Source organism: Schistocerca piceifrons, chromosome 7, assembly GCF_021461385.2.
Source record: "Schistocerca piceifrons isolate TAMUIC-IGC-003096 chromosome 7, iqSchPice1.1, whole genome shotgun sequence".
NCBI classification, from domain to species: domain Eukaryota; kingdom Metazoa; phylum Arthropoda; class Insecta; order Orthoptera; family Acrididae; genus Schistocerca; species Schistocerca piceifrons.
The window spans coordinates 592,505,812-592,577,900 of record NC_060144.1 but is presented as its reverse complement, the minus strand read 5'-3'; positions in this window follow the sequence as shown (position 1 = coordinate 592,577,900).

Below are 72,089 nucleotides of genomic sequence, written 5' to 3'. Positions count from 1 at the left end.
TAAAAGTGACCTTCTATTAAAACATTAAACCTTTTAACATTGCTTAAAAGACAAAGAGGTGTAACACACTCGTAGGTTACCAGTGGGAAAAACACCAAATTTAACGCTGATACTAAAGCATCTTCGCATTTAGTCTTGCAAGAACACCCCCTCAGTTGATACTAAACAGACATACACTAAATTTAGCACTTTTGATAACACACTATTTCATTCTAGGAGGCAACTGCGTATCAGATCAACTAATGACTCATCCATCGCCGGAAACCACATTTAAAGAAACGAAAACACCGTGAAGGAACTAAGCGGCTTTGTAACAACTTCGCGCCGAGCGAGGTGGCGCAGTGGTTAGCACACTGTACTCGCATTCCGGAGGCCGACGGTTCAAACCCGCGTCCGGCCATTCATATTCAGGTTTTCCTTGATTTCCCTAAGTCGCTTCAGGCAAATGCCGGGATAGTTTCTTTGAAAAGGCACGACCGACTTCCTTGCCCATCCTTCCCTAATACGATGGGACCGACGACCTCGTTGTTTGCTCCCTTCCCCCAAATTAGCCAACCAACCGACAAACAACTTCGCCCAAAAATCGATCGGTCGCAATTTAGCGTACGTCATACTACTGTGCTGGCCCACAGCAGTGACGAGAGAACCGCACCAAACAGCCTTTACCAGTAATAGAAATAACCGTGTAGCCCTGCAGTCTGACAGACAAACTCGTCTTCGCTGCGCGGAGTGGCCGCGTGGTTTGAGGCGCCATGTCACGGATTGCGCGGCCCCTCTCGCAGAAGGTTCGAGTCCTTCCTCGGGCATGGCCGTGTCTGTTGTTCTTACCATAAGTTAGTTTAAGTAGTGTGTAAGTCTGGCAACCGATGCCCTATGCAGTTTGGTCCCTTAGGAATCCACACACATTTCAACATTTGAAACTCGTCTCCACCGGTACTCGCAAGCTATTTCTCCATTTTCACACACAGCTGACAATAACACCAGCATGTTGCCGTCACTGCCTCTCTCACCTTATCGAAATGTGACATCTGCAGTACTGCCAACTCTAAAAAATATTTTATGGCAAATCTATTTATAAAATGTCAAGAATGTGATAAAGTTTAAGGAAAATTCTGGAAAAAATGCTAAAATGTTACCTAACCAAAATGTAGCAATACTCAACCTAGTAACATCTGTACCATTTGAAACTCCTACCACACGAAAACTATACCATTAGCATCTATATCACAGGAATGTCTAACAAGTACAACATCTCTCATAAATGTATCTACGACTTCTACCGTCTACCAATCACAGCCTACCACCGACATATCTACCAATGGTAAACTTATCAGAATTAAACTTTAACAGTATAATTCTGTTCAAAATGGCTCTGAGCACTATGGGACTTAACATCTATGGTCATCAGTCCCCTAGAGCTTAGAACTACTTAAGCCTAACTAACCTAAGGACATCACACAACACCCAGTCATCACGATATACTTATGTATTCCGAAACATCTTCACCAAGAAAAGCGTATCTTGAGGTAACTTAACCATTCCCTAACACTGTCGCAACACATCTCTCCCAGGAAAACTAAGCTTTATTATCATGCGTCTAAGTATTATTCTATGAAAAAAGCAAAAAAATTATTAATTAGCCTGCGTCGGTAGGACGGATGTGATATTTAAGTTGTATCTGGAAAATAATCTGAAATGAAACTTAAATATGCATTTTAGTTAAAAATAATAATAAACTGTATACGTTTAACGCTTTATAGCAAGTGAATAATTCAAAAATTCCAGAATGAGGATTTCACTCTGCAGCGGAGTGTGCGCTAATATGAAGCTTCCTGGCAGATTAAAACTGTGTGCCGGACCGAGACTCAAACCGAATTCGAGTCTCGGCCCGGCAGACAGTTTTAATTCAAAAATTAAGTAAGTATAAAAACAAACTCCAGTGTCAACTACTAATCCTCGATTAAAATGTGGTGCCAAAGCGTTCTTGATTATATTTGTGCATTTGGATATCACTGAACATTTTCTTACACACTTGTGATGAACAGCCAATCGTCAAAATAGAAAAGAATGTAGCTAGTGCTTTGTCATCCTTTTGCATGTCCATGTCTTTTTTTTAATTTTTTTCGGGAACTCCATCTTTGTTCGATCTTTTAGTGGTTACAGAGCTTTGACTTTTTTCCAAGATTAAAGATGGTGCTTTCGAGAGTAGATTTTAGCCGTAATATAGCACTTACAGTACTTATAGTACACTATTGTGGATTCATTTTCAAAGGTTCGTAGCTGTATATACGACCTGGACCTTAACTCCCACTCTGAACGATAATGCTGCCTACAAACGCGGTTTTTGTCAGAATAGTACTTGTGAACTCTAATCACTCAACCGACATAACCATCACCCATTAATCAGTTGCTAACGAACGATAAAATCAACAAACAAACTCTGATCTGGCTTTGCATGTAAGTTTTGGCCCTGAACTTCCAGCAGTCGCCTATCCAACGACAAAGAAGCAGAACATGCAACACTGACATGACATGAGATGACATTATGACACTAGAAGGCAGATTGAATGTCGATAAAGCAATGCGGCGGCAGGGTGGAAACTAAAATCTACGTGATAGTGCAATTTTGTTTTTCAACATAAAAACACCAAATCGTTTATGCATCAGGCTCTGAAATGGCTCTGAGCACTATGGGACTTAACAGCTGCGGTCATCAGTCCCCTAGAACTTAGAACTACTTAAACCTAACTAACCTAAGGACGTCACACACATCCATGCCCGAGGCAGGATTCGAACCTGCGACCGTAGCAGTCGCGCAGTTCCGGACTGCGCGCCTAGAACCGCGAGACCACCATGGCCGTATGCATCAGGGGAAAAAATGCTACACAGTACGCTATATGGTAAATTGCACGCTTGCGTGCTAGTTGCTGCTACATTCAGCCACATAAATGCTAAACTGGCACCGCTGGCCATACATAACTTCCACCAGCATACCGTCCTGCACTGACAAGTGAGAGCTGCCGCCCAGTACTGTAGCTAAGTGACTGCCCGGAGCTGTCTGCCCACGCGGCTCACTGGTCGCACCTGCTCCCAGCCATCACACCGCACACTGCCTCTCGTACCGCTTTGGACATCCATAAGCAAGTATAACCACTTCATCAACGTCATTATCAGCGTTAAAAATGTATAAGCGTCTGGTTTGCAACTTAGCCGTGATGAACCTTGACAGAAGGAATTAACAAAAAATTTAAATGAGTGGTTAACGAAATGCAATATTAGGTTCAATACACCGAGTTGAATAGGTGCGAAATACGCAGACAAGCCTCTATGCTATGTCTACAATAACGAAATGGTAACAACACAAATGAATGGCCAGTGGAGGGAACTTCATGTCACCATCTGCCTTCAGACGTGTATTATTATTGTTTTCTATTTTAACTTCCCTCCCCCCATGAGCCATGGACCTTGCCGTTGGTAGGGAAGCTTGTGTGCCTCAACGATACAGATAGCCGGAGGGGTATCTGTTGAGAGACCAGACAAACGTGTGGTTCCTGAAGAGGGGCAGCAGCCTTTTCAGTAGTTGCAGGGGCGACAGTCTGGATGATTGACTGATCTGGCCTTGTAACACTAACCAAAACGGCCTTGCTGTTGTGGTACTGCGAACGGCTGAAAGCAAGGGGAAACTACAGTCGTAATTTTTCCCATGGGGCATGCAGCTTTACTGTATGGTTAAATGGTGATGGCGTCCTCTTGGGTAAAATATTCCGGAGATAAATTTGTCCCCCATTCGGATCTCCGGGCGGGAATTACTCAAGAGGACGTCGTTATCAGGAGAAAGAAAACTGGCATTCTACGGATCGGAACGTGGAATGTCAGATCCCTTAATCGGGCAGGTAGGTTAGAAAATTTAGAAAGGCAAATGGATAGATTAATGTTAGATATAGTGGGAATTAGTGAAGTTCGGTGGCAGGAGGTACAAGACATTTGGTCAGGTGAATACAGGGTTATAAATACAAAATCAAATAGGGATAATGGAGGAGTAGGTTTAATAATGAATAAAGAAAATAGGAGTGTGGGTAAGCTACTACAAACAGCATAGTGAACGTATTATAGTGGCCAAGATAGACACGAAGCCCACGCCTACTACAGTAGTACAAGTTTATATGCCAACTAGATCTGCAGATGACGAAGAAATTGAAGAAATGTATGATGAGATAAAAGGAATTATTCAGGTAGTGAAGGGAGACGAAAATTTAATAGTCATGGGTGACTGGAATTCGACAGTAGGAAAAGGGAGAGAAGGAAACATAGTAGGTGAATATGGATTGGGGCTAAGAAATGAAAGAGGAAGCCGCCTGGTAGAATTTTGCACAGAGCATAACTTAATCATAGCTAACACTTGGTTCAAGAATCATAAAAGAAGGTTGTATACATGGAAGAATCCTGGAGGTACTAAAAGGTATCAGATAGATTATATAATGGTAATACAGAGATTTAGGAACCAGGTTTTAAATTGTAGGACATTTCCAGGGGCAGATGCGGACTCTGACCACAATCTATTGGTTATGAACTGTAGGTTAAAACCGAAGAAATTGCAAAAAGGTGGGAATTTAAGGAGATGGGACCTGGATAAACTGACTAAACCAGAATTTGTACAGAGTTTCAGGGACAGCATAAAGGAACAATTGACAGGAATGGGGAAAAGAAATACAGTAGAAGAAGAATGGGTAGCTCTGAGGGATGAAGTAGTGCAGGCAGCAGAGGATCAGGTAGGTAAATAGACGAGGGCTAGTAGAAATCCTTAGGTAACAGAAGAAATATTGAATTTAATTGAGGAAAGGAGAAAATATAAAAATGCAGTAAATGAAGCAGGCAAAAAGGAATACAAACGTCTCAAAAATGATATCGGCAGGAAGTGCAAAATGGCTAAGCAGGGATGGCTAGAGGACAAATGTAAGGATGCAGAGGCTTATCTCAGTAGCGGTAAGATAGATACAGCCTACAGGAACATTAAAGAAACTTTTGGAGAAAAGAGAGCCACTTGTATGAATATCAAGAGCTCAAATGGAAATCCAGTTCTAAGCAAAGAGCGGAAAGCAGAAAGGAGAAAAGAGTGTATAGAGCGTCTATACAAGGGCGATGTACTTGAGGACAATATTATGGAAATGGAAGACGATGTAGATGAAGATGAAATGGGAGATACGATACTGCGTGAAGAGATTGACAGAGCACTGAAAGACCTGAGTCGGAACAAGGCCCCGGGAGTAGACAACATTCCATTAGAACTACTGACGGCCATGGGAGAGCCAGTTCTGACAAAACTCTACCATCTGGTGAGCAAGATGTACGAGACAGGCGAAATACCCTCAAACTACAAGAAGAATATAATAATTCCAATCACAAAGAAAACAGGTGTTGACAGATGTGAAAATTACCGAACTATCAGTTTAATAAGTCACAGCTGCAAAATACTAACGCCAATTATTCACAGACGACTGGAAAAACTGGTAGAAGCCGACCTCGGGGAAGATCAGTTTGGATTACGTAGAAATGTTGAAACACGTGAGGCAATACTGACCTTACGATTTATCTTAGAAGAAAGATTAAGGAAATGCAAACATACGTTTCTAGCATTTGTAGACTTAGAGAAAGCTTTTGACAATGTTGACTGGAATACTCTCTTTCAAATTCTAAAGGTGGCAGGGGTAAAATACAGGCAGCGAAAGGCTATTTACAATTTGTCCAGAAACCAGAAGGCAGTAACACAAGAAAAATATGGAGTAGGTATTAAAATTCAGGAAGAAGAAATAAAAACTTTGAGGTTCGCCGACGACATTGTAATTCTGTCAGAGACACCAAAGGACTTGGAAGAGCACTTGAACAGAATGGACAGTGTCTTGAAAGGAGGATATAAGATGAACATCAACAAAAGCAAAACGAGGGTAATGGAATGTAGTAGAATTAAGTCGAGTGATGCTGAGGGAATTAGATTAGGAAATGAGACACTTAAAGTAGTAAAGGAGTTTTGCTATTTGGGGAGCAAAATAACTGATGATGGTCGAAGTAGAGAGGATATAAAATGTAGACTGGCAATGGCAAGGAAAGCGTTTCTGAAGAAGAGAAATTTATTAACATCGAGTATAGATTTAAGTGTCAGGAAGTCGTTTCTGAAAGTATTTGTATGGAGTGTAGCCATGTATGGAAGTGAAACATGGACGATAACTAGTTCGCACAAGAAGAGAATAGAAGCTTTCGAAATGTGGTGCTACAGAAGAATGTTGATGATTAGGTGGGTAGATCATGTAACTAATGAGGAGGTATTGAATAGGATTGGGGAGAAGAGAAGTTTGTGGCATAACTTGAGTAGAAGAAGGGATCGGTTGGTAGGACATGTTCTGAGGCATCGATGGATCACAAATTTAGCATTGGAGGGCAGCGTGGAGGGAAAATATCGTAGAGGGAGACCAAGAGATGAACACACTAAGCAGATTCAGAAGGATGTAGGCTGCAGTAAGTACTGGGAGATGAAGGAACTTGCACAGGATACAGTAGCATGGAGAGCCGCATCAAACCAGTCTCAAGACTGAAGACCACAGCAACAACAACAATTTTAACTCCGACCCTCCGTCCGGACAGACCTCGGAAGGCCCAGGTGACCGGCCGACCGCCGTGTCATCCTCAGACGAAATGCGTCACTGAGTGCGGACATAGAGTCAGCACACCGCTCTCCCGGCTTTTGTCAATTTTCGTGATCGGAGCCATTATTTCTCGATCAAGTACCTCCTGAATTGGCATCGCGAGGGCTGAGTGCAATCCGATTCGCTCGGGAGACGAGAATGGTTACCCATCCAAATGCTAGCCAAGTCTGGCAGCGCTTAACTTTGATGATGTAAACATTGCTGCTAGGCCGCTGGTATTTTTCGCTTTTTTGGTAACGAAAAAAACGCAAGGATTTCAATAATGGTCCATGCGGTTTCTCTCCGCGTCTCATTTCCTACTCATGAGATTTGTAGACTTTAGACTTGTGTTCTTTACAGTTCAATATGCGAGTAAGGTGGCATAGGCATAGAGGGATGCCAACTGGGAACAGTGTTATAGTTTTGAAGTTCACCGAAGAATTCTGACTCCAAAAACTATCAAACAGAAAGGAAATACTGTTGAACCGAACTTATGTAAAAACATAAGAGAAAAAAATGATGAAAATGACCAATGCAAGGAGAAGAAATATCATAAGCATCAGTATTACGTAAGACACACCAAAAGGTAAAGGCTTCAGTTATCGTGAGAGACCACGCGGGCGTAGTAAGGAACTACGCAGACACTATATGTAGTTTGGCGTCAGGCGGGCAGCCGTACGACGGAGGCGAAAAGTTTGATGTACACCTCCAAAGAATCCGGAAATATCCCTGCATTACCAGAGCAGTGATTTCGTGAGCTAAGGTGGAGGGAGACGTAAGACCAGCCAGTACACAGCTGTCTGTCCGAGCTGTCTTGAATGTTTTCGGAGTGAGTTCCAGCTGGACGGCGGCCAAAACTCTTTCAAACAGTGGCCCTCTTCAACCGCGAACACCAGTAAACTGGATCGCTATCTGATGTGTGCGGAAGCGAGGGAGCCGGTTCCCCAAACCACGTCCCAGAATAACGCATCCCATCTCACTAATTCTTTTTCTTTGCATTTGGTGTCTTTATGGATTTACAAGAAAAGCAGTACAATTTTGTGAAACACTCTCGAAAAATAAATCGCATCACCATCACGTATTAAAACGCAGTTCAATTACAGAAAACGTCTGCTACTGAATCTTCGGTAACACGCACTGAACTTTACATCGTCTCTAAATGGCCACAAATAGGCTCAAAATGAAACAAATAAATAAATAAATAAATATCAAACATTTACTCAGCTGTGAGGGTGTCAAGTTTCCTACAAATTTTTCATGTTGTCTATGCTGTAACAGTTCTCATTGTTGTTATTGTCATTTAATATGTTTCTTAACTGGTTCTTCAGTTTGCACGTAATATATATAAAAATTTCCTTAGTTAATTGTCATTTCTTATCCCGTCTATGTGATTTCTCATGTCATATTTAATTAAAAATTTAATTTGTTGTTTCTGTTTTATCACATTTCCTCTGATATATGATTTTCAACAGAATGTTAAATAAAATTTATATAGTACCAAACGTATCATGACTGGTTAGTTGTTGATAGTTTCGTAATAATTCGTGACAGTCAGAAATCTCCTCAATAGTTCACTCATTATATTCACTTAATAGATGCAAGCAAAACTTTAGTATCTCGCGCAAAAACACTGGGGTCGCAGCACTTTGAAAACGAGAATAAGTAAAATATAACATTCTAGTAATTAAACACAGGTAAGTAGAAATGCGTAAATTCCTATAATATCCAACGACATACCTCCTCTTTTAAAAAGCGGTATGGTATTTGCAATAAAATAAGGAGAGTCCAATGTATTAACAGTAGACTTTGCCACAAATATGATAAGTTGAATAAACACTAATAAGGTACAGCGTAATGCCAAAAAACGAAAGTTACACATAGCAAAAATTACGTTGAAGAATGAGAGCGCAGCGTTCGACAAGAGATGAAGAAATTAGGAATGATCTACGAAGCATACACAATAGCATGCAAGAGCTTCTTTCCTGGAGGATTGACTGGAACTGATCGGCTGTCGGACCCAGTCCGTCTAATAGGCGCTGCTCACGCATAGTTGTTTACACCTTAGGGTGGGTTTAGTGACATTTCTGAACAGTCAAAGGGACTGTGTCTGTGATACAATATCCACTGTCAATCACTATCTTCTGTTCTGGGATCCGGGGTGATGCAAAACTTCTTTTGATGTGTGTGTGTGTGTGTGTGTGTGTATAGAAGCCTTTCTCATTTTTAAAAACTAGTCCATACATGATGCTGACTATATGAGGTCTGAGCTAAATCTTTAAATATTTGGTATGTATTCGCCAACCAACAAGCAATTATTTAGTATTACAGTCATAGTGCCCGTCCAACTGAAACCATGTTTTTCGTGCCGCCCTGTCATCCGTGATGATCACACCCTGCTTTAAGAACCATGTCTCACCTTTTGTAGCGTCTACGTTCCGAGCAAACCTCACCAAGCGTTGCAAACTACTTGATATCTGCAGCGTCATAAAGACGTCTGCTGCCCTATAGCGGCAGAATTGTAGAGATCTCGTCGAGCAGACAGATTGCTGGTGCTAGCCGTTATGGTGCCAAGGCATGTTCGAAGACTTCTGTATCGACATAGGCCACTCTATTTTTTGAAAAACAGATGAAGCTTCCAAGTCCTAGATCCCATTTGATAAGCTTTCTGTACTTGAATTAACTCTCTACTATGTAGTTGTGACACTTAAAATCTCAGTCGTTTATACCAGAACCATGGCTACTATATTCCACTGCCAAATGTTGTAAATGAGTTCTGAAAATTTCACATGGGATAGAATAGGAAATCGGACTGTATACAGTACCAGTGAGGAACTGGAAAGGTCTGTTCCTCAAAGAGGAAAATAGATTACTGGGAAATTCTGTTTTCTCTCTTAAAGCTGTATCATGCTTTATTTACGCTGCGATTAGATTCAATAAATATATATATATATATATATATATATATATATATATATATATATATATATATATATAGTGTTATAAATTTCCATCAAGTTTTTTGTTGTTAGAGTAGAGAAATAACTGAGCATGGAATAACAATTATACAGCGTGGGGCAAATAACTGTGGCGCGGATGAGTGAATACGATTTGACTTGAATTTGTGGCAGCAATAATGGAGAAGCAAAAGACCTACAGTTACTTCCAGCAGGTTGGAGCATCAGTCCATTGAGCCGGCTGTACCTCGGAGTACATTCATACAATCTCCAAGCCTAACAGTTGGCGGAGGTCAGCCCGTTCGCAGCTCTAGCTGGCCATACAGGTCATCTGCTCTGTCTGTGTGCGATTACTTTGCGTGGTGAGTCTAAACTCTAAGATGTACCGCAGCAACCCTGATACTCTTCAAGAAGTGCAGCAGAACATTTCAGCTGACATTGCTGAATTTCCAGCAGTTCAGCTTCGATCCACCTTCAGCAGTTTGCTGACTACGGCACAGAAATGCTAAGAGATGAATGGTGCTCACTTTCAACATCTGCTGTAGTCAGATCAGTTCTGTATTTTCTTTCCTTTGCTGTGTTTCTTTGTACGCTGGTACTCTGCTCTCTGAGCCACTTTTATTTCCCCCATCCTGCAGCGTAACCCGGAGATGTACGGAATAATTACTGCAGTTATTTGAAAGTGAATTGCGCGAGTACTTGTCTGAAGCTACTTTTCATTACTAAAGCTGCGAGGGACAGCTATTAGTTGGGCTAAAAGTGTGAGCTCAGTGGATGTATAACTTTGACGGTAAATCGTACGGCACAATTTCTTAATTCTTCATCACATTCGTGCCATTATATTTTATACTGTTGTAGAACTCCAAACGACGGGGCCTTGTTCGTCTTTCAATAAATCTTTTAACCTTCGCCTCTTTTCTCTTGCACTCTAAGTAGATATACTTCGATGGGCATTTCTGTATTATGTGAGTTATTTTCTTCCAACGGCACACAGTCCTACAATGAAGCAGTTCTAACGATGTTTCATAGGAGTTCATCCTTCAAGCTCGTTTCTTCATCGATATTGTTAAAGAGACATGCTTTTGCAGTACTTTGCGGCCTTTCAAATTAATAAATTAAATGATGTGGTGTAGTGATGTGGTGGCTCTCAACTACACACCCTCAAACTCAAAGCTGAAATATTAAAATTTTTGGCTGGTTTCGTCGTCTAGGGGCTGGGATACGCAATTGCCGCATTACAAGCCAAATATTGCTGAGTCTACAGTATACAATATAAATATACACATGAATCTAATGGTCGAAAGTTTCTATCACTGAGCAGTCGCGAATGTAACGTAGAGATTTATAATAAAAGTTTGTAATAAATAAAATCTGCGGGTACTATTTTTAACGACTTTAAATGATGAGTATGATAGTAGAAGTACTTTCGAGAATGTGGTATATTTCTCCAAAACACTTATTGGTGTCAATGGTCTAGCAATTAAATAAAATATAAGTTGAATAACAGGGAAACAATAGATTCCGACTGCACGTAATTAGTTATGAACCACAACACAGCTCGCGAGATATTCACTTCTAAACGCATACTCCGTCTTCACTGTAGAAACCTCGGAAATGTCACAAGTTCACAAGTCCGCACTCCGAAGTATTTCTATCTCTCACGGACACGCGCAAACCGCTCCACACTCCAAGTCTCCCTCGCGACCGTGCGTCCGTCGCGCCGTAGTGTCCAGGACTCTCCCCCATGTCCTCTCCCGTACTGTCCCTCGCGCCGTACTGTTCACCAGTGCCCCTCCATTCACCTCGGTAGTCGCCTCCCTTAGTAACAAGAGCTGTGATTGGCGATAGCGCTCCCATCATGTCTCCAAACCAGTGCACCCTCAAAACATATTGAAACACACTTGAAATACTGGAATTTCATTTAAATAACTTGAAATTGAATAAAGATTCCTATGGCTGGACAATTAACACCCTCTAACACACATTATTAAACAGATAAACAAATATCAAAGGAATAGAAACCAAATTAAGCCAGTAGCCTAATGTCAGTGTGCTTTCTAAAACTAAGTAAATAATTGACCAATTTCTTCATGAATAGTATATATCGGATATAAACAAAGACATAGATGATTAAATATATTTATAAGGATGCGGCTACCGTTTTTTTCATGTACCTGTGGAGTACTTACGGCTTGTCGCGATCGATAGTAATCGGCCAGGTTTGACCTCCAATAACTCATGTACTACTCAAGTTACATGCCGGTCATTCATACCAATTTAGGTTTACACTAATAGCTTTCTAAAGACATGTCGATGGACAAAATCGGATGAACCGTTTAGATTTTGGAAATTCGTTACTGGGTGTAGCTCGTACAATTTACAGTCTGATACTAAACTTTGAACTAATAAAGACATGGAAAATCTGATTACACCATCAGAGTCGTCGTGAAAATAATGGTAATGTACATGTTTCTTTTTCAGGTACCATGATTCCTCTGCCTACTATTAATTTCTATATGAACTGTGAAATGTCTACCATTATGGTTTCACGAATTCCGCCATCTTTGGCTCTCCCGGCGTACACGTCTCTTTCATCGACACAGCGTCACGAAGGAATTCCCATCCACGTGCTCGGCTTGGACCACCCCTCTTGTCCGGCTAGCGTTCGGCACCACGTGTTTGCTGCCGGGCCCCGGCTGGCCGAGCGGCCTGTGTGGCCACGGCAACTCTGAACTTAGAATATTTTCAGGGCGCCACAACTCGCCCATTACCTCACAACTTCGTACTCAGTTTAATGTTTTGTTTTTATTGCGTCAATCCGGTAGAGAATTCTACCTTGTCGGCACACTATGTGAAGTCTCTGTCTAATGTCAAAGCAAAGCAATCCGACCCATTTGATTTTTGAACAAGGATGTAGCCAAAGAGGGGATGGAGGGGGTGTTTTTATTTTTGAACAAGGCTGTAGCCAAAGAGGGGGTGGAGGGGGTTTCTGGGGTTCAGACCCCCCCCCTCCCCTTTCCCACAATCACCTCAATAAGTTACATACAATCTAGCTGCCGTCTAGTGACTCTGAGGCAGCTTTGATTTTCATTCATATGACGAAAAAGGGATACCGACAATCAACACTCAACAAGTCAGTAGATACAATCATACTATCTATATAACGATAGGATTATCTGCTGTCAGCCATTCTTGCTTTAGCGAAGACAGCTACTGTATATTGTTATCCTTACTTGTGCCCAGTAACGTTAATTTCAGAACACTATCCTCTTTCTTTGGCAGCAGATGATGTCTTAAAAAGCCATGGCAAGAGAAGGGAAATGAACACTTTTTCTGTGGTCATCAAACTTACAGATGTATATAAACAAATTTAACATTATTTAAGAAAATTAGTGACAAATTTCAATTATAGCTGATGTATTTTTAAATAAGTAATAATCTAAGAAGTCTAACTCTCATGTAAAACAAAAAGCTGTTTTGTTGACAGATCTATCTAATCTGCAATCAGTACTCTGATTTTACATTTCATCATTATGCAAGGAAGCAATGCTTTCATTTCAGTGTACTAAATTAAAATACTTTTCGTTAAATTGCTTAACTCAGTTTATACTTAGTCTGTTTGCTATCATGTAGATATAACGTATAAAAGACATTCAGATGACACTTTTCCTAACTGGACTATGGATTAAATAATGCTCTAATCTATTTAAAATTATTCAGATTAATTATTTTTACTAATATGCTTTTGTTTGGTGGTATTTATTCTGCTTCAGGTATTCTATTACTATATTTAAACTGTAATATTTGCAAGTTGTAGAAACAACGTCATAATAAATAATTTTCTCCTTACTTTTGTAACAATACTTATCTTGATTTGGGGAATACTTATTTATTTCTCGATCAGACAGTATTTAATTTTAACGTTGATTTGTGTAATATTTCGGCAGTGTGCGTAGTTCAGCGACAGTTGCACTGGAAGGGGGCTAGCTATCGTAATTTGTACTATGCATTTGTGCATGAGGATGGCCCACTTATGGAAAGGCGAGGTATCGTGTTCTCAAGTTTTACCACAAGTACGATGTTCTACTGCGAAATGTCTTATTAGTAGCATCTTTGGAACCTTGAGTCCAACCATGACAGCTCTAATGCATTTGTAAATAAACGTCGTACAAACAGCAACATAGAGGTTCATATTAGCATCAAAGACTGTATAACAATATTATAAATACAAACTCATTTATCATGTCGCATTTATTAGAAACGTAGTCGAAATCAATGCGTGAAACAATGTTAAAATCCCAAAACTGTAGCTCATAGTATCTATTTATTCCGTTATGTTTTATAAATAAATTTGGTAGTTACAGTTTCAAGTTGATCGTTGAAATAATAATTCCATTAACGATCTTGGGCATTTGGGAATATTTCAGTTGTTTATAAATAAATGTGTTTTCGTAATAAATGGAAAACACGAAACTTTTTAAGGTCCTCTTTAACAAACCAGTGGAAGGTACGATGAGCTTATGCGTTAGGAGAGTGCGGCGAAATTCGGCTATAACGGGCTATGGCAGCAGATGACCTAGGCAAGTGCCTTTGGTAACGGCACGATATCGCCTGCACCGCCTCTCGTGTGATCATCAGCACATCGATCGGACCTAAACGACTGGAAAACAGTGGTCTGGTCACATCAGTCACGATTTCAGTTGGTAGTAGCCGATGGTAGAGTTCGAATGCGGCGCACACCCCATGTTGTTGACAAGGCATGGTGTCAGGTGCTGTTGTCTCCATAATGGTGTGCGCTGTGTTTGCACGGTGTGGACTGGGTTCTCTAGTCCAACAGAACAGACCATTGATTGGAACTGGCTATGGTCGGCTACTTGGAGACACATTTCCAGCCATTCATGGATTTCATGTTCCCACACAATGAAGCACCATGTCACTGCGCCACAACTGGTCGCGATTGGTTTGAAGAACATTCTGGACAGTTAGAGCCAATGATTTAGCTGTCCATATGGCGCGATATAAACTTCATCGAACGATTATGAGACATCGAGAGGTCAGTTGGTGCACAAAATCCTGCACCGGCAGCACTTTTCCAGTTACTCACGGCTATACAGGCAGCATGGTTCAGTATTTCTCCAGGGGACTCCGAACGACTCGATGAGTCCATGCCGCTTCCAGTTGTGGCGCTACGCCGGGCGAAAGGAGGTCCGACACGATATTAGAAGGTATCCACGACTTTTGTCACCTCAGTGTCCGTTACATTTGTTTATGTTGATGGCAATTGCCACTCCCTGCACCAACCGTCTGTCCTCTGCTGGTTTTCCTTCATTGCGCTACAGTTATCTATCGACCTCTCTACATACAACAGCATCATTCACGAAAAGCCTCATGAAACTTTCGACGTTATCTTTGAAGTCTGCGATGTGTAAAATGAGCACCGTGGAGCGCCGGGGCTCCACGTGGCTTCTGCAAGAGGTCTGACACAGTAATATCAACTTAACGGACAAAGCATGTCAAGTCTGGCCACACACTGGGAAGAGCACTTCTTATAAATGGCATATACAGGGGATAGGCAAAACAATGTGAACACTTGTACTTACTTGGGAACGGTTCATTAATAAGGTTTTGGACTCCAATTTGGCCGTAATACAGCTCCGAAACTTCTTGGAATACTTCCATATAATGATTGTACAGTCTCCAGTGGAATGTTATGCCACTCTTCGGTCAGAACCTCTTCTAACTCCTGTTTTGACGAGGGAGGCGGAAATCTGATCATCAGACTGCACTCCAATACCACCCACGAGGGTTCGATAATGTTAAAGTCCGGGGGCAGTGGTGTCCAGGGAAGACGCTGCAGTTCAGTTGCATTCCACAAATGTACTGCCCTGGCTGTGTGAATGGATGCTTTATCGTCCTGAAATATGGCATCATCGTTTGGGAACAACATTTGAATCATGGGGTGCACCTGATCACCTAAAATGTTCACATAATCGTTGCCTGTAACACGGCCTTTGAGAGTAACGATGGGACCAGCAGAATACCATGACACGGCTGCCCACACCATCACACTTCCACCTCAACGCTTAACCGCTGGAACCAAGCAATCACGATTCTAGGCTTCCTTTGGCGTTCTCCAGACGTAAACCCGTCCCGATGTTGGAAATAACGAAAGCGTTGACTCGTCGGACCATATGACGTGCTTCTACTGATCAGCTGTCCAGGATGTATGCTCCTGACACTATGTTTTGAGCTTCTTTGCTTGATTGTTGTCACTAATGGTTTCGGTATAACAGCTCGTCCATGAATATTCCGTTTATGGAATTCTCGGCGGACAGTGTCGATAGATACGGGGTCTCGGAGATGGCTATTGAGCTCTGCAGTCACTTCAGCTGCCGTAGTTTTGCACTGTTTTGACACAATCCGTGTTAGCGTACGACCATCTGCGTCGTTTAGTTTTGGTTTGAGCCCACTATTACGTTTACACGACGATGTCTTTCCTTGTTTCGTGCAGGCTGTCATGACTGTTGAAACAGTTGCTCTTGAATATGTTGGCTGCATTGGTTACTGATGCTGCAGCTAATCGGTCCCTCACAATCTGCCCTCTTTGCAACTCTCCACGTCGACCTCGGGCTCTAAATGCCAATACGAAGTGTGCACTACTTGTAAACAACCTGCATTGATCCCTAGTCGGTACTGAACACGGATAGTCATGCAAGACACGTGTCTTACCTTCGTTGTTTGACCGGCAAACACAACCATCCCATTACTACCAGTCTTCACATTATTTTGCCTATCCCCTGTAAATGTAGTTGTCATATAAGTTATTTGTTTTGTCAGCGTGTAAAGGCTGAAAATGAGGTGACAAGTAGCATAAAACATCTGCAGTAATGCTACGATAAAGGCTACAAAGAAAGTGTGTTAGATTCTGTGAATATGTATGTGGCGACCCTATATTCGTCACTAAAAACAGGCACAGTGGACGTGCTGACACTTTCTCTCTCTCTCTCTCTCTCTCTCTCTCTCTCTCTCTCTCCCGCTCCCTCTCTAGCTGCACATTCTCTACACGCCGCAAACATTCCACTACGCGCCACCTCACTCTCATCATAAACCGCCTCAAAGCATTCTGTCGCTTCGATATTACAAGTTCCGCTGCCCGGGGCTACATAAACCCGCATCACGCAGCACAGAGTACAATTCCTACTAGAGTTTGGGACTGCAATGCACAGTCCAGTTCGGCACGGCAAATCCACGCAACACTCTCGGCTTGCAGCAAATTCGATTCATGTTTGTTATTTATTACAGTTGTAAAATTCAGTATGTTGTAACGATATTATTCTATGTTTGTCAAATTGGAAAATTAAGGTGGCGATTTTAGAAGGTAGAATGGAGGCTCGAAGGTGTTCCAATAAAATTTTGTATCAAAAGCTCGTAGGAGTTCGCTTGGAAGATGCGGCATCAGCTTCAAAGATTTCCGATCAAGACTGCGATATTCCAGGAGGTGTAATGTCTTCAGACTTCAAGCTGTCGAGCAAGAAGGCATGTAACTCGCTAAAGCTGAAAAAAAAACCGAAAGTACGACGAATCTTACATCAACCTCGGTTTTGTTACCTTTAACTGCTCACCTTGCCGAATGTCATATTGTGAGCTATTTTCGAATAGTTCCGTGGCACCTTCTAAGATGCGCCAACGTTTAGAAATTATAAACTCCTGTTCTAAAGACAAGGGCAAGCTACGTTTTATAAATAATAAATAACAACTCTTAAGAAGTCGAAAACCAATGTATGCGAAACAAACTGTGAGTGAAAAACCGTGGGGACATCGTACAAAGTATTTGATCGTCTATGGCACTGTACAAGTTGGCGAAACGCACGCTATCGCTGAGAATTCAATAAAACAACAAATGACAGACATAACACAATAAATGCCCGATAAAAATCTACAGAACAACTTTCTACACTGGTGGTTTTCGAATGACACTGTTTAGCCTCGAATTAACAATTTCATACGCTTTATCAAACAAGAACTAGCTAGTCGCAATCAGCGCAACAAATTCCTCTTTCAAATGGAAGAGACGCTTGATACTTCTGGACTGGCTATCTTGCTGATAATTGTAAGATATCCATATAAACAGTGACTCGAAGAAGACTTGCTTCTATGTGCATCGCTATCAACTAACACTACTGGATAAGAAGTTTTTAACGTGACTAACATTTTTCATAATAAACCGTCTCAATTGGAAGGATTTTGTCAATATTTGTACAAGTGGAGCCAAGGCAATGACGGTGAAAAACCAGGAGTGGTACCTGTAATAAAAAGTGAAGCGTCAAATGTAGTCCCAGACAACCACTCGTGATAAAGACGCCCCCAGATCAAAAACTGGTTGTCGATGAAGCAGTAAAAATAATTCATGTGTTAAATCACGCCATTTTCAGTGTTCTGTAAAGATTATGGAAGTAGGCACCAAACACTGTTCTTCCACACCAAGGTTAGATGGCTACCGCGGAATGAGACCTTAACAAGAATGTTCCAAATAATAATTGAATTAGAAGCTTTTGTGATTGACGTTTACTTTGAATGAAAAGATCGTTTGATCGATGTGACTTGGTTAATCAGACTACCTGTTGTGACAGATACATTTTGGAAAAATTTATGAATTAAATCTATCTTTATATGAAAAACAGCTAACAGTTTTCATTACTAATAACTACCTTAAAACCAGATTATTTGATTGTTTGTCTTGGTAAGAGAGAACAAGGTAGTTTTATAACAGTGAATGTGTTCGATTGTTACGTAGCAGAATTACCAAATAAACACTGAAGAACTGCTCCTGTGTTTCCACAGTATGAACATGTATTTCGAATTGTAGTTTGCCGGCCGAAGTGGCAGTGCGGTTAAAGGCGCTACAGTCTGGAACCGCAAGACCGCTACGGTCGCAGGTTCGAATCCTGCCTCGGGCATGGATGTTTGTGATGTCCTTAGGTTAGTTAGGTTTAACTAGTTCTAAGTTCTAGGGGACTAATGACCTCAGCAGTTGAGTCCCATAGTGCTCAGAGCCATTTGAACCATTTGAATTGTAGTTTTCTGAAAAGCTCTACGCACAACTAAAATTGAATTGATGGGTTCAGGTTGCCTTCGTTCCGAATCTGTAGAAGTCAGAATATATCTTAAACGAAACCTACGAATCCTTTTAAAAATTACATCAGATTCAAGCATGGAATCATAGTTCAGCCCAGTGTTACTTGCTAATTTCTGGTGAAGGGCTCGAGATGAACGTCACAACTTTCCACCCAGGCACTGACTGTTCTTCTCCCTTTCTCAACGACATACTGGCGTTTAACGGGATTCTCAGCGTATGCAAATGGAAAGACACAATACCACAATACGCTGAATGCTGAACCTGAAATGCCTCTTCATCTCTCTATTTACTAAATTAAACAGTAGGTCAAAAACAAAAACAGCTTCTTAGCTAGCATTAAACGGAAACAATTTTATCATTTTACAGTGGAATCGGCACAGTGTTATTTTGTGTATTCTACTACTCTGTTCTGCTTTGTATACTGTTGTAGAAGTCAGTACTGCATAATGTAACCATTTTTGTATGATTTTTTTGAAGTGGTTGTCGTTAAAGGCTTTGCTTAATAAAAGGCTCCGTAAAATATTTATAATTTCAAAAGTGTTCTGTTGCACTAGGATATCTTCCTCTTTATATACAAAAGGCAGTGTCCTGGCTGATTCAATGACCGATTCATCATCGCTTAGCCGAAACGTGAAAGTTGAAGAAGGTGTGGATCGTATACTGTAGGCGTAGTTTAAGACGTGATTTTTCGAAATTACAACCTAAGGGGCCGAAATAGGGGATGAAATGTTTTTGGAAAAACGTCACTGTTGAGACAGTTTTGGAGCTAGACCAACGAAAATTGGTATTTGGTTTCTGTTTCTGAAACAAAGAAATAGGTGTTGCAATATTTTTGGAAATCCTGTGGGGGTGAAATAGTGGGTGACAGATTTTTTTCGAAAATATATCATTATTAAATAACTACTACAGTAGTAAATGTTTTTTGAAAATGAACCCCTATAGAGGTGAAACAGAGCATAAGATTTTTTATGATAATATTTTGTTACGAAAGTAATTTTAAAGGAAAATCTATGAAAATTTAAATTTGGCTTCTCAGGTAGAAATAAGATATATGCGTTTCACTGCTTTTAGAAATTCAATCCCTTTGGGGATGAAATGGGGGATGAAAAATTTTATGCAAATATTTCGTTGTGCAAGCTTCGTTGAAGCTGAATCTATGAAAATTAGGCTTCTCTGTGAGGAATAACACATGCGCATGTCAATGTTTTTGAAATTCAACCTCTAAGAGGGTGAAATAGGGGGTGAAACGTTTTATGAAGATATTTCATTGCGAAAGGATGTTTAAAGCTGAATCTTCGAAAATTAGTGATTAAGTTCTCGGTTAGAGATGAAAATCACGTGTTTCACGGATTTTGGAAATTCTGTCACTAAGGACTTAAATACGGTCAGACTGAATCACTGACTCCATCATCGACAAACCCAAACCACTGAGGGTAGAAACTTGAAGTTTGAAGAGGGTGTGCATCCTGTACTGCAGACATCGTTTAAGAAGGGATTGCCCGGAATTCCACTCCCATGTGCGTGAAATATGTAATGAAAAGTTTTTTGAAAGTATACCGCTATTAAGGGAATTTTGAGGCTAGAGCTACGAAAACGTATTTGTTCTCTCAGTCAGAAAATTCAAACATATATGTTTAAGCATTTCTGGAAATTCAACCACTAAGGGGGCAAAATAAGGGGTGAAAGTTTTTTTAAAAAAATAAATAATTACTAAGGAACTGCTAAAGGATTTTTAGGGCTATATCTATGATAGTTGGAATTTGACTTCTTGGTTAGAAATTTTTAAAAAAATGCGTTTCAATGTTTCTGGAAATTCAACCCCTAAGAGAGAGCAATAGGGAATGAAAATTTTAACGAAAATATTTTGTTACATTAGAAAATTTTAAAACTAAATTTATAAAAATTGGTATTTCGCTTGTCGGTTAGATATAGCGGGATGGAAGTTGCTATGGAAATACCTGAACAAGAGCGCAGTAGGCATTATTAGCAGAAACTCTGGACTTTAATTTCCAAAACCGCTTTTTTGTCAAAATTACATTCGGAAAAGACCACGTTTATACCGCCTTAATTAGCATGACAAGCTTAGAAGGTGTTGCAATATGTGAACAACATAAAAATTCGAGTAAATATAAAAAAATTTCTGCAGGCCCTGCAGTCCACGCGAGCGAAACAGCGGGCGCTGCTGTAGTTCACAAACAATGCAAAAAGTAACGGTCCTATAACACTCCTCTGGGGCGCGCCCGGAGTCAGTTTTCCGCCTGAAGTCTTCCGTCCGTTGAGAATGACGTGTAGTGTTCCGTATGCTAGGAACTCTTCAGTCTAATCCCACAGCCGGTCTAATGGTCAGTACGCTCGCATTTTGTTCATTAGGCGCCAATGTGGATCTGTATCGTGTGCCTTTCGTAAGTCGAGGACCTCGGCATCAACCTGCTATCTAGGTCTCGTGGACGAACAGAGAGAGCTTCGTTTCACACGATCGTTGTTTTACGGGACTCATGTTGATGCTTACGGAAGGGGTTTTCGGTCTCCAGAAAAGTCATACTGCGCGAGAATAAAACATGTTCCAAAACTCTACAACAGATCGACGTCAGAGATATATACCTACAGTTTTGTGCGTCTGTTCAACGACCCTCGATGCAAACGATAATGAGCTGCACTTCTTTGCATTCATTAGAAACTCTTCCCTCCTCAAGATGCCTAATGGACACTGCTGCCTGAAGAGCGGCAAGGTTTTGCGCATACTCTGTGTGGAATCATAGTGATATCCTGTCAGATCCAGAAGGTCTTTGCCAAGGCGATTTTAGTTGCTTTTGTATTCCATGTTCACTCATTTCGATATCGGCCGGTTTGCTGTTCGTGCGACGATTTAGAGGAGGAGCTACAGTGCGACCTTACTCTGTGAAACAGTTTTGAAAAAGCACTTTTATTGTTTCGGTATTTTTTGGGCCTCTCTCTCTGTTTCAGTGCCTCTACAGGATATCTGTACACATGGCTTCGATCCTTTTGCCGATCCAACATAAGGTTAGAACTTCCTAGGAATTTTCGTCAAGTTAATAAATTGTGTCGGAAATTCGTGTTCGCTGAACGAGTGACGTATAGAATTCCCCCTCGCACCACCGCCTCCAACTCAGATTTTTCCTTCGTTAAGTTTTTTTTTATTTTATTTTTTTTATGTGAGGCTTTGACTACGTCGTAAACTCAAGTGAAGCTTCCTAACACGGTGTGTCTTTTCTATCCCTTACAATTATGGTGGGGACATACTCGTCTGAAGCTTATTGTACGAACCTAGTGAGTATTGTCAATGGATGCTCTACATTGTCAGCACTAGAGACGAAGTGTTGTGTACATTGTTCCGCGTAGTCAGCGCGTACACAACTTTCCCACTAGAGCGCGCCCCGCTAAGCACAACAGCGCAGGCGCAGCGCTCGTCCGTCTCCGCACTACGAGATTGCGCTGCCATAAAGACGGACCAAATTCTGCTTCCGCCGATCCGCGTATTAATATGTAACGCAGCCAGTGAGATTACTGCTAACGTAGAACCTTTTCTCCTCGGGGATCACACTCGCGCAGTGATACCTGAACGCGCGAGGTATTATAACGAGTGTACAGACCTCCGATTAGTCAGTCTGCATTAGTCTGTACGAGTTTGCATAAGTCTGCATTTGTCTGCACCAGTCTGTAACAGTCTGCATTAGTCTGTAACAGTCTATAGTCAAGTTTCAGTCTGCGCCTAATAAGATTATCATATTCCTGTACATAGCCATGAAGATAAATGAATAGACACTTTGTCAAGCATCAGAGATATGTGAGAATAAGATTAACGTACCTACACCAAAGGAACTTCAGATTGTCAGTAGTAAACAGCATCCAGAATCAAGTTAAGTAATTTCTATGTTTTTTATTATTTCAATAAATATGTGTGAAAATTAATCAAGTTCTGTTTAAAGTTGGTCACCGTCAATCTGCTACTCTAAGCGTGCAAGTGGCATTTCTATCGTCTCACCTAACGGCAGAAGATGAACACGCCACGATAAGACTGCGAGACATATTGCTGACCCTCGGATACTTCGCTAGAGCGACAAGTCAAATAATCTGATGGTGTGTGTACTGAAGGTCTTACAGTACGCACACCACACGAAGTTTTCGGGACGACCTGTCAGCTAATCTGAAATATGTCGATTGTTGCTCCTGCTACTAAAAAACCCCTTCCTCCCTTTCCTTGTATTCCATTTTACTCAGTGAAGCTGTAACTGCCTTACGATTACTGACTGCGTGTTCTGCGCCAAATAAGTCGAAAAGTTTGAGTCTGTTTCTCACCAGTATGTTTGAGTCAGCATACAGGAAAGCATAAACAACATTCGGTGATATTAAAAGCAAGGGTGATAACATTAAGAGTGCAACGGGAATTCCACTGTTAAATGCAGACGAGAGAGAGGACAAGAGGAAAGAATACATTGAGGGGGAAGATTGGTCTGATGTGATAGACGAAGAAACAGGAGTCGATTTGGAAGAGATAGGGGATCCAGTATTAGATTCAGAATTTAAAAGAGCTTTAGAGGACTTATGATCAAATAATGCAGAAGGGATAGATGACATTCCGTCAGAATTTCTAAAATCATTGGGGGAAGTGGCAACAAAACGACTACTCATGTTGGTGTGTAGAATGTATGAGTCTCGCGACATACCATCTGACTTTCGGAAAAAATATCATCCACGCAATTCCGAAGACGGCAAAAGCTGACAAGTACCAGAATTATCAACAACTAGCTTAACAGCTCATGCATCTAAGTTGCTGAGAAGAATAATATACTGAAGAACGGAAAAGAAAATTGAGGATGCGCTAGATGACGATCAGTTTGGCTTTAGGGACGATAAAGGCACGAGGGAGGCAATTCTGACGTTGCTGTTAATAATTGAAGCAAGACTAAAGAAAAATCAAAACACTTTCATAGGATTTGTCGACCTGGAAAAAGCGTTCGACAATGTAAAATGGTGCAAGATGTTCGAAATTCTGAAAAAATTAGGGGTAAGCTATAGGGATAGACGGGTCATATGCGATATGTACAACGGCCAACAGGGAATAATAAGAGTGGACGACCAAGAACGAAGTGCTCGTATTAAAAAGGGCGTAAGACAAGGATGTAGCCATTCGCCCTTAGTGTTCAATCTGTACGTCGAAGAAGCAGTGATGGAAATAAAAGAAAGGCTCAGGAGTGGAATTAAAATACAAGGTGAAAGGATATCAATGATACGATTCACCGATGACATTGCTGTCCTGAGTGAAAGGGAAAAAGAATTACATGATCTGCTGAACGGAATGAAAAGTCTAATGAGTAGCGATTATGGATTCAGAGTAAACCGAAGAAAGACGTAGGTAATGAGTAGTGGTAGAAATGAGAACAGCGAGAAACTTAACATCAGGATTGATTGTCACGAAGTAGATGAAGTTAAGGAATTCTGATACCTAGGCAGTAAAATAACGTATAACGGACGAATCAAGGAGGACATCAAAGGAGACTAGCAACGCAAAAAAGGGCATTCCTTGCCAAGAGAATTCTACTAATATCAAATGTCGGCCTTAATTTGAGGAATAAATTTCTGAGAATGTACGTCTGGAGTACAGCATTGTATGGTAGTGAAACATGGACTGTCCTAAAACCGGAACACAAGAGAATTGAAGCATTTGAGATGTGGTGCTACAGGCGAATGTTGAAAATTAGGTGGACTGATAAGGTAAGGAATGAGGAGGTTCTACGCAGAATCGGAGAGGAAAGGAATATGTGGAAAACACTGACAAGGAGAGGGACACGGTGATAGGACAGCTGCTAAGACATGTGGGAATGACTTCCATGGTACTATAGGGAGCTGTAGAAAGCAAACACTGTAGAGGAATACATCCAGCAAATAATTGAGGACATAGGTTGCAAGTGTTACTCTGAGATATTGAGGTTGGCACAGGAGAGGAATTCGTGGCGGGCCACATGAAACCAGTCAGAAGACTGCTGAACCATAAAACAAAGTCTAAGTTGTTTTTCATACCGTATTTCTTTCCCTACCATCCATGCTAATTACTTGAGTCTCTCAGTCTGTAGCAGGTAAGTTAAAATATCCACCTAAAACTACGAGGTCGTGGTGAAAAATAATTCCTCCGAATTTTTACTCTGTGCTCAGTTCCTGCTGAGGCATTTCATGTCACGCGTATCACTCGGTCGACTTTCCAGCTTCGCTAATGCAAGCTGCAGCCCTCTGGCGCTAAACGACTCCAGATCGTCAGATCGTAGCGTGTAACATGGCGGTGTCCGTGCGTGAGATACAGCGTGCTGTACGTAGTTGAACTACTAGTCGCAGACAATGTTCTCCCACACGTGGGGCACCCTCTCCTTCAGCGTGACAGTGCCACACCACACACGACCGCTGCGACATCTGCAACAATCCGACGCCTTGTGTTCACTGACATCCATTACCCTCTCTAAAGTCCCAACTTCGCCCAATCCGGTTTCCATACGTTTCCAAAACAAAAAATAGGTGTAAGATTTTGGCTCCATCAACAAAGTCAAACATTCTGCAGTGAAGGTATTAACGATCTGGTCTCTCTGGCAGGGGTATATACAGGGTGTTTCAAAACTGACCGGTATATTTGAAACGGCAATAAAAACTATACGAGCAGCGATAGAAATACACTGTTTGTTGCAATATGCTTGGGACAACAGTACATTTTCAGGCAGACAAACTTTCGAAATTACAGTAGTTACAATTTTCAACAACAGATGGCGCTGCGGTCGGGGAAACTCTATAGTACGATATTTTCCACATATCCACCATGCGTAGCAATAATATGGCGTAGTCTCTGAATGAAATTACCCGAAACCTTTGACAACGTGTCTGGCGGAATGGCTTCACATGCAGATGAGATGTACTGCTTCAGCTGTTCAATTGTTTCTGGATTCTGGCGGTACACCTGGTCTTTCAAGTGTCCCCACAGAAAGAAGTCACAGGGGTTCATGTCTGGCGAATAGGGAGGCCAATCCACGCCGCCTCCTGTATGTTTCGGATAGCCCAAAACAATCACACGGTCATCGAAATATTCATTCAGGAAATTAAAGACGTCGGCCGTGCGATGAGGCCGGGCACCATCTTGCATAAACCACGAGGTGTTCGCAGTGTCGTCTATGGCAGTTTGTACCGCCACAGATTCACGAAGAATGTCCAGATAGCGTGAGGCAGTAATCGTTTCGGATCTGAAAAATGGGCCAATGATTCCTTTGGAAGAAATGGCGACCCCAACCAGTACTTTTTGAGGATGCAGGGACGATGGGACTGCAACATGGGGCTTTTTGGTTCCCCATATGCGCCAGTTCTGTTTATTGACGAAGCCGTCCAGGTAAAAATAAGCTTCGTCAGTAAACCAAATGCTGCCCACATGCATATCGCCGTCATCAATCCTGTGCACTATATCGTTAGCGAATGTCTCTCGTGCAGCAATGGTAGCGGCGCTGAGGGGTTGCCGCGCTTGAATTTTGTACGGACAGAGGTGTAAACTCTGGGGCATGAGACGATACGTGGACGTTGGCGTCATTTGGACCGCAGCTGCAACACGGCGAACGGAAACCCGAGGCCGCTGTTGGATCACCTGCTGCACTAGCTGCGCGTTGCCCTCTGTGGTTGCCGTACGCGGTCGCCCTACCTTTCCAGCACGTTCATCCGTCATGTTCCCAGTCCGTTGAAATTTTTGAAACGGATCCTTTATTGTATCGCTTTTCGTTCCCTTGGTTACATTAAACCTCCGTTGAAAACTTCGTCTTGTTGCAACAAGACTGTGTTCTAGGCGGTGGAATTCCAACACCAGAAAAATCCTCTGTTCTAAGGAATAAACCATGTTGTCTACAGCACACTTGCACGTTGTGAACAGCACACGCTTACAGCAGAAAGAGGGCGTACAGAATGGCGCACCCACAGACTGCGTTGTCTTCTATATCTTTCACATCACTTGCAGCGCCATCTGTTGTTGAAAATTGTAACTACTGTAATTTCGAAATTTTGTCCGCCTGAAAATGTACTGTTGTCCCAAGCATATTGCAACAAACGGTGTATTTCTATCGCTGCTCGTTTAGTTTTTATTGCCGTTTCAAATACACCGGTCATTTTTGAAACACCCTGTAAAAGCATTGAACGACCGTGTTTGATCCATCTTTAACTCTTTCCTACAAACATGTTTTTCTCATTCTGAATGTACACTAATTCCACTAGATATTGTCATATTTTTTACTGGTATAGACATACCTGCACCACCAGAATTCAACCTAATGGTGCAGGCGTGTTTATAGCAATAAAAAATACGCCAGTATCTAATGAAATTAGTAATCATCCTGAATGAGAGATCAGGGAGACAACTGGGGCTACTGGCCAGATATTTATAGTACAAGAGAAATGTCTAGGATATTACTATTATGAGAACATTTCTCAGTACGCCACGAAAAATTAAATTACTCATTATTGTGCAGTTTCCTGACTGGCGAGAGAAATGCTCAAAGACGACAAACTTGAGCAAGAAACATAAATAAATGAAACTAATGATAAATTTGCCCGCATCTCGTGGTCGTGCGGTAGCGTTCTCGCTTCCCACGCCCGGGTTCCCGGGTTCGATTCCCGGCGGGGTCAGGGATTTTCTCTGCCTCGTGATGGCTGGGTGTTGTGTGCTGTCCTTAGGTTAGTTAGGTTTAAGTAGTTCTAAGTTCTAGGGGACTGATGACCTCAGCAGTTGAGTCCCATAGTGCTCAGAGCCATTTGAACCATTTTTTGAACTAATGATAAATTTCAACAGATGTCAATCACGTATTCACGTAATTTTGAGTTTACGGTCTGTTAATATCCTGATGCACGATGCGTCAAGCTACTGAAGCGGTTGCTGATGTCATTGTTCGAAGGTAACTGACCGACCAACCCAACACGATTCTCACGTAAAAAAATATTCGTATGGAACGAAAATAAATGGTCGGAAACTCGATCCCGGTGTGGTCCTGCTTCGCGATTTGGAATAGGTTACAGGTAATTTTGAAAGATCACGTTCGGTCGCTCTACCCTCGAACAATTCCTCACCAATCCATTCCTTACTGCCTCTCAAAAGAAATTTAGAGTATTCTGACAAAGTTTTGGTTATTATTATGCGATATTTTCAGCTCTGCTACTGTAATTAAATTACACTTGTTGTTGTGGTCTTGCTCTCCATACTACTCTATCCTGTGCTAGCCTCTTCATCTCTGAATAACTACTGTAACGTACATCCCTCTGAATTTGGTTACTGCATTCATCCTTTGGTCTGCCTCTACGATTTTTACCCCCGATACCTCCAGCCAGTATTAAGCTGGCGATCCCTTGATGTCTCAGAACGTGTCCTACCTGCCTACCCCTCTTTTTTGATCAAGTTGTGCCACAGATGCCTCGTCTACCCAATCTTATTCAGTACCTCCTTATCAGTTACGTGATCTACCCATCTAATCTTCAACATTCTTCTGTAGTACCACATTTCGAAACCTTCTATTCTCTTTTTGTCAAAACTATTTATCCTGACTCTTAAATTTATATTCGATCTTAACAAATTTCTCCTCCTCAAGAACGCTTTTCTGGCCAATGCCCGTCTACATTTTATATCATCTCTACTTCGGCCATCATCAGTTATTTTGCTGCCCAAATAACAAAAATCATTTACTACTTTAATTGTTTAGCTTCCTAATCTAATTCTATCACCATCACAACCTATCTACTTTGGCCATCATCAGTTATTTTGCAGCCCAAGTAGCAAATTTCATTTACTACTTTAATTGTTTCGCTTCCTAATCGAATTCTATCAGCATCACATGATTTAATTCGACTACATTCCATTATCCTTGTTTTGCTCTTCTTGATGTTCACCTAATATCCTTCTTTCAAGACAAGACAATGTCCATTCCTCTCTTCCAAGTCCTTTGCTGTCTCTGACAGAATTACAAGCTCATCGGCAGACCTCGAACGTTTTATTTCTTCTCCCTGAACTTTAATATCTACTCTAAAATTTTCTTTGGTTAGCTTTACTACTTGCTCAATGTACAAATTGAATAACAGCGAGGATACGATACGACCATGTCTCACTCCGTTCTCAACCACTGGTTTCCTTTCATGCCCCCCCCCCCCCCCAACCCAACTCTTATTACTGTCGTCTGGTTTCTGTACAAGTTGTAAATAGCCTTTAGCTCTCTATCTCTTACAGCTGCTACGTTCAGAGTTTCAAAGAGAGTATTCCAGTCAGCACTACCAAAAGCTTTCTCTTCCACCCTCTCTTTCCACTTGCGAATTTCAAAAGAAGAAAAAAATCGTACAATTTATTTAAAGGCGAGACAGATACAAACGTTTGCTTATTCTGCAACAGCGAGACAAGAAAAGACGTCACAGAATAGCGAGAACAAATGAAATGACATATAGTTTGTTTTACTGCAAAAGGTGTACAGACTTCGTTCCCGTTTGGCCTTTGTAGCAAAAGTCTCTGACCTAACGATTTTATTATTATTTTAATTAGAATTCGTATTTTTACACAGATAAACAAAACCTAAAATTCACAATATATCAGAGTATTAATATGGTTCTATTGGTATTTTTCATTTCATTTATACAGCTATGAAGCCACATGGTGGCAGTATATATATAACATTATAAGGCGCGGCGTAAAGGAACAGGCAACCCTCTGTAGTCATTCGAGTTCAGTGAACCGAGAACTCGTCCTGTAAGCAACGAAGCATTGCCCCCAGGACAGAGCAAAGGAGAGACCTGAAGCGTTAGCAGAGAAATTCGCCGGGAATCTCAATGAGTGGGGCGTACAGAATTTAGCCGCCGTTTGTATGCGAGGTGCAGCGTCCACTCTCGTCTTTTCTGTGTAGCAGTGCGACTAACGGAAACTAGATACAACGTGAAAGTAAATCTCTCTACCAACAGCAAATTAAGTGAGACCTTCATTCACATAGTCAAAGTGGAAAAACTACTGCGATTTCGGTCTGTAGGCTTGACAGTTATACCACAATGTATTCCATCCTACTGCTTATTATTCTGCCAGTTCACCAGTCACTCAGTAAGTGGAACGACAGTGAATAAGCAAACAAAAGCTTAAATTTGACTGCTTTACCCAAGTTCTTTATGATTGACCTCCAAAATACACGAGTACACTCCATGAGTAACAGTCGGAACCACCTAGTCGCAAACAGCAGACCATGCCGCGTCCACAGCAACAATACGTACGCGCTAGGGGCGCGCAAAAGCAAAGCGCAGTCTCGAAATTTGTCATTTTCAAAGATAAAAAACACAGAAACAACTTTTAGTATGAATGCTGGTAACGATTCATACTGGGACCAGCACAGTCTCAACGCTCTCTATGAAGTGCGTTGATGCATAATCGTTCCATTTAAGAGGGCTGTAATTTCATAGTCACTATCGATAATTAAAGTTAGCTCGATCGCAATCACTAGCAACAGTTTCTTTGATCCTAACCTATATTGATATTACGTAACTCCTACTTTTTTATACATGAGACATGTTTATGACAACAGCACTGCAGTATTTATTGCCTACTGGTCACCTAGATATCAAACAGTCCTTCTTAAATTGTGTTTTAGGCTTTGTATAGCAAGTCCGTGTTTCGAATTTTGAAACCAGTTAGATTTATAATCCCATATTTTGCTATAGTGATTAAAGATCGTAATAGGGTAACGGCGTTCACTTGACTAATTCCAAAACTGTGTCAAGTATTAACGAGAGCTTTAATGTTGTAATACTGAAATTCAGGTAAACGACTGTTTTCGAACCTAATGTTATTCTACTGAAGCTAGAGATCAAAAGATCATGGTTTAAACAGCCAATTGCAAACCAAATTCATCAGGTGAATTAATATTAATAAAATAGTTATCATAATTTTAAATTCTTCATACCGTTGGAAATATTACGGATTCTGAAAATCCGAGACCAATTTCGGAATCAACATGAAATTTTCTTGAAGATTAGATATTTTACACATCATTTTACAGTCGTTGCAGATTTCGTAATGATTACCGTTATTTTATTTTGCTGACGTGGCAGAACAAATGGTGAAGGGAATAACGCACACAAAAATTGATGGTACTATATTAATATACTTCACGATTAATTTCATATGAAGGGAACAAATTCTTTTATGTAAAAACTAATATAAACTAAAAGAGTGCTATCTATGGGAGAGCCTAATTTTACTATGAAGTACATTTTTGCACTTCGTCTTTCGGACTTCACATCCAACTGGCCAGAGAACCACACTTATATATATATTTTTTTAAGAGATACCACCAACAGTTCAGCGTGAGACAGTATTGAGGAAGATCGTTTTGACCTCCATCACTTGTATTTTTGTAATTTCTTTCCAAAGTTAGGTTTGCACCACTGAGAAAACATGGCTTTGCTTTTTAATATTGTGACTGTGTATGTGAACTGTGTTTACACAGTAACTGTTATTTATGTAGACATGTTTTGCTTTATTGCTTTGTACAGGAACACATTCCTAGTACAAGTGAACAGGGCCTTGCTTTTTAATATTGTGAATGTGTATATGAACTGTGTTAAATTTTTTGGTATATCGTTGCCGTCTGCAACAGCCTGAAAACTAGTTTTGTGATCAGCCAGAAAGCGATGAAGAACAGACTGACCATAATTTCAGGTCTGCTGGTTCACTTTATTCTTGTGCTCAGTGAAAGAGAATGTTCCTAGCAGCTGTTTACTCAGCGGGATCAGGGAATGTAACTACATTTGAATATCAAGTAGCCAAGTTGTACTTGCGGCTACTAGATGGCACTCTCGGTGTAATGTTCACCTGCCCGCAGCTGCTAACGCGGTCGCCTCAGTCTGAAGCACGACATATGCGAGCAGCCTGTTGTGGCTCGCCTTCCACACATTTTACTTTAAATTGTGACCAAAGCTGTTTCGTTTTACATTTATTTTTATGTGACGTGTAAGTACTGTTTCTTTTTGTACTGTTAATCAGTTTTCAGTTTTCAAACTGTATTTCTATGCTTTTACATAAGCAAAATGTTACCATGTCTGTTGTTGTCATATAAAACTTTGCCTGTGAGTTCAAGGAATAAGTACTGTTCATTTTAACATTCAGCTGTCTATATTGTAAATGTTAAGAAGCCTACTTATATTTACGGCTGCCAGATGGCACTCTTGGTGTCTGGATCACCTGCCCACACTTGTTAACGCGGGCGCCCCAGCCCAGTGCTACCTGTGGCTTTACAGATAGGATCAGCCCGTAATGTCTCTCCTTCATACTTTCTTAACAAAAAAATTGTGACTAAAGCCCTTCTGACCTGTTATTTATTTTATACGTGACACGTAAGTACTGTCTCTGTGTTGTACTGTTTGTCAGTACTAACACTTTTACATAAAAAATTTTCTTTTCCCATAAATATGTAATTATGTTAGAGGTCACTTTAAACATTTAAATTCTGATGAGAGCACTCTTAAGAGTGTTAAAACCTGGTTAATAAGACTAAAAATGGTGACCAAGATAGCATTTGTTTCAACTTTAATTTATAAACGTCACTGAGCCAAGTAGCCATGTTTAGTACTGAACGGAATTGGGGAGAACTGGGATTCGTGGCACAACTTGACTAGGGAAGGGATCAGTTGGCAGGACACGTTCTGAAGCATCAAGGGACCACCAATTCAGTATTGGAGGGAAGTGTGGAGGGTACAAATGGTAGAGGCGCACTGAGAGGTGAATACACTACGCAGGTTCAGATGGATGTAGGTTGCATTAGTTGTTTGAAGATGAAGAGGTTTGCACAGTATAGAGTAGCATGGAGAGCTGCATCAAACTGGTCTCTGGACTGAAGAGTACAACAATAACAACATTTTGTCTTAACGGAAATCTTCGAAAAATGAACAGTTCTTCGTAATAATTGAAAAAAGTAAATAAATTGAATGTGGGGGGGGGGGGGGGGGAACTCACGATCTAGAGGATACAGCTTTTCTATTTCTTACTACTACGTCTCCTGTGAGTGTTTTTCTCAAGTTTCGAAACTTTGTGAATAATTTCCCCATTTTTTTCTAGTTTTGATGAGATTTTCGTTTAAAGGTCGGTTCGGCCCGCCCATTAGCAGGTTTGGGTAACTGGTGTAGAGTCTAGCACCCGGTCGCAGTGGAGGCCGGTGTCCTTCTGCACAGCCGTCACCTTGGCGTGGAATTATGAAATCGACGGCCGCTGGGTCTTCTGCTCTTTTACCCAATTTTGAGACATTTATGAATTAACTGATGGTGTGTGACAGTGCTGAGGAAGGATTATACACCTCCGGAAACGAAATTAGTACACCTAGAGTGGCGACAATGGCACATGCAACCTGGAGGGTAGTACATGTACTAATAATGGTTTCGACGTCGTATGCCAACAGATAGCGTAGTGGCGTAGCTACCAGAGCGCCACCTGTGTCCATCCTTTAACATGGAAATCTCACAGTCAGAAGGCTCAGAGGGGTGCAGAGGTGTGAAGCAAGCAGGCAACAATGCTACTGATTCGAAGCCATGGTACCCACAGCCAACTGAGCGAGTTCGAAAGGGATCAGACTCTGTGTGACATTCCAAGTGATGGGATGGACCTTTCTGACACTCAAAATTTTGTACATGGCTGCACGTTCAGAGACCGTGAATAGTTACAACTGAATGAAAACAGCCCTCGGTCACTATTTATAACGAATTAACCGGGTTTTAACACTGTTAGGAGTGTCTTCCTCAGAATTTAAATCAAAGAATGGCCTACAACATGGTCACAGAATTATGACTAAAAACGTATGATACAGAGGATAAGTACAGGATCATCGTGAAAGACTGGCACTACTTATATGTCATTTATAAAATAATAAATATTCCAAAAGGGCATTAGTCACAAAGATATTTAAGATACCAAATTGTGATGACGAGCCACTAAGGGCTGCTCGTTACTTACGCGGTTACAGGTTGCAAACAGAATGAGGTGCCCGCGTTAACAAATGCGGCCAGGTGAACATGGCACTGCAGCGAGCGTGCCATCTAGTAGCCGTAGATACAATTAGGCTACTACACATTGAAATATAAGCAGAAATGATACCAAATTTGGTACATAAAGGAAACCAATGTTTGTTTGATAGTAGCATATAACATAACATTTAGTCTACATCAAAGCTTGCAACAGTAAGATAAAACATGAAAACATCATTATGAAAATGTAGATAGGACTGAATGACAACTTGCAGAAAGCAATATTGACGTGAAATACAGCCAAGAAACATTTGATAATTAGAAAACATAGGACTACATAGAAGGAAAAGAACACTTCGGCAATCTGCACAAGGAGACCCGAAGTCAGATATCGAGTAACGGCTTTATACCGTTGAAAAAATTTTTGTTACGTAGCTGTACCTACTCGTTAAGGATGAGGCTATCCTTTTGAGCAAGATATTTGAAAATCTCTCATTCTTCTAGATTATCTAGTCTACGCCCTTCCTTTTCGGTCTGCAAATTTGCTATCGCAGATGGCTTTAGGTGAATGACCTGTAATTAGAATATGGTCGGCAAAAGACGAATTTTGGAGGATAGTGCCATTTTTTCTTAGCAAGTGTTCTTTATATCTGTTAGTGAAGGCACGTCCAGTTTGTCCCATATAGTAAGAGGAGCACGTATTGCAGATAATTTTGTAGACACCAGAATTTTCTAAAGGGGAACGAATGGTATGTAAATTATGAATGAAGTTTCTTTTTCAAATTGTTATTAGTAGAAAAAGCAACGTTGCTATGGTATTTCTTTCAAAGAATGCATTGGATCTGATAAGAGATAGGCCTCACGAAATGAATAGAGAAATATTTTTTTGAGTTAGACTCGACAACAGAAGTGCCTAGCGGAGTAATTCGTTTAGCAGTTTTCTTTTTAAGGACGTCATCTACTATGTTAGGTTTATACTCGTAGTTAACTGCTATTGTTTTAAGTAAATTGATTTCGTCGTTGAACTTATCTTTAGAAACTGGGATGGAAATGGCTCGGTGAACAGCAGAATGAAAGAAGGCTTTTTTATGCGATTGTGGATGAGCAGAAGATGCAGGAACGGTCTGGTCGGTATATGTTACTTTACGAAAAATATTGAAAGAAATTTGTTTTGTTTCTACAGTAAGCGTCAAGTCAAGGAAGTTTAATCGACGGGCCCCATTTTCAAATTCGATAGTGAAAGAAATTTTCTCATGAAGATCATTGAATAGGTTAAAGATACGATCAACACCGTCAGCGGGTCCTTTGTAGATGATTAGAATATCGTCAACGCGTCTGGACTAAGAAAGTATGCCTAGTGATGTAGTATGCTACATTAAGAAAAGGCAAACCTACGTTTGTAGCATTTGTAGACTTAGAGAATGCTTTTGACAATGTTGACTGGAATACTCTCTTTCAAATTCTGAAGGTGGCAGGGGTAAAATACAGGGAGCGAAAGGCTATTTACAATTTGTACAGAAACCAGATGGCAGTTATAAGAGTCGAGGGACATGAAAGGGAAGCAGTGGTTGGGAAGGGAGTGAGACAGGGTTTTCGCATATCCCCGATGTTATTCAATCTATATATTGAGCAAGCAATAAAGGAAACAAAAGAAAAATTCGGATTACGTATTAAAATCCATGGAGAAGAAATAAAAACGTTGAGGTTCGCCGATTACATTGTAATTCTGTCAGAGACAGCAAAGGACTTGGAAGAGCTGTTGAACGGAATGGACAGTGTCTTGAAAGGAGGATATAAGATGAACATCAACAAAAGCAAAACGAGGATAATGGAATGTAGTCGAATTACGTCGGGTGATGCTGAAGGAGTTAGGTTAGGAATTGAGACACTTAAAGTAGTAAAGGAGTTTTGCTATTTGGGGAGCAAAATAACTGATGGTTCAAAAATGGTTCAAATGGCTCTGAGCACTATGAGACTTAACTTCTGAGGTCAACAGTCCCCCAGAACTTAGAACTACTTAAACCTAACTAACCTAAGGACATCACACACATCCATGCCCGAGGCAGGATTCGAACCTGCGACCGTAGCGGTCGCGCGGTTCCAGACTGTAGCGCCTAGAAACGCTCGGCCACCCCGGCCGGCAAAATAACTAATGATGGTCGAAGTATAGAGGATATAAAATGTAGACTGGCAATGGCAAGGAAGGCGTTTCTGAAGAAAAGAAATTTGTTACATCGAGTGTAGATTTAAGTGTCAGGAAGTCGTTTCTGAAAGTGTTTGTTTGGAGTGTAGCCATATATGGAAGTGAAACGTGGACGATAAATAGTTTAGACGATAAATAGTTTAGACAAGAAGAGAATACAAGCTTTCGAAATGTGGTGCTACAGAAGAATGCTGAAGATTAGATGGGTAGAGCGCATAACCAATGAGGAGGTATTGAATGGAATTGGGGAGAAGAGGAGTTTGTGGCACAACTTGACTAGAAGATGGGATCGGTTGGTAGGACATGTTCTGAGGCATCAAGGGATCACCAATATAGTATTGGAGGGTAGCGTGGAGGGTAAAAATCCACATGAATACACTATGCAGATTCAGAAGGATGTAGGCACTGGGAGATGAAGAATATTGCACAGGATAGAGTAGCATTGAGAGCCTCATCGAACCAGTCTCAAGACTGAAGACCACAACAACAACAGTGACCGAGGGCAGTTTTCTTTCAATTGCTTTCTGACACTCCCACATAAGTTGGACGTACTGCGTCAGTTGTGCCATGATGCTGGTACGAGTGGTCACTCGAACATTCACACATGCAAACGAGATTATGGATGTCCATGCAGCACAGACGGCCGCCAGAATCGTCGTATTGTTAGGGCAGCAGTGGCAGATCGTACAGCTACCATGGCACAGGTAAGGGGGCTTGTGAGCCCAGATGTGTCAATACGCAGTGTTGAAAAGCGGTTCTTAGTAGTGGGACTATGGGCATCTAGCCCATCTTCTATTCACGCAACAGTATCGACATGCATGGCTTTACTGGTGCCGTCAGAGTATCACTTGCGAGGATCGTAGAATGGCGCATCGTGCTCTAAAGCGATGAATGCAGAATCCTCTTGGGACCAAGTGTTGGCTGTTTGCGAGTACGACCTAAAACTGGTTAGTGCTGTCTCGTAGAGTGCATTCCTCCAATATACACTGGCCCAACCCAGGCCTTATCGTCTGGGGTTCTTAAGTTACAACTCTGGTTCATCTTCTGCGTTTCATGAAGGAACATAACCGACATTCTGTACGTACTCCTACAGAAAGTTAAATGATGCATTATCCTAACAAGATAACGCTCGCCCACACACTACCCGTGAAACACGACGTATTCTACATGACGTGCGGTAACTTCCCTGGCCAGAACTATCATTGGCCTCGTCTCCTGTCAGACATGCCTGAGGTATGATGGGGCGAGATGTGATTCGGGATACTCATCAACAAACAGCTCTTAGAGAACTACGTGAACATGTCGAGCAGGCGTGTCATAACATATCCCAGGTCAGTATTCGCCATTTGCATGAGCAGCTTGATACCAAAGTCACCACTTACGTTTCTGCCTGTGGAGGCTACACCACGTGCTACGACAGGTGTTTCATCTCGATACTTCGTACCTCAGAACCGCTTGTGCTATTGATATTGTAAATGTAATTCTTTCATATACTCCACATGCACTGTCCCAACAATAAATCGTAAGTGAATTAGAAACTTCTAAAAAGTGTACTATTTTTTTTTCTAACAGTCTTGTTCATGTTTGTATGAGTCATGTCGGTGTTATTAAAGACATTCAAAATAATTTCAAAATACTTTGCTCCTCATTTAAAAAATTACATGAAGCTTATCCTCACTATTAAGTGAAAGATAAGTTAGGTAAAATCTGCACTGTGACGCCTTCTACTATTGCGTGGATATGAATCGCATTTTAACAAAAGGATCAAGTTTAATTTGCTAATGGAGGCTGGTAAATAAAATAAGTAACATACGCAGTTTGTTGTGCACTGATTTATTTCAGCTACATTTAGTTCACTACTTCACACTCTTGCAGTGTGCAGACAGAGTAGAGCCGAGTTATCAGTTGCATGAGGAGAAACAGTTGCAGTGTTTAAACAAACTTCTGAGAGACTATTACAAACAGTTATGAATTGCAAAATTTTCACATAGCTTCAGTAGATGCGTTTTTGTAACACGGCACGGTGTTCGTTACGCAGCAGTTACCTTATGTGAAATTTCCTCATGACATTGTGAGCATTATTCGTAACTACTCTTTTGTTTTCAGTTTCATTCACACACAGATGCAATTTGGTTTAACTGATATCACATACATCAAAAGTAATTTTGCATAGTTATGTTCATGTTCAAATGAAGACTAGCAAAGGAGATTCTCGATCAGACACTGTAAACGGATTTTTAAAAGTACGTGCATTCACATTATTTGCGAGAGGTTTTTTGTAAGTTTCGATATGTCTTGAATATTTTATTTCTTATTTACAATAAACAGTACATACACTATTCAAATGAAGCATTCTTATTTCTGGATTCCGCTTGCAGACGATTACCAGATTTTCAGGGGAATACGCCAGCATGGAACCACTGCAGCTGCTGTGCCCGGCAGGGAGGGACGCTGCCAGCTTTTGCTGTCGCCACCTGGGCAGTGGAATTTCCCCGAGTCGTCCTTTTCCACCTTTTTACAAAGGGCTATTGTGTCCACTGACGCACGCCCACTCTGGCGGGCGACGTTCTAGTGCTCCCTACCCAAGCGCCGCATTCAACGTTTTCAGTGCAGCTGAATTTCAATGGGCTGTTTCCTTATTTACTTGCTCCGTGCCATTACGATTTTTAGAAAGTGCTGCTTCCTGTCAACTCTCTGATAAAATTCTTTTCCAACACGCATTTGGAAATATCGGGCACCTCGTGAACATAACTCTGCTATGAAACCAGTAAGGTCGTTCCAGACCTCGTCGCTTTTGGTAACATTAATTGAACATGATCGCATTATTTCCATGCTGGGGAACGTACATCTACATACGTACTCCACAAGCCACCGGAAACAGCGACTCTCTGTATGCTTCCATATACACTATGTGATCAAACGTATCCAGACACACACAAAAACATACGTTTTTCATATTAGGTGCTGCTGCCACCTACTGCCGGGTACTCCATATTGGCGACCTCACTAGTCATTAGACATCATGAGAGGGCAGTCTGCGGCACTCCGTGGAACTCACGGACTTCGAACGTAGCCAGGTGATTGGATGTCACTTGTGTCATACTTCTGTACACGAGAATTCCACACTCCTACACATCCCTAGGTCCATTGTTTCCGATGTGATAGTGAAGTAGAAATGTGAAGGGACATGTACAGCACAAAAGCGTACAGGTTGACTTCGTCTGTTGACTGACAGAGATCGCTGACAGTTGAAGAGCGTCGTAATGTGTAATAGGCATACATCTATCCCGACCATCACACCAGAATTCCAAATTGCATCAGCATCCACTGCAAGAGGTGAGAAAACTTGGAATTCGTGGTTGAGCGGCTGGATATAAGCCACACATAACGCCAGTAAATGGCAAACGACACCTCGCTTGGTGTAAGGAGCGTAAACATTGGACGATTGAACAGTGGAAAAATGTTGTGTGGTACACAATGCGGCGATCCGTTGGTAGGGTGTGGGTGTGGCAAATTCCCAGTGAACGTCATCTGCCAGCAGGTGTAGTGCCAACAGTAAGATTCGGAGGCGGTGGTGTTATGGTGTGGTCGTGTTTTTCATGGAGGGGCTAACACCCGATGTTGTTTTGCATGGCACTTTCACAGCACAGGCCTAAATTGATGTTTTAAGCACCTTCTTGCTTCCCACTGTTGGCGATTCCATCTTTCAACACGATCAAGCACCCGTTCATAATGATCGGCCTGTGGTGGAGTGGTTACACGACAGTAACATGCCTGTAATGAACTGGCCTGCGCAGAGTCCTAACCTGAATCATATAGAATAGCTTTGGGATGTTTAGGAACGCCGACTTCATGCCAGGTCTCACCTACCGACATTGATACCTTTCCTCAGTGCTGCACTGAAGAATGGGCTGCTATTCCCCAAGAAAACTTCCAGCACCTGATTGAACGTATGCCTGCGAGAGTGGAAGCTGTCATCAAGGCTAAGAGTGGCCCAACACCATCTTGAATTACAACATTTCCGATGGAGGCGCCACGAACTTGTAAGTCAGTTTCACCTAGATGTCCGGATACTTTTCATCACATAGTGTATCATCTTCGCGGTCCTTACGCAAAATATGTGTTGGTGGCAATAGGACCGTTGTGCAGTCAGCTTCAGATGCCGAATCTCTAAATTTTCTCAATAGCGTTCTTCGAAAAGAACGTCGCGCTCCCTCCAGGGATTCTCATTTTAGTTACCCAGACGTCTCCGTAACACTTGCGTGTTCTTCAAAATTACCCATAACAACTCTAGATACCTGCCTTAGAATTGATTCGGGGTCTTCCTTTAATCTGATCTGGTGCGGGCTCCAAACGCTCGAGCAGTACTCAAGAATAGGTCGCACCAGTGTCCTATATGCGGTGTCCTTTACAGGTGAACCACTCTTTCCTAAAATCCTCCAAAAGTCGACCGTTCACCTTCCCCACCACAATCCTCACACACTTGTTCCATCTCATATCACTTTCCAACGTTAAGTCCAGATATTTAAACGACGTGACTGTGTCAAGACGGACACTGCTAATGCTGTATTCGAGCATTACGGGTTTGTTTTTCCTACTCATCTGCATTAACATACATTTTTCTACATTTAGAGCCAGCTGACATTAACCACAACAGCACTCCTGACGGTACGCTTGTCTCTGATGAATACTCACGGTACGAGGACAGCATACTGGGTTCTACACTACTGGCCATTAAAATTGCTACACCACGAAGATAACGTGCTGCATACGCGAAATTTAACCGACAGGAAGAAGATGCTGTGATATGCAAATGATTAGCTCTTCAGACCATTCACACATCGCTGGCGCCGGTGTCGAATCTTACAACGTGCTGACATGAGGAAAGTCTCCAACCGATTTCTCATAAGCAAACAGCAGTTGACCGGCGTTGCCTGGTGAAACGTTGTTGTGATGCCTGGAGGAGAAATGCGTACCATCACGTTTCCGACTTTGATAAATGATGGATTGTAGCCTATCGCGATTGCGGTTTATCGTATCGCGACATTGCTGCTCGCGTTGGACGAGATCCAATGACTGTTAGCAGAATATGGAATCGGTGGGTTCAGGAGGGTAATACGGAACGCCGTGCTGGATCACAAAGGCCTCCTATCACTAGCAGTCGAGATGACAGGCATCTCATCCGCATGGCTGTAAGGAATAGTGCAGCCACGTCTCGATCCCTGAGTCAACAGATGGGGACGTTTACAAGACAACAACCATCTGCACGAACACTTCGACGACGTTTGCAGCAGCATGGACTATCAGCTCGGAGAATATGGCTGCGGTTACCCTTGACGCTGCATCAGAGACAGGAGCGCCTGCGATGGTGTGCTCAACGACGAACCTGGGTGCACGATTGGCAAAACGTCATTTTTTCAGATGAATCCAGGTTCTGTTTACAGCATCATGATGGTCGCATCCCTGTTTTGCGACATCGCGGAGAACGCACATTGGAAGCGTGTATTCGTCATCGCCATACTGGCGTATCACCCGGCGTGACGGTATGGGTTGCCATTGGTTCCACGTCTCGGTCACCTCTTTTTCGCATTGACGGCACTTTGAACAGTGGAAGTTACATTTCAGATGTGTTACGACCTGTGGCTCTACCCTTCATTCGATCCTTGCGAAACCCTACATTTCAGCAGGATAATGTACGACCGCATGTTGCAGGTCCTGTACGGGCCTTTCTGGATACAAGAAATGTTCGACTGCTGCCCTAGCCAGCGCATTCTCCAGATCTCTCACCAATTGAAAACGTCTGGTCAATGGTGGCCGAGTAACTGGCTCGTCACAACACGCCAGTCATACTCTTGATGAACTGTGGGATCGTGTTGAAGCTGCATGGGCAGCTGTACCTGTACAAGCCATCCAAGCTCTGTTTGACTCAATGCCCAGGCGTATCAAGAGCGTTATTGCGGCCGGAGGTGGTTGTTCTCGGTACTGATTTCTCAGGATCTATGCGCCCTAACTGCGTGAAAATGTAATCACATGTCTGTTCTAGTATAATATATTTGTCGAATGAATACCCGATTATTATCTGCATTTATTCTTGGTGTAGCAATTTTAATGGCCAGTAGTGTATTAAGAAGTCTTCAAGCCACTCACATATCTTGGTACCTATTCCTTATGCTTGTTCCTTCATTAACAGCATGCAGTGGGATACCGTGACAAATATTTTTGCGGAATCTAGAAATATGGAATCTGCCTGTTACCCTTCATTCGTACTTTGCAGTGTATCATATGAGAAGAGGGCAAGCTGGGATTCACACAAGCGGTGCCAATTTGAGAGCATATGCTTTTCGGAAAATTCATTGTATTCCAACACAGAATATGTTCTAGAATTCTGCAGCAAACTGATCTACCGATACTTGTCTGTAATTTTGTGGAATAGTTCTTCTACTCTCCTCACATAAAGGAATCACCTGCGCCTTTTTTTTCCAGTCGCTTGGGACTATTTACTGGGCGAGAGATAAATGCAAGCTAAGTAGGAGGTGAATGTAAAGAGTACTCTTTGTAAAAGCAAACTGGGATTCCGTGCAGATCTGATGACTTATTTGTTTTCAACTCTTTCAGTTGTTTCTCTCTGCCAGGAATGCTTATTACTAAGTCGTCGATAAGGGGCAGTGTGCGGGGGTCAAACGACAGTTTGTTTGAACAATTCTCATGTATGAACGCTTTCTTAAACGCGGATTTTAAAACTCCGGCTTTCATTTCCGTTTCGGATAGACCCGACCCACAACATGACAAAAATGGCCAAAGAGAGCAGCCCACATATCGTATGTTACACCATGAAACGTATCGTATAGACCGAAAGAAACAAATCCCTTTAATAAAGTGTTGAGCTGAACGAAGTCCAGGCATTTCTTTCCGTGCCGATGTTGGAAGGAAGGCAAATGAGGGTTTAGCGTGCCGCTACAGACGAGGTCATTTGAGACGAAACAAAAACTTGGATTGGATTAGGATATGCAACCGTCTCCCTTCACAATAACTATCTCCGTATTCACCTTGAGCGATTGAAGTACATCATGCCTGTGTATGGGTGATCGGAGAGCTAATAATAGTCCAGGATGCTGCTCTAGCGTCACATCAGATGGTGAACCCATGGTATACACTTGTTCGAATCATATGAGAAAGTGGTTTCAGATAAGCAAATCGAAAAATGTGGTATATTTGATCATATAAAGCTACCAGGGGAAAAATGCTCCTATCGAGGCGCAAAAAGCTGTTGCTGTTTACTTAAAAGAGTCTGAAAAGTGGGATGTCAACTGCGTCACACACCTTTGAAAATTTTCCAAAATGTTTGGCATGCGAACATATTCGCGCTTTATATAGCAATCAACTCACGTCGAACTACCACAAGCTCCCTTCACTGTAACTCAGTCACACCCACTAGTCCATCGCAGTAAGTCTCTCATACCCATCCACACCCAGTGGTCTTTTCTCACTCACCCATTCAGCCCATCTCGTTTTCTTTATCTCTTTCCGTCTCTCTGTCATTGTGTCCTATGACATAGCCACAATCCCAGTCATTCTATCCTATTACTAAAGTCTCCTCTCACTGTCACATTCTCCCTCTTGCTCTCTCTTACTGATGGAATCTCATTCACTTCTTCCCACTGCCACTGTCTCTTCTGGCTGTCAGTATCTCTCTCTTCCTCAATGTCATTGCCATATCCTTTGTCTTTCATTATCACTGGCTCTCACCAACTTCCACTTACTCTTTCTGTTTACTCCTACCACCCTCACACTGTCTTCCTCACTCTTTTTGCAGCACTGTTCTGTCACTGCCAAATGTGTTCCACCGCCACCGCCACCGTCTCCCTCTCTCTGTCACTGCCATTGTCTATTTCTCCCTTCCTACTACACAAGCATCCTCTACTATCTTCGAGTTTCTGTTTCTCTTTATTCCTCCCACCCTCACACTGTCTCCTTCGCTGTTTTCACAGCATGGTTCTCTCACTGTAAAATGTGTTCCACCGCCACCGCCGCCATCTCCCTCTCTCTGTCACTGCCATTGTCTCCTTCTCTCTTCCTACAACACAAGCATCCTCTACTATCTTCCACTTTATGTTTCTCTTTATTCCTTAAACCCTCACACTGTCTCCTTCACTCTTTTGACAGCACTGTTCTGTCACTGTAAAATGTGTTCCACCGCCACCGCCACCGTCTCCCTCTCTCTGTCACTGCCATTGTCTCCTTCTCTCTTTCTACAACACAATCATCCTCTACTATCTTCGAATTTCTGTTTCTCTTTATTCCTTCCACCCTCACACTGTCTCCTTCACTCGTTTCACAGCCATGTTCTGTCTCTGTCAAATATGTTCCACCGCCACCGCCACCGTCTTCCCCTCTCTGTCACTGCCATTGTCTATTTCTCCCTTCCTACAACGCAAGCACCCTCTACTATCTTCCACTTTCTGTTTCTCTTAATTCCTCCCACCCTCACACTGTCTCCTTCACACTTTTCACAGCACTGTTCTCTCACTGTAAAATGTGTTCCACCGCCACTCCCACCATCTCCCTCTCTCTGTCACTGCCATTGTCTCCTTCTCTCTTCCTACAGCACAATCATCCTCTACTATCTTCCACTTTCTGTTTCTCTTTATTCCTCCCACACTCACACTGTCTCCTTCACTCGTTTCACAGCCCTGTTCTGTCTCTGTCAAATATGTTCCACCGCCACCGCCACCGTCTCCCCCTCTCTGTGACTGCCATTGTCTCCTTCCCTCGTCTTACTACACAAGCATCCTCTACTATCTTCGACTCTCCTTTCTCTTTATTCCTCCCACCATCACAATGTCTCCTTCACTCTTTTCACAACGCTGTTCTGTCACTCTCAAATATGTTCCACCGCCACCGTCTCCCTCTCTCTGTCACTGCCATTGTCTCCTACTCTCTTCCTACAACACAAGCATCCTCTACTATCTTCCACTTTATGTTTCTCTTTATTCCTTAAACCCTCACACTGTCTCCTTCACTCTTTTGACAGCACTGTTCTGTCACTGTCAAATGTGTTCCACCGCCACCGCCACCGTCTCCTTCTCTCTGCCACTGCCATTGTCTCCTTCTCTCGTCCTACGACCCAAGCATCCTCTAGTATCTTCGATTTTCTGTTTCTCTTTATTTCTCCCACCCTCACACTGTCTCCTTTACTCTTTTCACAGCCCTGTTCTGTCTCTGTCAAATATGTTCCACCGCCACCGCCACCGTCTCCCCCTCTCTGTCACTGCCATTGTCTATTTCTCCCTTCCTACAACGCAAGCATCCTCTACTATCTTCCACTTTCTGTTTCTCTTTATTCCTCCCACCCTCACACTGTCTCCCTCACTCTTTTCACAGCACTGTTCTCTCACTGTAAAATGTGTTCCACCGCCACTGCCACCATCTCCCTCTCTCTGTCACTGCCATTGTCTCCTTCTCTCTTCCTACAACACAATCATCCTCTACTATCTTCCACTTTCTGTTTCTCTTTATTCCTCAAACCCTCACACTGTCTCCTTCACTCGTTTCACAGCCCTGTTCTGTCTCTGTCAAATATGTTCCACCGCCACCGTCTCCCCCTCTCTGTCACTGCCATTGTCTATTTCTCCCATCCTACAACGCAAGCATCCTCTACTATCTTCCACTTTCTGTTTCTCTTTATTCCTCCCACCCTCACACTGTCTCCTTCACTCTTTTCACAGCACTGTTCTCTCACTGTAAAATGTGTTCCACCGCCACTGCCACCATCTCCCTCTTTCTGTCACTGCCATTGTCTCCTTTTCTCGTCCTACAACACAAGCATCCTCTACTATCTTCGACTTTCTGTTTCTCTTTATTCCTTCCACCCTCACACTGTCTCCTTCGCTCTTTTCACAGCACGGTTCTCTCACTGTAAAATGTGTTCCACCGCCACCATCTCCCTGTCTCTGTCACTGCCATTGTCTCCTTCTCTCTTCCTACAGCACAAGCACACTCTACTATCTTTGAGTTTCTGTTTCTCTTTATTCCTCCCACCCTCACACTGTCTCCTTCACTCCTTTCACAGCACTGTTCTCTCACTGTAAAATGTGTTCCACCGCCACTGCCACCATCTCCCTCTCTCTGCCACTGCCATTGTCTCCTCCTCTCTTCCTACAACACAAGCATCCTCTACTGTCTTCGACTTTCTGTTTCTCTTTATTCCTCCCACCCTCACACTGTCTCCTTCACTCTTTTCACAGCACTGTTGTGTCACTGTCAAATATGTTCCACTGCCACGGCCACTGTCTCCCACTCTCTGTAACTGCCATTGTTTATTTCTCCCTTCCTACATCGCAAGCATCCGCTACTATCTTCCACTTTATGTTTCTCTTTATTCCTCCCACCCTCACACTGTCTCCTTCACTCTTTTCACAGCACTGTTCCCTCACTATAAAATGTGTTCCACCGCCACTGCCACCATCTCCCTCTCTCTGTCACTGCCATTGTCTCCTTCTCTCTTCCTACAACACAATCATCCTCTACTATCTTCCACTTTCTGTTTCTCTTTATTCCTCCCACACTCACACTGTCTCCTTCACTCGTTTCACAGCCCTGTTCTGTCTCTGTCAAATATGTTCCACCGCCACCGCCACCGTCTCCCCCTCTCTGTCACTGCCATTGTCTCCTTCTCTCTTTCTACAACACAATCATCCTCTACTATCTTCCACTTTCTGTTTCTCTTTATTCCTCCCACCCTCACACTGTCTCCTTCACTCTTTTCACAGCACTGTTCTCTCACTGTAAAATGTGTTCCACCGCCACTGCCACCATCTCCCTCTCTCTGTCACTGCCATTGTCTCCTTCTCTCTTCCTACAACACAATCATCCTCTACTATCTTCCACTTTCTGTTTCTCTTTATTCCTCCCACCCTCACACTGTCTCCTTCACTCGTTTCACAGCCCTGTTCTGTCTCTGTCAAATATGTTCCACCGCCACCGCCACCCCCTCTCTGTCACTGCCATTGTCTATTTCTCCCTTCCTACAACGCAAGCATCCTCTACTATCTTCCACTTTCTGTTTCTCTTTATTCCTCCCACCCTCACACTGTCTCCTTCACTCTTTTCACAGCACTGTTCTCTCACTGTAAAATGTGTTCCACCGCCACTGCCACCATCTCCCTCTTTCTGTCACTGCCATTGTCTCCTTCTCTCGTCCTACAACACAAGCATCCTCTACTATCTTCGACTTTCTGTTTCTCTTTATTCCTTCCACCCTCACACTGTCTCCTTCGCTCTTTTCAAGGCACGGTTCTCTCACTGTAAAATGTGTTCCACCGCCACCATCTCCCTGTCTCTGTCACTGCCATTGTCTCCTTCTCTCTTCCTACAGCACAAGCATTCTCTACTATCTTTGACTTTCTGTTTCTCTTTATTCCTCCCACCCTCACACTGTCTCCTTCACTCTTTTCACAGCACTGTTGTGTCACTGTCAAATATGTTCCACTGCCACGGCCACTGTCTCCCACTCTCTGTAACTGCCATTGTCTATTTCTCCCTTCCTACATCGCAAGCATCCGCTACTATCTTCCACTTTATGTTTCTCTTTATTCCTCACACCCTCACACTGTCTCCTTCACTCTTTTCACAGCACTGTGCCCTCACTATAAAATGTGTTCCACCGCCACTGCCACCATCTCCCTCTCTCTGTCACTGCCATTGTCTCCTTCTCTCTTCCTACACCACAATCATCCTCTACTATCTTCCACTTTCTGTTTCTCTTTATTCCTCCCACCCTCACACTGTCTCCTTCACTCTTTTCACAGCACTGTTCTCTCACTGTAAAATGTGTTCCACCGCCACTGCCACCATCTCCCTCTCTCTGTCACTGCCATTGTCTCCTTCTCTCTTCCTACAACACAAGCATCCTCTACTATCATCGACTTTCTGTTTCTCTTTATTCCTCCCCCCCTTACACTGTCTCCTTCACTCTTTTCACAGCACTGTTCTCTCACTGTAAAATGTGTTCCACCGCCACTGCCACCATCTCCCTCTCTCTGTCACTGCCATTGTCTCCTTCTCTCTTCCTACAACACAAGCATCCTCTACTATCTTCCACTTTCTGTTTCTCTTTATTCCTCCCACCCTCACACTGTCTCCTTCACTCTTTTCACAGCACTGTTCTCTCACTGTAAAATGTGTTCCACCGCCACTGCCACCATCTCCCTCTCTCTGTCACTGCCATTGTCTCCTTCTCTCGTCCTACAACACAAGCATCCTCTACTATCTTCGACTTTCTGTTTCGCTTTATTCCTTCCACCCTCACACTGTCTCCTTCACTCTTTTCACAGTACGGTTCTCTCACTGTAAAATGTGTTCCACCGCCACCGCCACAATCTCCCTCTCTCTGTCACTGCCATTGTCTCCTTCTCTCTTCCTACAGCACAAGCATCCTCTACTATCTTCGACTTCCTGTTTCTTTTTATTCCTCCCACCCTCACACTGTCTCCTTCACTCTTTTCACAGCACTGTTCTCTCACTGTAAAATGTGTTCCACCGCCACTGCCACCATCTCCCTCTCTCTGTCACTGCCATTGTCTCCTTCTCTTGTCCTACAACACAAGCATCCTCTACTATCTTCGACTTTCTGTTTCTCTTTATTCCTTCCACCCTCACACTGTCTCCTTCGCTCTTTGCACAGCACGGTTCTCTCACTGTAAAATGTGTTCCACCGCCACCGCTACCATCTCCCTCTCTCTGTCACTGCCATTGTCTCCTTCTCTCTTCCTACAGCACAAGCATCCTCTTTTATCTTCGACTTTCTGTTTCTCTTTATTCCTCCCACCCTCACACTGTCTCCTTCACTCTTTTCACAGCACTGTTCTGTCACTGTCAAATGTGTTCCACTCCCACTGCCACCATCTCCCTCTCTCTGTCACTGCTATTGTCTCCTTCTCTCTTCCTACAACACAAGCATTCTCTACTATCTTCCAGTTTTTTTTATTACTTGTCCGTCTCTTTGCGATGGCCAACCTCTTCCTCGCTCGCAGCTTAAAAAAGCGCCACTATATTCTTATACCAAAATGATTAGGGCAGTTTCTGAATGTTCCGAGTATGTTAAAATGAGGCAGCTCGTACCCAAATTTCCTGTCAGTTTTTGAGATAAACAAGAAAGTTCTCATTTTTTGTACTTCGATGAGAGCATATTTCTAACGATTGCCTTCCTTTAGGGCCTCTAAGTGAGATGAAAAGAAATATAATAATCGGTAAAATTAAGATAGTTTATTTATGTGAATATGAAACCGTATTTTACATACAAGTGCTTTAGTACTATAACATGGGCTCCCAGATGACAACGGAGACGATATACATCATATATCTCCGTTCTACGTCGCTTTGTAAACTACATTTTCTCTAACACCGCATTTAAGTGCGTTTTTTCGTGTAGAAACAGGGTAATGTTGAATCGCTGTATCTCGAGAACGGATAAAGATCTGAATAAAATTAGCAGGGTAGTTCGAGGTCGGAGTCTTAGGAACACACTGAAAAAATTACAGCCGTTTTCTGTGCATAGCCGACATGGAATCTGCAACTGGATTCGTCCTCTGGTGATGGGGTAAATATAGAAAAAAAAGCTTTTTTGTGTAGTCTTCCGTATAACGGCCCACGTGGTGGTGGTGTCGCCATACGTCCAATTGAGCGCACCGTAGACCTCGTCAAATGCAATAAAAGAAAAGCCAGCTTTCTCCATTTGTCTAAGCAGGAGGAAGTGTGCAATATTCATGTTTTGACCCTGGAATGTAGGATAGCGACATTAAGGCGATCCTTCTGTTCGGTATAAAAATGGTCCGTAGTCCAAGGGCTATCCGAGACACTTGACCCTATCTTTTTATCACCAAGTGTGCCAGAGGTATGGCCACTGGAAAATCCTGCTTTTACGTACGACGATTTGGAACTTATTCGGTAGGTATGCTATCGCACGCATACCTTGTAACGTTTATGCAACCAATATGTAATGTAGCTACAACCAATATTGCCTATGGTTATCTGTGATAATAGACTCGAAGTGCAACCTGAGCTATCAGTAAACGCAATCTAACCTGCAGAATGGTGTTTTCACTCTGCAGTGGAGTGCGCTGATATGAAACTTCCTGACAGATTAAAACCGTTAGCCGGACCGAGACTCGAACTCGGGACCTTAGCCTTTCGCGGGCAAGTACTCTACCAACTGAGCTACCCAAGCACGACTCACGCCCCGCCCTCACAGCTTCAATTCTGCCAGTACCTCGTCTCCTACCTTCCATACTTCACAGAAGCTCTTCTGCGGACCTTGCAGAAATAGCAAGTATTAGTGTCTCTGTTTTGGCCTTATGTTTTGCACTGAGCTCTTTATATGACTGACTTTTTCCATGTGGTTTACAGCAATTCGCAGCAGCATGCAGCAGCAACGGCTGAAGCTTATTGTTACTCAGAATGAATTCAATAAAAAGGAGTTCGCTTGGGTTGTCTTAACTACTAAATAGCTTGTGAGAAGGGATTTCATAGATTAAGACTATTTAAAACTTCAGAATCATCATAACCCGTAACCAATATTAGACAATGACAATTACAATTGCTTAGGTATCAATAATGGCTGAATGCCAGATTAACAAGTTATTTCAATTTCAAAGTTACATTAACATTTAATAACCACAGCATATTTATTAAATAGATGTGGAGAATAATTATTATTATTTGGAGGATAAGGAGACTTCTTTAAGTGACAACCAAAACATGGGATTATTGCAAACTAGGACTAAGAATCACGAGCCTAACCCCGCAATTGCTTTCGCGCTATGCTTTCGAATTTTACATTGAATTCTACCTTCAAGCGTAGTTAAGCCATTTAAATCTCTGCTGGCTATATAAATAAAATCAGGCATTGAGTGTGGTAAGATCTGCCATCACCGATGTGAGGGGAGCGTGACATGTCTTCTGTATCCAAGTTTTCGACCGATACAACCACTTCCACTCTCGCAGACAGACCTCGTCTCAGAACCACGCATGGAATCGCGCTCCCATGTTTCGCCCTCAGATTGTTACTATAGATATCGGTTTCCTTACACAACGCAAATAATAGCGTTAAGTTGACTGTATTGTTTTCAGTGTAATGGAGAGTTCTGACACAATCCTTACAACCTATACATGTAACAAATTAAAGTCCTTGAATGTATTTTTCTATTGTATCTATAGGAACAACTCTAGGGATTTTCGTACGGTTTTCATTTATAGTAAGACTGGTCCACGAGGAAGTTTTGTGTACATAATTTATTACCGGTACGCCAGACAATTCGTTTGGCTGCAGATATTTCGTGGTACCCGCGCGAAGCCGGAACAAGTAATGAGTAATATACACTGGAATACAATAATTAAGGATGAAAGTAACTTTAGCATGTTGCGACACTGTCAAAAAACGTAGCTCAATGGAACTTGGGCCATCCATAGAAACAACTGCTACTATCTAACACAGAGGATAACTGAAAGAAATGCGCAATGAGACGAACAGAAGTGACTCTTATATTTAAACACAGTAATTGCACTGACGTCACCGTTATTTATCGTTGTCCCCTGGACGTTACAAAAGGCGATGAATGGTTCAAAGTAGTGATGTGATCACCGTGGACATTAACACGTGCCCTGCAACGAGCTCCCGTGCTGGCCAACAGGGCTGGTGCGGGTTTCTTGTGGTGGGGAGTTCCAGTCCTCCTGCCCCGCCGCTGACGGCTGCAGGCTGGTCTTGTGCCGCTGCACGTCTCCCCAACCCATCCCACACGTGCTCGATGGGTTATAAATCAGGGCCACGGGCAGACCAGGCCATTCGCCGAATATCCTCTCGTTCCAAAAGCTCCTTCACCCGCTCAGCTCGACGCGATGCGCATTGTCATCCATAAGATTTAATCCATTTCCACTACTGGCCATTAAACTTGCTACACAAGAAGAAATGCAGATGATAAACGGCTATTCATTGAACAAATATATTATACTAGAACTGACATGTGATTACATTTTCAAGCAATTTGGGTGCATAGATCCTGAGAAATCACCCAGAACAACCACCTCTGGCCGTAATAACGGCCTTGATACGCCTGGGCATTGAGTCAAACAGAGCTTGGATGGCGTCTACAGGTACAGCTGCCCATGCAGCTTCAACACGATAGCCCAGTTCATCAACAGTAGTGACTGGCGTATTGTGACGAACCAGTTGCTCGGCCACCATTGACCAGACGTTTTCAATTGGTGAGAGATCTGGAGAATGTGCTGGCTAGGGCAGCAGTCGAACATTTTCTGTATCCAGAAAGGCCCGTACAGGACCTGCAACATGTGGTCGTGCATTATCCCGCTGAAATTTGGGTTTCGCGGGGATCGAATGAAGGGTAGAGCCACGGCTCGTAACACATCTGAAATGTAACCATACCATCACGCCGGGTGATACACGAGCATGGCGATGACGAATACACGTCCAATATGCGTTCACCGTGATGTCACCAAACAGGGATGCGACCATCATGATGCTGTAAACAGAACCTGCATTCATCCGAAAAAATGACATTTTGACATTCGTGCACCCATGTTCGTCGTTGAGTACACCATCGCAGGCGCTCCTGTATGTGATGCAGCGTCGAGGGTAACCGCAGCCATGGTCTCCGAGCTGACAGTCCATGGTCCAGCAAACGTCGTCGAACTGTTCGTCTTGCAAACGTCCCCACCTGTTGACTCAGGGATCGAGACGTGGCTGCACGATGCGTTACCGCCATGCGGATAAGATGCCTGTCAGCTCGATTGCTAGTGATACGACGCCGTTGGGATCCAGCACGGCGTTCCGTATTACTCTCCTGAACCCACCGATTCCATATTCTGCTAACAGTGATTGCATCTCGGCGAACGCGAGCAGCAATGTCGCGATACGATAAACCGCAATCGCGATGGGCTACAATCCGACATTTATCAAAGTCGGAAACGTGATGGTACGCATTGCTCCTCCATACACGAGGCATCACAATAACGTTTCACCAACCAACGCCGATCAACTGCTGTTTGCGTATGAGATATCGGTTCGAAACTTTCCTCATGTAAGCACGTTGTAGGTGTCGCCACCGGCGCTAACCTTGTGCGAATGCTCTGAAAAGCTAATCATTTGCATATCATAGCATCTTCTTCCTGTCGGTTAAATTTCGCGTCTGTAGTACGTCATCTTCGCGGTGTATCAATTTCAATGGCGAGTAGTGTAGATTAAATATCTGTATTGTGTGAAACGTAGTTATTCACTCCAAACAATGGAAATTGTGATGCCGTCCACACGAATACTAAAGGGAATCCGTAAAATTTCGGTTACACGTTAAATCACTCAAATGAGAAAGCTTACAATTCTACTAAATACCTAAAGCAAACTCCGTCCGAACAGGCCATGACGGCCCAATGGTACCGATCGGCGGCCGAGTCATCCTCAACCAGCAAGTGGTCAGCACATCGCTTTCCCGGCCGTATGCCAGTTTACGAGACCGGAGCCGCTACTTCTCCATCAAGTCGCTCCTCATTTTGCCTCACAACGGCAGAGAGCACCCCGCTTGCCAACAGCGTTTGGCAGACCGGATGGTCACCCATCAGAGTGTTAGACTGGCCCAAAAGCGTTTAACTTCCGTGATCTGACGGGAACCGGTGTTACCACGAATGGCCGTTCTCCAGCTAAATACCTAGGAGTTATAATTACGAAGAACTTACATTATTGTGGGGAAGGGAAACCGAAGACTGCATTCTACTGGTAGAACACTTAGCCGACGCAAGAAGCCTACTGAAGAGAATGTCTATGTCACGCTTGACCGTACTCTGCGAGAGTGGTTTATGATCTTTACCTGACAGGATTGACGGAGGACATCAAAATATTCAAAAGAAGAACAGTTAGTTTTGTATCATCTCGAAATATGGGACAGAGTATCACGGATATGATTAGCGAGTTTTGGTGGCAATCATTAAAACAAAGACTTTTTCCGTTGCGGCCGGATATTTTCATGAAATTGCAAACACGAATTTTCTGCACCGAATGCGAAAATATTTTGTTGACGCTGACTTTCATAGGGTGAAACGATCATCGTTTTAAAATAAGAGCAATTAGACCTCGTATGGAATGATTTCAGTGTTAATTTTTCCTGCGCTCTGTTTGAGAGTGGAATGGTAGAGAAATAATCTGAAAGAGGTTATGAAATGATAATTAAATGGACACCATAGCTTCAAACAGGCGTTGATATACTTCATTGGGGACACGTTGAAAACCCGGGATCTCCTGCTTACATGGCAGACGCTTTATCCATCTGACCCACCGAGGGCGCCTATAGGGACTTATCCCTTGCACGCTCCCCGTGAGACCCACATTCCCAACATGTTCACACCACTACATTCGAAGTGCGCCTAACAGATGTTTGCCCATCATACTCATTACTCGTGGCAGATTAATCTACGAAGTCCCGTCCGAGTTCGGGCATAGCGTGTGCGTTCGCACAAGAAGGTCAATGGCCGGGAAGCCATATTTGAACTAAATATATATGCCCTCGGTGGCTCAAATGAATAGAGCGTCTGCCATGTAAGCAGGAGATCCCGGGTTCGAGTCCCAGTCGGGGCACACATTTTCAACATCTCCCCAATGAAGTATATCAACGCCTGTTTGCAGCTACGGTATCCATTTAATTATCATTTCATTTCTAGCAAAACTGCTAGGCCATCAACGGTAACTGTTCTTTCGGGAACAGATACTACCGTCATATATAATGAAAGAGGTTAGTCAAACCTCCAGTAAGGCCTTTAAGTGTAAATTGCAGTCATTGAGACATAGCCAAAAATGAAGTCAGTGCCGAATGCACCTCTGGAAAGACACACACGAACAAGGAGTACTGTGTCACAATAACACTGACCACGGAGTGTGCAGTGTGAAAAGATTTACAGGTCAGAACCCCCAAGTGTCATTGTACCTCACCACATTAAGGTCATGTAACATTATGCCTCACCACTCTGTAATACCTCGACCTCCGAAAAGGTCGTGTTCATCAATGTTGCTAGGTGCAGCGTTTCCCACCTCTCGCCTTACGAGGATGCGGCCAGCGCTGTTGACCGAGATTGTTTTCGTGGTCTCACTTTCATAGTGTGGCCAGACGTAACTTTGCTTGCCCGTACTGTCCTCCAAATCTTTTAACACTCCAATCAGCTTTATTGTGATACTGTACTCGCTACCAATATAAAAATAGGACGATCTACCATTAGCCAAGTAAGTGAATTTAAATATCTCGGAAGCACAATAACTGAAGACTTGAGATGTCAGCAGGAGGTGAAAACTCGAATTGCCGTAGCGAAGTAGGCATTCAACAGAAAGAAGAGACTCTTATGTGGCAAATTAGATAAAGGACTAAGGAAAAGGCTTGGCAAATGTTTTGTCTGCAGTGTGCCACTATATGAGGCAGAAAATGGTCTCTGAGACGAGAGGATGAAAAAAGGTTAGAAGCATTTGAGACGTGGATGTGGTGGAGAATGGATAGAATAAGCTGGATGGAAAGAGTGAGTAATGAGAGAGTATTGGAAAGGGTTGGTGAGAGAAGATGTCTGCTGAAGGTTGTAAGAGAAAGGAAAAAGAACTGGTTGGGACATTCATTGAGAAGGGAGTGCTTGCTAGCAGATGCTTTGGAAGGATTGGTTTGTGGGAGAAGACTGAGAGGAAGAAGGAAATACAAGATGTTAGACGACATAAAGGGAAGAGGAAATTATGCAGACCTGAAGAGGATGGCAGAAGACCGGACAGCCTGGAGAACTATCATGTGAAAACCTGCCTTTCGGCAGAACACTGAAGACGATGATGTACTCGCTACCCCACGTGCATCTTTTCAGGGGTGCATTCGGCCATGACTTCGTTTTCACGGATGAGAATGCACGACCGCGTCTCACACCGCATGTGGACGAGCGCTCAGTCGAGAGGATATTCGGCGAATGGACCGGCCTGCCCGTACCCCGACTTAAAACCCACTAAAAACATGTGAGGTGCGCTGGGGACAAGTACTGCAACACAACTACATGCATCAACGACCATCGAGTAGTTGCCAGCGGCGCTGGTGGAGGAATGGAACGTCCTACCATAAGAATTCCTAACAAACGTTGTGGCCAGCATTGGGTCCCACTGCAGAAGACGCACTGCCATTGCCACTGCCATTCCCATCAGTGATGACAACAGACCCTGTTGATACTCATGTCTAGCCAATAGTAATTTCCGGGGAATCACCATAGCTTGCGGTGACATCAGTGTAATTACTGTGTTTGAATACGAGGGTTGTCCAGAAAGTAACGTCCGATCAGTCGCGAAATGGAAACCACTGGGAAAATCCGGTAAAGCTTAGCACAGATGTGTTGGGCAGTGTCTCTAGTATGCACATCGATCGTGTAGCGTCGCTATTTTCAGTACTGAGTGAACAGTGAGCATGTAGAGATCCGTAGGGAATGTATGAGGGCCTGGTTAAAGATTTCGCCTCTTCTTCATGCCAGTTCTCGGCCGCACACTGCAAGGTCAATGAAGATGCTCCTGCAGCGTTTCCGGTGAGAAGTGTTTGATTACCCACAATACAGTCCGTAATTGACTCCCCTTGAGTCAACTCTGCTCACAACAACCGCTGGCTATTAAGACAAAATTTTTCGACAGACAACGAGCTGTAGACCAGTGCAAGATAACTGGCCGACAGCACAGGCGGCTGCTTTCTATGTCGAGGATATTGGAAAGTTGATACAACACTACGACAAAACTCGATGTTGGAGCGGCGACTATGTAGGGAAGTAGGTGGAATATGTACGTAACTGTTGCAAATAAAACGTGTATGGTTTTCACTGTGGTTTCCGTTTCGCGACCGATCGGAACTTACTTTCTGGACAACCCCCGTATAAGTGTCATTTTTGTCCATATCATTGCGCATTTCTTTCCGTTACCTACTACACTACACTGTAAGAATCGTTTCTGTGTGCGGTCCAAGTTTCATCGAGTATCATTTGGCAGTGACACAGTCCTTCACAGTGTTTTTATGTCCACATATCAAGGCGAATCCCATGAACAACAGTAGAGATTCTGGTAACCATTTTGCTAATGACCAGACACACGAGGAAGGTTTGTGTATATTTATTACTGCTACGCCGGATAACTAGTCTGGCTGTAGACACGTGACACTTATTGAACTACAAGAAATAACATCGTCATAACTTCTGAACGGTTTACGTTGGGACGTTCAAACTGCACTGTTGGCTGCGGGGCATCATGGAAATTAGTACGTGCTGTATGGTTTGGTCAAGCAACGAAGCCAACACTCATTTGATTGGGTTCGTCAATAAGCAAAACTGGCGGATTTGGGGGACTGAGAAACCGCATTTCGCGATCGAGAAGTCTCTTCACCCTCGACAGGTGACTTGTGTAGTGTGCAGTGTCCAGTCAAGAAATAATTGCTGCGATATTCCCTGATGGCACGGTGACTACCGAACGGTACTTGAAAATTTTGGAAGATGATTTCATCCTGATTATCCAAAGTGACCCTGATTTCGATAAGGTGTGGTTCATGCAAGACGGAGTTCGCCCCCATCAAAGCAGGAGACTGATGTTCTGGAGGAGCACTTCGGGGACCGCATTCTGACTCTGGGGTACCCAGAGGACACTGGCATGGGCCTCGATTGGCATCCCATATTCTCTGGATCTGAACCCATGCGGCTTCTTTCTTGCGGGCTATATTAAAGATAACGTGTATAACAATAAATACAAAACCATTGCTGAGCTGAAAACAGCCATCGAGGGGGGTAGTCGACAGCTTAGACGTTCCGGCACTTCAGTGGGTCATGCAGAATTTCGCTACTCGACTGTGCCACATCATCGCCGATGATGGCAGGCATATAGTACACGTCATAACGTAAATCCGAACATCTGTAGTGGCGTTCACATGTCGAATAATGTGTGTGCGCGCCGTAGTTTGTAGCTAATTTATGTTTTTTTCATATAGTTCAATAATCGTCACGGTGTATGAATACGAATCACATATACCACAGCAGGGATTGTGATAAGCTTGTTGCCCAAGAGGAAGGTTTGTGTTTATTTATTACCGCTTAACCACATAAGTCGTCTGGAAGTGGATACTTCGTAACGGAGCGCGGCGACAGTAATGTACAAGGTGGTCAGAAAGAAGTTTAAAAAGCTTGTAAGTGTGTTGCACGATAGATTCTACTGAAATGTAATTGTTAAGAAAAAATTCGAGACGTCGAGTCGTTTTCGATTTAACTAACATTGGAGTCAGCCAATCTGGACGTCAAGCGACCCGCCACATTCGATTAGTGTCAGTTGCTGTCATAGCTTAAGTCCTAGCGCACGTGACTGCTCGACCTTTGGCCCACTTTCGGTATTTACTATCGTCTCTGGTCCTATTTTTGTGTCGCTGTTTTGTTCCGTTTAAGAAAATTAAACGAAGGAGAGGTCGGGTGCCACAGGCCGTTTGAGTGTGTGCATGCAAGAGTCTGATTGGCAAACTTCTGTGGCAGTTAACAAGGAAACGGAGCAAAATATCAGAGTTTTTGTTACCGACTATCTCTCGGCCCGGCCTTTTCTGCAAGAGCCTTACCAGCTATTTAGACTGATTCTGAGCACCCTTTATAAAAACGTCGCTTCCGTAAACTAGTGAAATACGCTTACTTTTTACGTATCAGTGTGGTCTACTACCAAGAAAATATTTAGAGGGAGACCTCCAAATTTCGAGGTGCATTAAGTATTGTGTATTTCCCTCCACATTTTGTTCTTGATGCACGATACATGCCCAAACGGACCAACTCAGTTATGTCGAAAATGGCAATTTCAGAATCTTGCCACATTTTGTATGCTTTTATGCAGACACCCATGGACCTTTACCTGATAAGACTGATGACCAAATAGAGACACTCTAAAGAAAGACGTTTCGTCGAAGGCTTGTGAAAGTATCGTGTGATTCCAGAGGCAGACGTTTGAAGGAGGCATGAAAGTGTGCTTTACCGTAAAATTCCGGCGCAAGAGAGTCATACAACTTATTGCTTGCTCACACTCATATCTCGTGAAAAGAACGTTATGCTCAAACTGAGAATCTGACCAATAACCTTAAAATGAGCATAAACAGACTGTCGCAAGAACTTTTATATTTGTCGTTACCGGTTTCGGTCAGTTTTTTGACCATCTTCAGACCTCATATCACGATGGGGGAGGTGAACTGAGTAGGCATTACGACTCCACGAACGTCGATTGCTCAGTTGGGAACTGAGCTAATGACGTTCGTGGAGTCGTAACGCCTGCTCGGTTCAACGCCACCATCATGGTATGATATATAAAGATCTACATCTACATATATACTCCGCTAGCCACCAAGCGGCGTGTGGCGGAGGGCACAATTCGCACCAAAGTCGTCGAAGTCATATTCCCCCTCTCTGTTCCACTCATGTGGTAGCACATGTGAAAAGAGTGATATAGAGTTGTGTGTTTCCTTCCCCACTTTGATGAATAATGGGCTAGCAATGTCTATTCCGGTTACAGCAAATCGTTTGGCAGGCGAAACTCGTCTAGGTGGCAGCGGTGCTTCGGTCTGTCGCCCCCGTGGATTCTTCAACATATTGCATGCGAGGCGTGATTGTAGGATTCGTTTGATGGCCTGACGAGCTCTAAGGACCCAAAATTCGGTTCGCAGTTCGGATAGTACAGAACGAACACCAGAGTGATGAAGGCGGATGTGTGTCTCTCGAATAACCAATTGTGTGAAGTGGCGGGAACCGTCAAGGAGTACAGGATGTTTTTGTTCCCTATTTAGACTAGCGCACTGCAGTCGACATCCTAGGCGTATCAGTCCATCTTCTACCAAAGAATTGTATCCTGCGATTTTTGACTCTCTTGGCAGCGGTAAGTTATTCTGAAGTGCATTTAATTCGCTGGAGAAGGAATCCCTCTGGCCCACTCGAATCCAACACTTTTTGGCAGCTGATAATTCGGTGGCTGTAAGTTCTCCTGAAGATTTATTCTTCTGACGAATGTGGTGTAGGAAGCGGAGAGTCCATTCTGTGATACGAATGCGCTAACAGTATGAGCTGAATTTAAATAAGTTCAGAAGGCTGGTTGGCGTAGATATCGACAAGACTTGGCTCTGGGTTTTCTTCCTCTTTTCTTCGGGAGGAAGTCGTACCATCGTTGTAGTATCGTTTGGCCAGCATTCAGGAGGGCGTGTAAGCCAAGGCGGCCCATGCCACCAAATACCCAGAGAATTAATTTGGTAGCCGAGGGGTCCACGTGAGAGGTGGTCAGCAGGATTGTCTGGTCCTGAGAAGTGTTTCCATTGCGTGGGAGTCGTGTGCGTTTGTATCTCAGTTACACGATTAAAAACGAAGGTCTTCCATCTGTTAGGATCACAGGGAATCCAACTTAGTGTTATTGTAGAATCCGTCCACAATATCGCTGCTCCCAGAATCGTGCCCATGTCTCGAGATCGCCTGAAAAAGTCTCAAGCTTGATCGGCGGAAGTTTTACTGAAAATGTGGGAACACTCATTGTTACAAATTGTACCGGCCGATTGTCAGGAATATTTATGTCTGCTACCGATTACGCAAGCTGTTTCTCTGTTTCGTGAGACAATCGAGAAATGGTGAGTTCCGCGGTGTCTATATAATTTTCGCATTTAAGAACATCTTCTTCGTATTCGTCATCGTTAAACGACTCGTGAATATCCTCATCTAATTTAACGAGGCGGTTCAGAACGATTCCCAGTCTGTCATTGTAACAGAGGCGCCGACTTGAAATAATTTTCGGGGAGGCAAGAATCATTTTATTAGGTACTACATTTGACAAATAACTTTGCGTTTCCATCTACATGTTCGACACTCCAAACCAGTCCTATTTGTGGATGACACCAGAGTAATGACTGAAGGTGGAAATAGAAAGGCTCTTAGGCTGTATGTTGAAGTCACAAATGAAAAGATTTCAGAGTGGTTTGTGAGGAATAAGCTACTGATTAACACTTAAAAAAGGAAAAAAACCGCACTATACAATTCCACAAATACCTTAAAACCAAATATTTCTTTAGAAAACCCAAAAAAGTAAGTGTCACTGAAACAAAATTGCTTTGTTTACTTACAGGATAATCTGAAATGGAATTCCCAAATCACATTCTTAAATTCTAAGCTATTTAAAATGACCTATGCAATGAGAATTATATGGAACAACACAAGTGCTGAAGGAGAGAGGTGTATTATGCACGCATACTTTCCCTTTTGAGTTATGGCACCAAATTCTTGGAAAAATCCCCTCACAGCATAACAACTTTCAAGAAACAAAAGAAGATTGTGAGGATAATGAAAATGCAAACAAAATCATGCAAACTACGATTGGCTGGCTACTAGCCCATACCCCTCGACTCGCTGAAACGTCAATCACAATGTCATTTCAGTCAGACTATAGGTCAGTAGTGGTACAAAACAAATACAATAAATAAAGTTGAAGAAACATACCTTAATTTCTGATGGCAAATGTACTCCTTCTCAGATCATTCCTGCATATGAACTCGTCACATATGGCACCAAGGTCGAGTTTCATCGATTCATCTCTATGGGCGTTGAGAAGGGCGATGGCATTAAGACGATCCTGCCTCATTATAGAACCAAGATACGTTTTCACCCTCCGCAGACTAGTAGACGATCGCTCAGCGGTACAGGACGTTACCGGAATCGTCAGCACTACACGTATGAATTTCACTAGTTCAGGCAGTAAGTCAAACTGGTGGTTTTCCTGTTTTAGGTATTTCACAATGTCATCCAACGAACTAATATTCGCAGAATCACTACTTTGGATAATCTCATGAAACATGCTTCGATGGAGAAGCAAGCGTTCTTTGTCTAATCTGATTCGTAGAAAGATAAAACATCGAATGAACGTCTGGTATCACCAAGAAGAAATCGTTCAAATTCATTTACAAACATGAATGATTGAGTTTTGAACCGTTATTTCAAGAATCTGATGGATGTCTCCATTGTTTCATAATACAATCTTCTATATTTGTCACAAACTTCAGTTAATGTTTCTACAGATGAATTGATGGAGTCATCGTATTTCTTAGGGACGTTTCTTCTACGGGGTAATTTTGGGGAATCAACATCCATATCTTGACATTTTGAAGTTACTTCACCCCAGAATGATTCAAAATTGTTTCTCATAAATTTAATAGAAGTTACAAGAGTGGAAATCATCTTATTGGCCTCCTGTAAGTGTAGGGATTTCCTCTGTAGTGCTTTGTTTACGGTATCAATGTGACCAAACAGTTTTATCAAAAGTGATAACATGAAAAAGAAATCATATGTCTCCACATTAATCAAAAAGTCGTTTGATTTGGCCCCAGTGTCTGAATTGTTATTTCTTGAAACATTTAGAAAAAATTCCTGAAGTTCTGTATACTTGGACAAAACTGAAGACATTGCCAAGTATCGTACGGCCCACCTTGTAGGACAGAGTGGTTTCAAATTTGTAGAGGCATCTGCATTCAGGTGAGCAAAAAAATCTAATCTTTTAGGTGAATCTCTCGCAAAATATATTAAGTCCTTCATAACATTCAATGCATTTCGACATTCTGGAACTGCTTTAACAGTGTCTTGTAGTGTTAGATTTAAACAGTGCGCAAGGCAGTGCACAAACATAGCTCTCTTCTCCATTTCCATGAACTTTGGCTGGACACCATAATATAATCCGGCCATGTTAGCTGAACCGTCAAAGCATTGCCCCTACAATTAGATGTAGGCAAATCAAATCATCTTAAAATGTCCATAATAAAACCAGACAGAGCCTTAGCTGTGGTACTTTGTTTTGAGCATAGCCCTAAAAAATATTCTTCTATCTCTAGCGAAGCATCAACAAATCTTATACAGATACTAAATTGCTCTTTGGTGGCTATGTCTGTTGTTTCGTCTGCTATTATTGTAAAATACTCGGCACTTTTGATATCTTCCAATAATTTTCTAAGAAGTGTATGATTAAAAAGGCCAAAATTTCGTTTTGCACATCATGGGATGTCCATTTGTAAGTTTCGCGCTGTAGCCATATTAAAAGTAGCTGGTTATTTTCACGTCGAAGCCGTAATAAATTGTCAAAGTTACTTGTTTCATCAGTATGCCCACGTATTGCAAGCCCCTGCACTGCTAAATAACGGAGGTAAGGCATGATTATTAGTAAACAAGCTCGGTTTTCTTTCATTTGTGTCAGTTTTTCTTTGGAAATCTGGATAAATACATTGACATTCGATTTTAAGGATTTGAATTTCAGTACAGCTTCTCTGTGGCAGCCCTATGCTTCATGCGCTTTCAACTTTTCTACTTATTTCTTTCAGTTCGAAAAACCAGTTTCCATGAAATTTTTTTCCATTTTGTGAGAAAACTGAAAACGATTTTCTTCAAACATTTGTCTCCAAAATTTTGCGAAAAATAACATCTTTTACTTTATTGTAATCGATCCATGTAAATTGCTGTTTCCAAGAGGGCTGATAACGGCGTTGTTTTCTCCCGGGAACAGTGTTTTTTGTCACCGCCACAGTGCCGTCACTACCTGCGTCTTTGTTGTCAAACACAGCACCACTAACACTGGATCTAGCTTCACCATCGCTAACACTCGCCACATTGTCACATTTCCTCCTAATTATAAACTTGTCCATTTTAAACTGGACAGTAAGGGACGAAAGGTTAACAACTGAACCGAGTCACAGTAAGACTAACTGACCACTGTCGATGCCCAGCTCCGGAATATTTACGTTCGCTGCCAACATTAGCTGCTGCCTGCGTAACAGTACTGTGCGCCTAACAAGAAGTATCCATGTAATAATAGTGTTGATTATTGTCAGGGCCGGCTCTAGCGAGGGGCGAACCATGCCATCGCCCAGGGTGGCAGATTTTTGGGGGCGGCAAATCTATCTTGCGTAAATGAAGGAATGTGAGAATAAATTGGAAATACAAGTTATTCATAAAATCAAGGATCTTATTGAAAATTATCTATGCTACAGAAACAGTGTGCTCCGATTTACGAAAGAAACGTTTCCTCCAACAAAAATGGCTTAAAATGTGTTGCACTGTAAACGTATCACTGACTGCTGCTTTGATCTTAAAGATATATTAACAACAAAGAGACGAATGAGTACGATATGTGAAAATAAGGCGTAATGTATGAAATATGTCGAAAAAGGGGGGGGGGGGGGCGCTTGACATGTTCCCGCTGGGCGGCAAAATCCCTGGAGCCGGTGCTGATTTGTGTAGTGTTGTACCTAGTGACAATTATTGTCACTAGGTGAAATAATTGTCACAACAAGGAAGAAGAATAGGCCAAATGTGGATATAACTTGTGGAGGGGAAAAACTACAAGTGGTAGAGAACTTCAAGTACCTGGGAAGCATGATTGAAAGTAAGGGGGGAAACGCAATGGAAATAAATGAAAGGTGCAGAAAAGCAGGGCAGTTCTTCAAATGCATTAGGGGGCTTATTTGGAGCAAGGAGGTGCCACAGAAATCCAAGGGAATTATATACCGAACCTACTTTGTCCCCATATTGGCATTCGGAAGTGAGACATGGGTAATGCACAAAAGCGACAAAAGTAGAATACAGGCTAGTGAAATGAAGTTCCAGAGGAGCAGGTTGAGTGTAACAAGACGAGACAGATTGCGAAATGTGTATGTGAGGGAAAGACTAAAGGAGGAACCAGTACAGGACAGGATAGAAAAATCAAGACTGCAGTGGTATGGACACATGAAGAGAATGGATGAGGGAAGAATTCCAAAGAGGATGTTTGATCTGAAACTGGAGGGGAAGAGGCCCAGGGGAAGACCAAGAGATAGATGGGTGAAGGGAGTGAAGGAATGTGTGACGAGAAGAGGAGAGAACTGGACGAAGGTGGAAGAGGGGGAATGGTGGAAAGACAGAACACGATGGAGAGGCTTGTGTTCCCGACAGACCCAGCCAGTGGCTGGAAACTGTCCAAGTTGATGATGATGTACCTAGTGATTGTCAATAGAATTTAACGTTACCTAGTCCTTCTAGCGATCGCCATCAAATTCGGCGTCACTATTACTCATCAGTTTCTTTTACAAGCTGCCAGCAGGCTGCTGTGGGAGGAAGTGGAGCTCGTCCTAGCAGCCAAAGCGCTGCGAGCTCATGGTGAGCTTTCGTTCCCCGCATACCGCCGTACAGTAAAAGAGTGCGAATAGTACAGATGCAGGGGACAAACCCTGTCACGACAAATGGTTCAAATGGCTCTGAGCACTATGAGACTTAACATCGGAGGTCATCAGTCCCCTAGAACTTAGAACTACTTAAACCTAGCTAACCTAAGGACATAACACAACACCCAGCCATCACGAGGCAGAGAAAATCCCTGACCCCGCCGGAAATCGAACCCGGGAACCCGGGCGTGGGACCTGTCACGACAGTTCGTCATATGCAGTGGTTGGAGGAGTAGCAGAAAGGAATACGCAATAGTTCGTAAAATCGGTATTTTGTTCCTACATAATCATTACATACTATTATGCAAAAATGTATGCGCAAGTTTTAACAAATTTCCCAGTAAACGATGAGGAAGGGGGAGAGAGCGGTGAGAAGTGCTTGTTGAATATGGGGAGCGGGGGGGGGGGTGCAGGGGGGGGGCATAAAGTACCTTGCCCCCTCTAATTCGGCGCCACTGCATTGTAATATTTATAATCCGCGACTTCCGATGTTTCTGACAACCTTGCAGCTTCCGCTACGAATCGCGTAATGTTTACTGTTTCTCTCATACGTTTTCTCTGTAGAGAGTGTAACTGTGCTTCTGGTTTGTGGCCTGGCATGCCCACTCCGTCCGATTACTCGAAAGTTTAAAGCAGTGTCGGCTAGCGATCAGCTGGTCCTAGTAAGGCGTTATTTTTGGATCGCTAGTCGAAGTAGTTCAATTGATGGTCGCTAGATGGTAGCACTAGCCATAAACAACCTACAGGCGTAGCGTAGAATCTGTTAATTCGTTAAAGCGCTAATCGAACAGCTACAATAGCAGTACAGAGCGGCAATAACGTAATCAGTTGCCTTTACAAATGGCACTACAAAACATGTCGTGTGATAATTCAGTTGAACTTAACTGTGTATGCAGGCGGTTGCCGTCGAAGAGCTTGTTGCGTAGTGTAACAAATCGCTGCAGTAAGGCCCCTCGTAGTATTGCCGCGTGACGTGCGTCCAGAATTCGTGGTTCACAACGGCAATCGTGGAAATTGTCTCCCGGGTTTCGGCACCAAATTTTTATGTCGTGAATCACAGCAGAGCAGCGATTAGCAGTCTAACAACACTTTATTTCATAGTCATAGAACATACAATACAGCATGTCAAAGATGCACTGTCCTAAGAGTAAACAAACTTGCCAGAAGTACACCACTCTCTGACAGCAGTCCTCTACCGTAAACGAGTTCTTGGAGTTATTGAAAGCTAGGTTTAGAATTTCGGCCTTCTGTTTATCATCATCAGTTACATTACCCGCACTTTCAGCAAGAGAAGGTATTGAAATATTTGTACATGGTCAAAAACTGACAGAAACCGCTGCTTATGCTCATTCTGAAGACTACAAAAAAGCTGTTTTCCACGAGAAATATTCTCAAAATTACCTTTATCAATAATCATTGCTCCTGCTTACCATTCGCGACTGGAACGGCAAAACAGTTTGTAATAGTAAGGCTGCACACGTAGATAATGTCTATGCTTCTCTTTTTCGTTCACTTGTCACCAGTGCAGCTGTCTGTACATGCGACTTGATCGATTTATGGTGTCTTCTGTTAGGCATGCTTATAGCTAGCGGACTTAAGTAAATTGAATTTCTGAAAATTATCAGTTTCACATTTCGATTATATTTATTTCGAATAATTTCTCTCGGAAATATTTTAACACAATTCAAGTGTCTGTGTTGCCAATGTTAGTAAATGACACTTAATTTTATGCGTGGCTAATAGGGCAATGTAGCTTCTTTCGTACTAACTGCTTTATTGAATCTATGAAAAAGGCCCTGCAGGAGGAAGGTAGTTAGCTGGGCGTGGAGCTGGACGTGGGATATGTTACGCATTTAGCTGAATGAGCAATATTGAGCACTACACTTGTGGGAGATATGCCGGTATTATTGTACGGCGTTGAGATGAAATGGCTCACTAATGAAGCAGCACAAGCGGACGTGATATTGCTGCGTGTCGACTGCTATGGCAACGTTCCGATGCTTCATTCCGGCCGCACGGTAAGTGCCATAATCCTGTTTCCTAGAATCATCGCTCAGTGGCAGGCGATCAGAATGAGCAGACACGTGTCTCGGCTTATCCATAGTTTCTGAGAAACTACCGTTTGCGACCGTTTCTGAGAAAACGACAGTCGCAGTTTATGTCATTTAGGTGGTTTTTATGGAACGGTTATTTCAGCCGAAATGGCACAGTGAACAGCGTGGCGGTTTTCACTTTCGTGCCCCCTCTTCGAAACCCGATTGTTGTTGTTTTTCATCTATCTACCCATGTACGGAGAGGGTTACTACACAACTGTTTCTTATCAAGTTAGGGGATCTTAATTGCCAAATTACCATTGAGTTTTACAATACGCATCATGTATTTATAATATAATATACAGGGTGATTATAATTGAAGTTAAACTTATAGAACGCTATAGAAATAACACCACTTCCCAGAATGATGTGAAACTACAATGGAATATTATCGGAGAAGGGGGAAACCGTATGGCAGAAGAAGAAAAAATAGTGTGGAAATTGATCAAAAGATTACGTAAACGACAACACCGGTCATGCGCATGACCCCTGTTAGTACAAACACGCCGGCCGCGGTGGCCGAGCGGTTCTAGGCGCGTCAGTCCGGAACCGCGCGACTGCTACGGTCGCAGGTTCGAATCCTGCCTTGGGCATGGATGTGTGTGATGTCCTTAGGTTAGTTAGGCTTAAGTAGTTCTAAGTTCTAGGGGACTGATGACCTAAGATGTTAAGTCCCATAGTGCTCAGAGCCATTTGAACCATTTTTTGTAGAGCAGCATTACAAGAATGTTGACTGTGCACTCATCGCTCTGCGGAAGTTCCGGACACTGAAGGGTTTTGAAAAAGGCGTTGGTCCGATGACTGGCGTGGGTCTGGAGAAAATGATTCGGGAATCCGAAAAGACAGGTTCTTTTGGTGCGCAACCTGGTAGAGGGGGGGAAACGAATTGATTCGAAGACAAAAAAAATGTTGAAATGTGTGTGGATCCCTAAGGGACCTAACTGCTGTGGTCATCGGTCGCTAGACTTACACACTAATTAAACTAGCTTAAACTAACTTATGCTAAGAACATCACACACACCGATGCCCGAGGGAGAACTCGAACCTTCGGCGGGAGGGGCCGCGCAGTCCGTGACATGGCGCCTCTAACCCCGCGGCCAATCCGCGCAGCGATTCGACGACAGTGGAAGCAGTGGCCACAACAATGCAGGAGAAGACGAGTGGTGGTGCGCAGACGTTTACTGCCCGACCATCGGACATACCCGTGAGCACGGTGCGTTAAATCATACGAAATATCCTTCTTGGCCATCCATTCAAAACTACTCCACTGCACAAGTTGCTTCCTGTTGACCTTCCATCAACAGAATGTCTTGCTCGCACAGAAATGGACAATGATTGGCCGTGGGAGATTTTGTAAACAGAGGAAGCCCACTTTCATCTGACAGGATATGTCAGGACACAAAATTGTCGAATGTGGGCAACGGATAATCCACTCGCAAATCACCCAGTACCACCTCATCCTGAAAAGGTCACTGAGTGGTGCGTGTTTATGGCGTCATTTATCATAGGGCCACATTTTTTCGAAGAGACAGGTGCTTGCGGTCCTGTTATCTGTGCCGTCACTGGTAAGCGCCATGAGTGTCTTTTGCGCAACCACGTCATTCCAGCTCTCCAACAGCGTGGATGTGTGGATGGAGCCATTTTTATGGAAGATGGCGCACCTCCGCACATTGCAAATCCAGTTAAGCAGCTGCTGAATTTCCATTTCGGAAATGCTGGAATTATCAGCCGCCATTTTCCTACAGCCCGGCCGTCCCAATCACCTGATCTTAACTCGTGTGACTTCTGGCTGTGGGGCTTCTGAAAGATGTTGTGTTCAATGTTCCGATTGCAAACTTAGCTGCTTTGAAGGCACGCACTGCGCTACATATTCTGAACGTGACCCCGAAAACACTTCGATCAGTTGCAAAACATGCTGTTTCTCGATTTCAACTTGTTGCAGAAAACGTTGAAAAGCATATTGAAATGTTTTGCGAAAGTTAGACGGAAATTAATAATCCGATTTGATTTTGATTCATGCTTATTATGCGGTTTTTTGCCTCAGGACAATTAAAAACCGATTTTTCCCATCTGAAGTGATATGACCTTGCCGTGGTGGATGGGCTTACGTAACTAATAGTATCACATCTGTATACCCATGCACAATGAGTAGTACAGTTGTTTTAACGTCAAACGTACAACTTAGACATTGTTGTATGACTCATTTGTCATTCCCAGTCGACCACTATTAAATTATGATGCTTATTGCGCCATCTATTGCTACATTTTGTATCTATTTATTTTTCTTCTGCCATACGTTTTCCCCCCTCTTCAACAATATTACATTGCAATTTGACGTTATTCTGATCAGTCGTGTTATTTCTACAACGGTTTGAAAGTTTAATTATAATCACCCTGTATGTGTGTACGTTGTTTTCAAGGGTTACAAGCGTTTTAAATACTCATATCCTAATCTATTTATTGTTACATCCGTTCTTATGTTAAGCTTTAAATTTCATTGCTGTGTTCAGTCTTCAGAAGGATTTGGTGCATTCCCTTGGATGATACTGATAGTAGAAACGTTCGAAACATAGAAATTACGAACACCACGAGCATTGCGCGAGGGCAGGTTTGTCATAGTGACATTTCTTCGTGTAAATCTCACTCTGGAGAGAAACATCTTTAACATCGGTGAAGATTTCACGTGTTAGCAATAATTTCGCGGCAAACCACGTGTAGTGGATCACTTTACCGAAAACTAGCGCTTGCAGTTGATTATGAATGAAGGTAATTTGCAGGAATTTCACCAGAAAAACGTTCAAAAAGTTTGTTATTATTTTATTTATTTTTTTTCTTTTTATTCTTTCACCAGACATACAATTAGTAGAAAAATAAGCACGAAGTTATTTCAGTAGCAGTACACTGGAAAACATTCGTGTGATAACCTCCTACGAACATGGGTAGATAGATGAAAAACTAAATTAAAAGTAACAATTGGGTTTCTAAGACGTGGCGCAGAAGCGTGAAATCCTGACGCTAGTCACTGTTCCAACACTGAAAATGGCACGTAAAGTACCTCTAAAACTTTGACCCTCGATTTCCCAGAAACGGGCTTTCTTTGTCCCGTCTTCCACGCGCCTAATGGTGCCCTGTTGGACTACTATATGTCAAGATTGTTCAAATGGCTCTGAGCACTATGGGACTCAACTTCTGAGGTCATTAGTCCCCTAGAACTTAGAACTAGTTAAACCTAACTAACCTAAGGACATCACACACATCCATGCCCGAGGCAGGATTCGAACCTGCGACCGTAGCGGTCTCGCGGTTCCAGACTGCAGTGCCTAGAACCGCACGGCCACTTCGGCCGGCATATGTCAAGAGCTCATGGCACCAGAGGTACAACTTCCGGCTACATTTGTGGCAGGTATCATCATTCTAGTACGCAAACCTCGCGGAGGTTCACGTATTACAGATTACCGACCATGAACTTTGTTGAAGTGATATGAAAATCTTCACACGTCTACTGGCAGCTCGAATTCTGGGTACGACATCCCATGTCCTATCAGTGTATCAGGCATCGATGGGAGGGGAGCATAATACATTACTGGCCATTAAAATCGCTACACCACGAAGATGACGTGCTAAAGACGCGAAATTTAACCGACAGGAAGGAGATGCTGTGATATGCTGTAAGAGGTCCATGACTAAGGAATTTGTTGCTAGCGCACTCGAGCAGAAGTAATTTCGATGGACTGCTCACGCGCTGCCTGTGGTATGTAAGCTCTAAGAGAATCTCAGACCAGAGAGCAGTGTTGACTGCAGTAAGAACTGTGTGGCAGTAGGAGTAAGTAGTAGCGGGCAGTCTGGTGTGTGGAGTTGGCTGGGCCGGTCGTGGTGGAGCGATGGCGGAGCCTGAGCGTTGTAGTATAAGGTAAAAGCAGCCTCGCGCATATGTAGTATTGTTATATCAAGTCCCATGTAAATGCTTTTAAAAAGAAATCTCTTAATAATAATCATTCTTATAAAAATTAACTTTTGACAATCATTCAACACAATTTAAAGAATCTACTAATGTCTGAAATCCATGGTCATCCCGATTATTGTAAGGAAGAATCAGTTGTTTCTTTTTAGACATGACAAATCTATCGGCCAGCATTGCACTGGGATGTGCCAGAAAAATTTCTTATAGGAGCAGATATATATGCATCATCCGGCGACTTCATTGAGGTAAGATTTTTCAGTTTATTCAGAATGAATTTTCAGGGCCATGACGCAGCGCTGCTGACGTCCAAAATTTACCAGTTTAAATTCACAGTCAATTATTGAAAGATTATAAGTGAGCCACAATTTTACTGAGAGGTTAGTCACGTTATTATTGTGAGGTTACTTAATAATAAACTGTTGGTAGGTTACGAAATTTATCTGTTGGGAGGTTACGTTCTGAGGTTACAATGCAAATGATTACCTTTTCAGAACATTCACACAAGGATGGCGTCGGTAGCGACACCTACAACGTGCTGACATAAGGAAAGTGTCCAATCAATTTCTCATACACAAACAGCAGCTGACCGGCGTTTCCTGGTGAAACGTTGTTGTGACGCCTCGTGTAAGACGGAGAAATGCGTACCATCACGTTTCCGACTTTGATAAAGGTCGGATTGTAGCCTATCACGATTACGGTTTATCGTATCGCGACATCGCTGCTCGCGTTGGTCGGGATCCAATGACTGTTGGCAGAATATGGATTCGGTGGGTTGAGGAGGGTAATAAGGAACGCCGT